This window comes from Phyllostomus discolor, chromosome 3 (genome assembly GCF_004126475.2).
Source record: "Phyllostomus discolor isolate MPI-MPIP mPhyDis1 chromosome 3, mPhyDis1.pri.v3, whole genome shotgun sequence".
NCBI lineage: Eukaryota > Metazoa > Chordata > Mammalia > Chiroptera > Phyllostomidae > Phyllostomus > Phyllostomus discolor.
In genome coordinates this window covers 30976311-31037258 of record NC_040905.2, presented here as the reverse complement: position 1 = coordinate 31037258, position 60948 = coordinate 30976311, and the positions used below count along the sequence as shown (strand labels likewise).

The following is a 60948-nucleotide window of genomic DNA, read 5'->3' as shown; positions in this document are numbered from 1 at the left end:
TACTTGGAGATGTGGAGGGAAAATGTGGGCTCTAGAAGAATATGTGGACCACCACATCTAGAGCTGGGAGGAAGCTGTTCCAGGCAAAGGGAAGAGAAGGACAGGTTGTGCAAAAGCAGGGAGGCAGCAGTGGCTCTGAGTTCCTGCAGCGGTAGGTGTGTAGCAGCTGGAGGTGGACTGAGGAGAGGGAGATAAAGCTGTACAGTAAGCTGGTGCCTCCCCCACTGAGGTACTCCAGAAAAAAATTACTAATTTAGGAAACCTTAAATAAAAAGGATGTTACTCTGAAACTCCCTGGGACCAGAAGTTAGAACTATAAAGTCATCAGGACCCACACAGGTCTCCTCTCCCCTTTCTCTAATGAGTCATGTGAACACTGAGAAAGAAAACACCTACTAAAATGGGCTCTTGGTGGGTAAGCAGGCCAAAAGAAAAAAAAAAAAAATGTCTAGCAGCCATTTCTACACAGAGGCCTCTCACAGAATCTGCACTTCAGGGAAGAGACTGCACTGAATTCCTGCCTACACTGTTTCTGCCATCTGAGCCAGCCTTTATAAAGGAGTTCCTGGAGCCCTATTTCCACCAATAGGACTGAGGCTTTTCCCATCCAAACCAAACTGCACACAAGTGCCTTTGGACAAATCACAATGGGAGAATTTGGAGTCCTCATTTGCATGACAGATCAATCAGGGGCTAAGGATGGGGACTTCTGGCCATATAAGCCTCAGAGCACATCTCACCCTTCCACCTAAAAGTGGGTTTCCCCGGGCTGAGGTTAAACGCCTATGTCTCCCTAAGATGCAATGGGGAGTAGAGAGGAGCAAACTAGCAAATTGGAGTAGCAGACCAATGCTGCATGGAGCAGAGTTGTCTAGCTGGAGAAAGCCCTGGCCCCAGAGCTGCCTCACACACAGCCTGCTGTTTCCACAGCCAAGCTGTATCACAAGTTAGCTGTTTTGCAGTGAATATCATTCTTCACCACACCCCAAGTTGAAGATTCCTGTTGGTGTCTGTCTTCCAACGTGTGTCGGCATCCCCCTGTTCTACATCTGTTCATTTCATTTCCTGTTTAATCCTACTCTTGTTTTCCACGCATCTGCATCAGTCAGTAAACTTCCTCAGTAAGACACTGGGCTAGCTTAGGTGTCAATGACAAGAACTCTAGCTGTCAGCCAGAGTGTGTAGTCAAGGGGAGAAATCCTGGCTGCTTTCTTGGAAGGGAAATTTCCAGTTGCAATTTCCATCCTAAATACTTAGGAAGAAGCTGGTAAGGTCAGCAAATCCTCTTAACACATAAAATACTTGTAATGACTGCTAAGAGTTTAGACTATAACTAGATATCAGGGAAGCCAGGTTGGTTTCTGATATTAGGCATGGTAACTCCCTGTGATTACTAAGATTCTGGTGGCGGTGGATAAGGAACTGGAGAAACAAAAAACTGCGGTTCAAGCAAAAGGATCAGGGTCCTGAAGTTACCCAATAATTGTGGCCAGGGGAAGAATTTCTTTTGTTACCCCCTTCCAAGAGGTATTAAAATGACACTTGACATAGGCTGGCTATTCACCATGAGCGGTGACGGGGTCGCGAAGGACTAGGCCAGGCGCTGCTGCCTTCCGCACTGGTGGGTGGCAGTGCCCACAGCGAGAGCTTCACGAGGGATGCTGCAGGGATGGGCCTGTGAACCAGATCCAGGAGCGATGGTTGCGGGGCTGGAGTTGGACCGCAAATGGACCACAGCAGGCGAGGGTAGCTCTCGGGAAGAAAAACATTCCTGGAGGACGAAAGGGCCTCTGACAGCGAAGGCCAAGACTAGGTGCTAAAACCCACCGGGCGCGGCCAAAGAACCGCTCGGGTCCGCCCGTCGCGCGGAGCGTCGGGAACTGTAGTCCTCGGGGCTCCACCCAGACGGGCTGGACTCGCACTGCGCGGCTGCCTCTAGTTATAAATCGCGCACTTACCAGTTGAGGGTAAGGTCCTCACAGCGCAGGAGACGCCTTATATGACATCATCACAGGTCACCTCCCCTTAGTTGAAGATTTAGGTGCCTATGGAAAGTCTGTCATGCAACAAGCCGGTAATAAAATGTTATCTCGGAAACAGCGAAGGGAGTGCACCTGAGATGCCTCTGCTCTTCCTGAATTTTCTTTTGTGGGCGTGGCCCCCGCCGCATCAGCACGGCCGTGCTCCCTATTTTGCTCCGGCGGAACCTTAGGCCACCCCAAGGAGAGAGGAGGGGCGGGGCCAACCAGGGCGGGGCGGGGCCCTGGCCAGGCTGCGTCGCGCTCGGGGGCCGCACCGGGTAGCGTTTCTGTCTAGTGCCCGAGGCAGCTCTGGCTCAGGGAGCCTTTAGTCTGCTCCACGGGGACTTCTGTGCACGGATGGACCCGCCGGGATACGGCGGGAAGCGGCCTGGCAGGCGGCGGCCCCGGCGGCGTCAGCACAGGCAGTTCAGGGCTAAGGCCTCGGGTCCCTGAGGCGTGCGGGTCCATCGGGCCCGGCGGCGACACCATGATGCCGGGCGAGACCCACTCGGCGGCTCCCGGAGCAGCGGCGGATCTCTCACGGTGTCAGGGCTGCGCCTCCCTGCAGCAGGTGCGGTGCCTTCCCGGAGCCGAGGGCGCGGGGGGACTCGGTGGGCCCAGGTGGACGCGGGGCTGGGGGGTCTGGCCACGGGGGCCGTGTCTCTGCGTGCTGCTCTAGCTTCTTGGTGGAAGCTTTTCTCCCCTTCCCGCTGGCCTCCGGTTTTCCCTCCTCTTTCTACGGTAGTTGCTTTGGGAACGGCTCACCTTGGTTTACTTAGGACTGGAACCCAGGATTCATTTTCGGGGATGCAGTGGTGGGGTGGAGTAAGGGAGTTCTGGAGGGCCTCCTCATACACGTATCCAATCTCACGGCTCCCCGAGGCTTACATTTGGGTTGGTGAGTGATAGGTGAAATGTTAAAGGAATATTTTCTTCCGAGGATAAGGCTTTTTACTTGTCCTGGCCTGTTTTAAAATATTTGTTGCCTGGAGGCAGGTTCTCCTGCGACAATTGATTGGGTTGGCTGGAAGGGTCTTTTATCAATTGAAAGCGTGCAGATGCTGGAAGTTTCTGGCGGTTACGTGGACTGTTCTGTGTAGTGACTGAAGAGGGGTTACGAGTGTCTGGCCCCAGGTCTTGTGAGGTTGTAAAACCAGTCCCAAGTATTCGTTTCCAGCTAGAACTTTCTAGCTGTCTGATGTCAGGGATCTTTTAACTTTTAAATATCAGCGTCTTCAGTGGTAAATTGGGGCTGTCCACCCTGATACCTATTAGATGTAATTAAATGATCATCTGTTTTATATAGTGTGCTAGGCACGAGGGGCGCATAGCGGGGAACAAAATAGGTAGGATCTGTTGTCGTAAGTAAGATATATGTATGCAAATAAGACTTGAGAAGGTCTTAAGTCTTAGGAAGAAAATAGAGGAGGAGTCGAAATAGTGGTCTTGTTTCTTGGCTGCGGTGGCAGGCAGGGTGTTTTTGAGGGAGTGACATTGGAGATCTTGGTGAGAAGGAGCAGACTGGAATAGGTGTGGGGTGCTTTCCAGATAGAGGGTGGAAAGGTTACTGAAGTGAGAAGGAGCACAGTGTCTTTGAGGAGAACACGGTCTGGTTGGTGTGAGCGCGTGTCGCAGAGGGGAAGATTGCTGATGAAATGGGGCCAGAAAGGAATGTAGGACTGATAGGCCACCAAGAAAAGCGTGTGTATGTGTGTGTGTGCGCGCACATGTGTTATCTATGAACTTACCACAAACATTTTAATTGTTGAGAGCGGGAGAAGGAGAAAAGGGAGTCATATGCTGGTATTCTGGATTAGAAGGAGAACTAGTAAAATCATGGAGTTAAGCTGCATATAAAGCATTTACAATGTGGTTTTGTTTTTTGTTTTTTTTTTTTTTACTTTTCAAAGACCTGGGAACATGAGTGAAATTATGATGAGTCTTTGATTAATTATATTTATTATTTGGGCCGGTTTATTCAACAAATATTTGTTGATCATGTGCTGTGTTTCAGACAGTGCTATTACAGCAGTGAGGGGAAAAGATAAATATCCTTGTTCTCTTGGAGCTTCCATTCTTAGGAGGTGGGGGGAAGAGACAAACAAGTTATGTGAGAAGGTAATGAATACACTGAAGGTAAATAAAGCAGAGAAGAGGGGAGAAAAAAGTAGGGGAGAAGGGACCATGGCTGGAAAGGCGTCACAGAGAAGGTTATGTTTGAGTGGGTTGAGGGGTGGGGGTAGAGAATAAGCTCTGTAGATTCCTTGGGAGAAAAGCATCCCGGACAGTGAAAAAAAAAACAGGTGTGGAGGCCTGATGCAGGAGCCTGCCTCGTGTGCTTGGGAAGAGAAAGGAGGCTGTATATCTGGGGTAGAGTGCGTGTTGGTGTCTTCATCTGCGTCATTGGCCTGTAGTAACAGAAACTTATTTCTCATAGTTCTGGCCGCTGGGAAGTCCAGGATTAAGGCACCAGCAGATCTGGTGCTGGTAATGCCCTGATTTCTGGTTTAGGACTGCCTTCTGACTGTGTCCTCAGGGCAGAAGGGGGAAGACGGTCTTTTACAAGGACGTTATTCTATTCATGAGGGCTTTACTCTTATGACCTACCTAACTAATGCCTCAAGTTCAGATTCCATCACATGGAGGATTAGATTTCAACATACTAATTTTTGGAGGGCGGTGGGGGGCACAGTCTATAGCGGTCAGAAGATCTGAAGTTCCATAATGGAGGAACTGATCATTCAGGCCATTGTAATCATTGTGAGGATTTCGACTTGTACTCTGAAAGAATAGTGAGCCATTGGACACTTTTGTTTAGGAAAGAAACCCATGTGAATTATCCTGTTCAGTAGTGGATCTGACCTTCTTTCCAATCCTGTTCTCCCCATAGTAGGCCCCATTTTGCTTAAAAGTAACAACTGTAGCCTTCTCCTTGCTTAGGCCAGAAACTATGTCATCCTTAATTCCTCTCTCTCAAACCTGCATCCAGTCCATCAACTGATTGTATTTGCTCTGTGTTTGTTACCCATTGGAGGCTTTTGGGCAGGAAAGAAACCAGTGTGATTTATTCTGTTCAGTCGTGGATCTGATCTTCAAAACCTGTTCTACTCACAGTAGGCCCCATCTTGCTTAAAAGTAGCAATTGTATCCTTTTCGTTACTTAGCCAGAAACTGTGTCATCCTTAATTCCCCTCTCTCAAACCTGCTTCCAATCCATCAACTGATTCTGTCCACTCTGTTACCCATTCACTTCTTACCATCCCCACCACTTCTACTCTTGTGTCAATGACTATAATCTGTTGCCTGCAGATTATTCCAGTAGCCTCCTAAAGAGTCTGCCGTCTTCCACCCTTGCCACATTCCCGCTGTTGGTTCTCAAAACAGCAATAGGAGTAATCTTGTTAAACCTCTAAACCCAGGTGTCTGCAGGCTTTTTCTGTAAGGAGCAAGTTCTTAAATCTGTGGTGCTGTGTTGGTCTTGTTCATTACTACCCAACTCTGCCATTGTAGTGCAAAAGTAGCCACAGGCCATACCTGGCCACATTCCAGTAGCCACAAGGAATGGGCGGGTTGTGTTCCATCAAAATATTGTTTACAAAAAACAGGCTGAGGGCCTTAGTTTGCAGGCCTCTTCTTTATCTCTGGACACACCATTGCATTTGGGTTTTCTGTTATGTGAAATTTTTTTTTTTAGGGGAAGAGGGTGAATAGAGTCACTGGAACAAATCTTTATATTGCAGAGTAAGGCTGTAAAAATAGATTCATGGTAGATTATAGGGGACCTTGAATGGTTAACACCTTACCATTTTGTTCTTATTTCTGTCAGCATTATGGAGTGGTGAAGGGTTCTGCATAGTTACCACGTAAGAGCAGTTCTTACGGTAAGAATGGCATGTGATAGTGAGCAGAATGGATGGGAGGAGGTGCGACTAGCTCTGGTAAATTACCTTGTTAATGCATGCCAGTGATAATAAAAGCCTGGATTCATTGGAATTTCCTAGGCCTGGGAATGGAGGAGAGAAAGGTTCTGATGGCGAGAAGCTGCAGAGTGGATAGATCTCAAGCCCGGGAGATAGAAGGGGCAGAGATTTAAAATCTGAGTGGCTGGGAGACCTGTGGTAGAGGCAAGAGAAAGCAAAACCAAGTCAGCAGAGGCATTGGAAGTGTGGGGATGAAGTTTTGGAATGACCTGGGGACTCGGGATTTTCACCTCTTTTCACATTTGTTGCTTGTGAAGCACGGTGCTCCAGGGTACACTAACATACTTCCAGGGAATTAGAGAAGAGGTCCCATTGGATGAGTGGTGAGTTCATGGTAAGATTTTATTTGGTGAGTGGTAGGAATAGGAGAATGGAGGAGCATGTTCTCGTCACTTAAAAGAAACTTTGAAGACCTTTGTGTCAATCCATGGGACTACATGCCATCCTGAGGAGCCAGTGAAGGAATGAGGAAGGTGAGCGTGGAATGGTGAGAAGGAGAGACACATGTGCAGACGGTGTATGGGCACTCAGCTTAGGAAAGCATGAGGGTGGAGAACAGGCCATTGGATTTGCCAATGAGAGGTCAGTAACCGCCTTAGGAAAGACATTTCTGCAGTGTTCCATAGTAGAACATCAAGTTCTGTGCTCCACTTAACAGCGCCAGAGAGAAACTGAAGAGGTTCTGTACAGAGAGATGGTAGCATCCTGCTGTGTAGTTTCAACACGCTGAAACTTCTGGATTTTGCAGAAAATGGGCAAGCATATAACAGGCACCTTCCCTGCAGGAGGCATGCACATCAGTGCTGTGATTTCATTCTGAGCTGTGCCGGGAGGCTGACTGTCGCTGTCCTGATTGAATAGTTGTTGCTGGCCCTGGAAATCTCCTTTCGTGTCTTGCTGCTCCCTGCCCTCTTTTCTTGCTGGTTGAAGAGATATAGTATGTTTCCTGAGATCTTGCCCTGGTTCAGAAGTGTATACATATCACCACACTGATGCACCTTTTTTACTTGTAGTCCAGTACATCATCTCATCTCTGTTTTCTCATCCTAACCAATCACAGTGGTTCGTGAGAGATCTATAAGTTAAGGTCCATATGGGTTGCCAAAATTTGGTAGTTATAAATCAGTGTGGACCTTTGGTGATCTGTACAATAAACGAGGCTTAAATTGAGTGGTTTCAAGTCGAGCTGCCATAAGTCACATTGTTCCTATGAAGGAGAGGCACCCCCCCCTTTTTTTCTTAGCAGTTCATTTGTCATTGTAGAGCTAACCGTTTATCTCTTGGGGATCCACACGAGAATTTGAAGCATATGGTTATACTGTTGAGCTAATGCAACTAGAACAGCTTTAGAATAGATGGTGTTTGGTTGTTTTGGGAGCAGATTTGAGCCTATGATTTATATAAACTTGTGCTGGACTCGCATTGATAATTGCCAGTGGTTTGAACTTCATCATTTGGAACTTAACACATGTGTCCCCATAGAAATACTGATTTGCAAATCAACAGACAAATGGTTATGTTACAGGGATGCTCGCAGAATTGTGATTTATTCATTTAGCAAACATTTACCGAGGATCACTGCGTTTGTGATGCCATGGTGTGTTTTGAACACAGTCAAGAACCGAGGAGGCTCGGAGCTCATGTTCTGCGTGAGGTTACAGATGAGTGAGAAAGCATCCGGACTATAAACGTAATGCAGTAAGTACTTTGTTGGGTGATGTGCAGGGTACCCTGAGCATCTAAGTGGGGCATCTGAAGGCTTCGTAAGAGGAAGTGAACCTAAATTGAGCTCTGAAGGATGATTCGTAGTTAAGTAAAAGGGAAGAGATGCAAGGAGAGTGTGTGGATGAGGACATGTCATGTTCAGAAGCATGGAGGGGAGAAAGTCGTTTGTGATGGATTGGGCACAAAGTCAAAGGTAAAGGCAACAGAAGTCCAGGCTGGAGAGACTGGGGTGGGAAGACTCCACCCACGGACCTGCCTTGCAAGCAGACTTTTCTAAGGATGGCGGTCTCTGTCCTCCTGTGGCGACTGTTTTGCACACACAGCTTGGGGGTGCTCTGGCCAGCTAGTGAGTAGAGACCTGGGAGGGATGCTGCCAAACATCCCAGGGTGCACGGGACAGCTCCCACAAATAAGGCTCTTCAAGCCCAGAATGATAGCAGTGTTAGAGGAGCAGCCACTCAGGCAGTTGATTTTTACCCACATTATCTCTTTACTTATTTGCTGTGTACCTACAGATTGTATTTATTTATTTAGTATTGCCATTTCGTAAACTACCCTGGCCAGGTTGCTGGCTTGCTCTTCGCCAGTGGCTGTCCTGCCGCCCCCCCCCCCCCTCGTCCTGTGGGCTCAGCCACTGTGTTGATTCTACCTCCCCAAGAAGGGAGGGGAAGATGGGAAGCGCAGAGTGGGTTTCTTTTTCTCCAGTGCTGCATATTCACAGTGCCACTTAGGAAGGACTGTGTGGATAAAATTTAAACTGTACACTATACAAAAGGAGTGAAAGGGGAACAGAAAGTCTGAGTAATGGGCTCCTTTGAGAATTGTGTTAGTGGCCCAGTGAGTAAGTATACAGCACAGCTTGAGGAACTCAGCCAGCGGGAAAAGAAAGAGAAAAGATGGTAGTGATGGGAGGAGAGAAGAAGAGAGAATTGGGAGTAAATCTGAGCCTTCCAGCAGGTATTGTAATAGAAATTCAAAGAAGAAAGCCGGGCTGCTGGGAGAAAAGCAGTAACCAAAGAAACCACACCACCGTAACCTTTTCCTGGAGAGAAGGGTATGCTGAACCTCACTTCCTTTCCTGGAGGCCAGGCAGCATTAGGGCCCTGTGCGTGTGCCTGACAGTGAATGTGGGTTGGAAGGGGCTCCAGGGACCCTTCGGATAAACGCAGACTGCGCAGCGTTCACAACCCTGAGATTCATTATTTGAAGGTCTTTGTTGCAATTAACGTAAGTGACATTTGAATCAGATTGGAGAAAATAGAATTTTTTTTAGGACACTACAGTATCTGACCAAATTTATACTGCCACCCAACCAGGCCTTAGGAAAAAAGTTAGTCAGGGACTAGATTAGAATGCTGTAGGAAACTGAGAAGTCATCTTCATTTAGTGGGGTTTTATTTCCTTGTATAATGCTATGTTTTGTGAATTTAGGGTTTTGTTTTTAAGATTTTATTTATTTATTTTTAGAGAGAGGGAAAGGAGATAGGGAGGGAAACATCAGTGTATGGTTGCCTTTCACATGCCCCCTCCTGGGGACCTGGGCTGCAACCCAGGCATGTGCCCTGACTGGGAATTGAACCAGCGACCCTTTGGTTTGCAGGCCCATGCTCAATTCACTGAGCTACAGCAGTCAGGGCTGGGATTTTATTTTTATTAGTTATACATGAATGTAGTTTAGAGTGACAGCTTGATATACAAGATTTGTTAAGACAGTCCGCACCCCACTCATGCCCCCTTCCCAACAGACAGTGCTTTTAATTGTTTGCACAGTGTGTTTCGTAATGAACTTACATTTCATTAAAGAATAGACTTGCGTTGCTGCTCCTTGTTTTTCGTTTTTAGGCTTGTCGTTGGATTTCTGACTTTGGAAGGTGAGAATTGAGCTCCCTTTCTGCCCTTTGTCCCACCCCATCTGGCAAGCAGCCTTTCTCTGCCCCCAGGTCTTCAGTGTAGTTGAGATTTCAGGTAGGTCACTAAGGCAGCTGACCTAACTGTATGTTATTCACAGCTAAGCTCTCAAGTAAATTACGATTCCTTTTCCTTTCCTGTGTTTTCTGGTTTCCCCTGGTTATTGATTATATCCTTAATCCAGTGTACTCATCTTAAAGAATGTTAAGAAGTGCTTACATTATGCTGAGGGCTGGGTTAAACATTTTGGCTCATCCTGTTGAATCCTGACAGCAAACCAGTTTTGTGGCCTCCCAGTGTTTGTCTCCTTATCTGTGCAGTTAGAAATGGCTCTGAAGCAGGGCGAAGTCAAGATTGCCCGAGGTCACTCTGACAAAAAGTGGAGGAACAGGAATTTGAATCGAGCTGTGTGTGACTCTGCGGTCTGAGGTCCCTGGAATGCCTCTGGCGTAGTACTTCACATTACAGATGGCATCTGGAAGCAAGGTGGGGAAGATGAGATAGACTAGAAGAACTTGAAACAGAATGAAAAAGGAAGAATCGCTTTTACAAAAAGATCATGATTTAAATGCATGACGGAAAGCAGTTCCATATACTTGCTTGCACTTCTCTGACAGTTAGGCATAAATATCCTGTTCATGCTTTCATTCCAGCAGATAATTCTGTTGTTTTCGTCGTAGGGGAAAAATTCCCTCCAGAGCCTTCAGCTCTAATCTGGCACTCAGCTGCTGCCTTAGATTCTCTCTCACTGTTCTGCGCCCTGCATTGTCCTCTGTTGGGTTATCCATGGTTTCCATGGAGCCTGTCCATATCCTCCAACACCTCCCCGAGCAAGGATGTCTGGGAAGTAAGTTTATGGAGATTTAGCGGATTCGGAAATGTGCATTTTACTATCACTATTGACTGATAGTTCATATGGAGTTTTACTTGGAATTCATTTATCTTCCGAATTTTGAAGGCTTGCCTTCTAGTCTCTAGACTTCTCGTTTGCCAGATTGCTGTTGAAGTCTGAAGCCATTCTGATTCCACAGTCTTTGTGTATGACTTGTATCATTGTCTTTTTCTCTCAGGATGCTTAGAGGCTCTTTGCTTTGTGTCTGATGTTCTGAACTTGTATACCGATGTGTCATGGTTTGGATCCTATTTGTGTCCCAGTGTTGGACCCTTTAATTTGGAAACTTCTGGCTTCATTTCTGGGATTTTTTTCTTGAATGTCAGTATTTCTTTATCTCCGCATGTTTTCTATCATTCTCTCTCTTTGGAATTCTTGTCATTGGGCATGTGGGACCTCTTATCCTGACACTTTAATTGTTTTTATTTTTCTTTATCCTTTTCCATGTCTGTGGTTTGTTTTATTTTTTTAAAGATGTTATTTATTTATTTTTAGAGAGGAGAAGGGAAGGAGAAAGAGAGGGAGAGAAACATCAGTGAGTGGTTGCCTCTCACGCACCCCCTGTTGGGCACCTGGCCGGCAACCCAGGGATGTGCCCTGACTGGGAATTGAACCAGCGACCCTTTGCTTCATAGGCCCATGCTCAGTGCACTGAGCCACACCAGCCAGGGCTGTGATTTGTTTTATTTTGGGGGACAGTTTTTTTCAACTTTATCATCAGATCTTTTATTTTGTTTCCCCGTTTTTAATTAATGATAATTTTATTGAGATATAACTTATATACCATAACAGTCATACTTTTAATGTGTATAATTCAGTGGTTTTTAGTATGTTCACAGTTATCTCATCTTGTCACCACTATGTAATTGTGAAATAGGTTCATCAACACACCCCTGTGTCCTTGCCAAGAAACTTCTTGGGTGGTGCAAAAATGGGCTTACAGTAGTGAGTATGTGAACACAGAGTTCATTCTTGTATTATTATTTATTAATTATTGTATTTTTTCATGCGAACAATTAAACCTACTTTTGCCCCACCCTGTATTAGCAGTCATTCTCTATCCTCCATTACCTGCCATTCCCCCCATCCCCCAAGACCACTAATCTGTCTCTGGATTTGCCTGTTATGAACACTTTATGTGAATGGAATCATACAGCATATAACCTTTTGTGTCTGGCTTCTTTCACTTAGCATAATGTTTTCAAGGTTCATCCATGTGGTAGCAGGTGTCATTCATTCTCTTTCATTGCCCAATAATCACATTGTGTGTCTGCATGACATCTTGTTTATTCGTTCATCAGTTGATGGACGTTGAGTTTATTTTTACTTTCTGGCTAGTGTGAATAATACTGCTATAAATAAGAGTGTACAAGTTTGGCCTGGACATGTGTTTTCAATTCTCTTGGGTATATACCTAGGAGTGGAATTGCTAGATCATATGGTTAACTCTGTTTAACATTTTGAGGAACTGCCAAACTATTTTCCACAGCAGCTGCACCATTTTATATTCCACCAGCAGTGTATAAGGGTTCCAATTTCTCTACATCCTCTCCAACACTTGTTATTGCCTGTCATTTTGATTTTAGCCATGCTAGTGGATGTTTATAATCTTAAAGAGCTTTTTCTTTTAATTTCTCAGAGCTCTGATTATTCCTTTTAAAAACAGCTTTTTGTTTCATGAATTTATCTCAAATTGTATTAATTTTTTTGAAGCTTTCTTCTCAGCTTTTGCTTACTCCAAGTTTTTTTGGCCTCATGTTATAAATTTCTCTCTGAGCTCCATTGCAGTAGGTCGGAGTGGGCCATTTATGGATTAAATAATATCTGATGTCAGTACCATTAGATCTTATCCTCAGACTGGTTAGAGTTCCTCAGATCCTCAGAGAAACTGTTTCTGGTCTCTGCCTGGAGAATGTCAAGATTGGCTGCCACTGTCTGGGAGCCTAATGGGGAGAAGCAGCAGGCAGCCAGTGTGCATAGGTGTACCCTGTCCCTCCGTCACTGTTCTAGTCCACCTGCTCCAGGTGTTCACAGTGTTCCAGGAAGAGGCTTCTTCAAAAAGCAAAGCTCCTGCTAGATGGGGGAGGACCAGTTTCTGTGAGGCGTGGCTGGGAGGGAACCGGTGTTGCTGATTCCCAAGCTTGCTGGTGTTACGCAGTGTAAACTGGGTGCACCGCTCATCTGTGCAGCTACCTTGCTGTGGAGTCCATCATTCGGATAAAAGAGATGCACAGAGACAGTGTGGGCTCAGCATATGTCTCTTTGTTACACACAATGGAAATAAGAGATTCACATATTTCTGCATTTATGTGAGTACAGTAAACAATATGTTTATAATAAATGGCATGTTCCAGTAAAATCATATTTGAAGTAACTTACGTAAAAACAAGTAGCTGACTGTAGTGTTTTTTTTTTCTTTCAGAATTTAAATGAATATGTTGAAGCATTAATTACCTTGAAGCAAAAAATCATCAACACAGAGTGAGTATGTTTCCTGTGTTTGGCTGAGCTGTGTGGGCTGGCAGACACCCCGAGCGGGGACGCTGTCAGTGCCTGGGCCTGGAAGGAGAGCGGGGGCTTCTCTTCTGAGGCCGGCGTGGTGGTGGCCCGATGGCGGTGCCACTGCTGTCCTCACTGCTGACCTTCCGTTAGTGGCTTTTACAAGACTCATGGCTTAGGAAATGGTTTTTGCTGAGCTAATCATTTTTTAAAAGCTGTTTTCTGTCTTCAGAGCCTTCTTAGCTTCAGGGCAGGGCCTCAGATTCCCTCCCAGTACTTCAGAGCTGTAGTGCGAGATTTGATTTTATTTTAATTCTGTAGAAGTCACGTGATTTATAGGCTAAGATGTCAGATCAGAGGGATTTTAAGTGAAAAACTCATATATCAGTGCACTGTTCTTAAGGAATTTAGGGTAATACATGTATATATAATTAAACATAAATTCATTGCATAGGAAGAAAGGTACTGTGCATATTTTAAAACAGTTTTAACATAATATAACAATTCTTTTTTTGTTGCAGTAATTTGTTAACAGAATATCAGAAGAAATGCGATGATATCCTTTTACTGTTTTTTCCTTTTGAATTTTTAACTTTACTTATGATTTTTTAAAGAAATGTAAGGTATTGATACTATCTTTTGGAGGGCAGTATTTACAGGCTTAAAGTAGGAAGTGTTTCTAACAAGCACAGTAAACAGCTGGTGTTGTACTGTTATTACATGTTCGTGATAAAGACTGCTGGTCTCCTTATTTTAGCATTTATTTTATTTTTGTTATTGATTTTGGTTTTCTGAAGGTGTCATAAGCTTTCTCATGAGTGGGTCTTTTCCACTGGTACCAGGTACACGCCACGTGCTCTGAGGCGCACAGTCACCCTGTGCTCAGGCACCTGGAGAGCACATGTGCGCAGTTGGCCTCTGGTTAATTCCTTGGCAGCATGAAAATGGTGTGTATAACTGACCCTCCCTCATCTTGTGTGAGGACACTTACCCTAAATTATTTCTCTCCCATAAAAATAAAAGTTCTTCCGTAAGAAGACATATATTTTCAGAAGGTCACTGAAGTACAGCTTCAGCGTAGTTCACCTTTGGCAGTCACTCGAGGCCAGCTGCAGTGTTGCTTCTGGTACCCTCAGCGTATGTGTTTGTGTTGTTGCCGTCATACCTGCTTTATGTGGTCAGGGAATAAAATCAAGTCATAATGTTGAGATCTGCTATTCATGTTTAAATTTTTTTTTTACATTAAGAAATATGTCATTGAAGTTTCTTGTGCCTCACTTGTTGAAACTATCAGTCTGTTTACCTATAAATGTGTATTACTACAAGGGTAATATCTTTGCTTGTAAAGACTGCACAGAAAGTTATTACAAATACCTCTAATTAGTTACATAGGAAAACAGGCTGTCACTTCTATGTACTAATCATGTTGCCATTGAGATGCGTATTGCTATATGTGTTTACTATGTCATTTTTGGAAGAAATGGCACAACCTTTTTGAGGTAAATTACACAAGTAAGCATGAAAATCATTTACTTTTCTAAAATTTGCAGAATTTTAAAATTGAAATTGTTAGAATAAGTTACTAAAATTTGGTACAACTTTCTATTCTTGAATTTTCGTTCTGTGATGTACTCAGCTTCTGTCTCAACTATAAGTAAATATGGATTTAAAAATATATATATTTGGCATTTGCCTAAAATATGTATTTGTTGAACCTCAAGTATGTAGTAATTTGCTGTACACCTTGAAATACCAGTGTTGCAGTTAGTTTAGCTTTCTAACTTGGTTTCTTTTTATATAATTCTGACCATTTCTTTGTTTATTAGTTCCTCTTTCTAAAGGGCAGAGTTTTGTTTTTTCAGCTTTTCTTTCTTGCAAAAAAGACTGCAGTAGTTTAGGTTAAAAACAATATACTCCTTAATCTCTAGAAGATTGCATTCTAATAGAGGAGGACACAGACTTATGAACAAACATTTGCTGTATTGTGATACAAGCAGGAGTTTATAGAAGATGAAAACTTGAAGGAATTATTTTTTGTTATCAGCAAAAAATACTGGCAGCTTGAGATGGGAATTCTAGATTTTATGTTCTCCCTGTCTTCTTTCTTTATTACTCACCGAATATAGTTTCGTATCATTTTAGTAAGAACTTAACTCTTGTTTGATGGAATTAAGGTCTGGACTGTTTGAGAAGTAAAGACAGGTTGTTTTGGGGGTTCTGATATATGCAGGATTCAAGGTATTTTTGATTAGTTTCATATTGTCTTTATTCTTAGAATTTAATTTTTGAATAATTTTTAAAGTTAATTAATTTACTTATAGTGTGGAGGGAGGAAGAACGAGGTAGAGAAACATTGATGTGAGAAAGAAACATCAATCTGTTGCTTCCCATACATGCCCTGACCAGGAATCTAACCAGGGTGACCTTTTGCTTTGTGGGATGACACCCAACCAACAGCCACACCGGTCAGGACTTCAAATTTAATATTAATTATATATTTAATCAGATACCTTTTTCATTTACAGAAGTGAATATTTTGACTCTTGGTACATGTTAGGAGTAACAGTGAAAGTCTTTATCATGGTTACATGTATGTTGTAGATGAAACTTTGAATATTGTATTCTAGGAATTAGGATCTTGCCTATATGTACATTGAATACTCACTATTTTTAAGTGCGTTTTGTCTTCAGACAAGTGTCACTAGGTAAAATTGTCCAAGTTTTCTTTAACAAGTTTTACAGCTGCAGTTTGCCAGAAGGTAAGCTCCCTGTTTTCATTGTTGATTTGGGCGAGACATTCAGCAGCCCAGATTTTTAAGCAGATTCAAGCAAAGCACTGTATAAGATTGATGCATTATTTGGAATGTTGCTTTGATGGTCATGATCAAAGAAGATTCATGTTTTCTTTACTATTAAATTGTCCAAATGAAGGTCTTAAATTATTGCCTGGTTTGGCTTTTCAATAACTCTTACTGATTGTGTTGCCATTGAGATGAAGCTTATTACTATATAATTATTGTCATCTACATGAATTGGACTGTTTAATGGGGGTTATCTTGTGTATTTGAAACAATTTAAAATAGACTTTTATAAAAATTTAGCAATATTTCATACTCTGTGTTGATCACTTAGGAGAAAACAAAAAAACATGGTTATAAACTGAACCACAAAATTGCCTATCATTTAACTTGAATAAATGGGGATGAGTTCAGTATTGGAAGAGCCAGCTTGCTTGGCGGATTGCCCTTTAATATATTCTCCAGCAGGTTGAGAGTCTGCTGTTTCTGCTTCTCAACTGGCTTTTTGATGTACTTTTATTAGAAATAGACTACAGTGCCAAAGAAATAAAAGGTAACATGAAGATCATGTTGATATTAATAGAAGGAATACATTTAAAAAGAGAAAGTCTTTTATCCTTTTTTTTGTTTCAATTTAGAAAAGAATTGAAAATCACCAATAGATACATTTAATAATTCACTGCATTGTCCATTTTTAGAGAGAATAGTACTCTGCATCACCAAGTGGAACAGATGCTTCAAAAAATTTCCCCTCTGCAGAAATGTCAGGAAGAATTGGGATCTTTAAAAGCTGAACTAGAAGAGAAAAAGGTACCTAAAGTAATTTTCCTTCAGAGCTTCAATTAATCAAGAGCTTCTAAGTCACTGTTACTGGGATAAGGGGACATTTCCTGTGCTAACAAAGGAAATAAATCAGCTAGTCAGGATGCTTTACGTATGTTACTGTACTTAGTGAACATTGAACTAGCTGACTTATGGCTCGGACCTTATAGTCATCATTAAACGTGTAATTTTGTGTTTGTTGTTGTTTTTTGAAAGGGGTTCTAGCTGTGAACTTGTGGCTCCACGTGTCCTGCATTGCCTTTCCATTTTTTTTTTATTTAATGTAAAATAACATGCAAAAAAATTAAAGATAGCAAAATCATGTTCTCCATTTCAAGATTAGATTGCAGTAAGTTTATTTAAAATGGTATAAGCTTGTTTTTCTTTATACATTTTGGTTTCCTCTTTATAGGAATCTTAGAATAGAATTCATGGCTTTTACAGTTAAGAAAAATATAAAGCAGTTAAAGTGAGGGGTTTGCAGAAGACTAGTTGTAGCCAAGCTGGGACGATTCTGGGCTTCTCTACCTGTTTTCTAAGCTCGTCACAGGTAGTATTGTGCCTCTCGGTGTTCAGATTGTGGCATTTTAGCAATGCCACGCACCTGTCTGAGGCTTTATGTACTTTAACAGTGATTGGTTTTCTATTTTTGTAGAAATTCTTTATTATATATTTGACTATGCAATGAAATTTTTTAAAAAAACAGCTGCAACATTAAAATTTGTCTACCTCTGCTTGTATAACAATCTCATCAGCCCTGTTTGAGAGGAAACAGGAACTGAAGTCAGAACTGAATGATATAAGCCCTCCTCACTCACTCACTCACTCACTCACTCTGACTTTGGAAGACACTCATCTTACGGACCCTCAGACCCCTCGTCTGTGAAAAGAGGTCATAGAGCCCATCTCAGAGCTATGGTGATGAGAGAAATGAGTATCATATACACATTATATTGTGATGCAAAGCTATTCAATAACCGTTTCTCATTCCAGTGTGGCCATCAGGGTGTATATATTGATTGGTGTTAACACATTTTTTTCCAGTTACTGTTCAGTATAACAACATATTTTATAGTTTTGCATAGCAGTAACAGTTGTTTACAGTAGTAAACAGTTTATATTAAGCTCTAAAACTTCTTTAGGTTTTGTTGAATTTTAATTGGTTGAGGTAAAAATATTAACTATTTGATATTATGAAGATTTGTGATTGCCTTAAAATTAATATATTTTCAATTTTATAGTTTTGATTAAATTATTAATCACACTATCTAATACTGATCTGGTTATATCCTTTAAAATGTTCAATGAATTATACTTTGGTTTCCTAACATATTATATATTTGGTTAATTTCATACCTTGAAATGATAATTTAGCTTTTCAAGCTCAAAATAAGTTATTCTGATAGTAATGACTTTCAAATTGACAGTATGTATCGATTTCTTTTTTTAGAGTTCTCTAAAATTGTATCAGGATACTCATCAGGAATATGCTCGTGTAAAAGAAGAATGCTTAAAAACTGATGCTCAGTAAGTAGTGTTCAAAAGGCTGGAAATAGGGATCTCATCTTTGAAAATTCTTAAATGAATGTTTCTTTTCTGACTTTGGGTTTGTTGGCTGTAATTAACTGTGTGACCTTGAACGTTTCTTAACCTTGGTGTCCACATCTGCCAAATGGACATTATAACTATCTTGAAGGACTACAAGGAGAGTTAAATAAGCCATCCCTTATCAAAGGGCTACACAAAGAAAGACCTCTGTAGACATGTTTATTATGTCTGTGTGTAGTATGTGTGCTTCTGTGTCTGTGTGCATAAACATCATCCATTCCTTTCCTTGTGCCAGCACTTCAACAGGTATCCTGCAGAATGGATGTCTTTGTTACCATTCATAGAAAGGGCTGTTCGGAAGCAACCATTTGATGATTTTAAGTTTAATACTATATTCCCATTATCCAACAAACTTGTGAGCTACACATAAAGCAGTTTAATGTTGATGTAGCAATCACTCAGAGACTCTTTCTCAGACACTTACCTCCTTTCTCTGATTCAAATTCATCCTAAAAGGAGTGCATGTCCCCAGCCATGCCTCTGCCACAGTGGTATCGTGAGCACTCCTGCTGTCTGTGCTCCCAAAAGTTGCATCATCGGTTAGAGGCCGCACCAATTCCAGGGACCGTCTGACGCATCAGCTTGGTTGATAGATGAGACCGCTGTGGTTCAGAGAGAAGAATACAGATCTTTAGTCCATTTTAGAACTGTTAGACACTGAACGGCATACTGTTTTTTCTTACGTTTGCTCTACCTTCAGAACAGTGACTGGCAATTTTGGTGATTGATGTGTGATGCTTAATTGTGACTGACATTTACTTTGTTATATAAATCTCAGTGATTAAAAAATAAATGTACCACAAATTGTGGTGTGTATATTTTTTTCTGTTACATATATATTTTTTTGCCGTTTTAAAATACAAAATTTTATTTTAGGAGGAAGAAACTAGAAGCCAAGGTGAAGAAGCTGGAAGGTAATTGGCACTGTTGTTGTCTAGCTACGCACAGTAACTAGAAGAGGTCGTAGTACTTGGTTAAGCAGTTGAGTCATCGTGGTTTCTTTGATGGTGCATCCCTGGGTGACTTCATGAAGGGCACCGTTAGGGAAGAAGTTTGAATACTGTGTTCCTTTCAGTTACCGGATAGTAGTGCGAAAGTGGAATGTGGCAAATCCTTGAAATGTTGTTGCACTCAAAATAATAGCAGCCTGGTGGGTTGCATTAGGTCATGTGTTTTGGGTTCTTGCCTGTTAGAGGGTTTGGGTTGGCTTGTCTGGTTTACTTTTACCATAAAGAGCAGTGATTAATAAAAGGATTTAATTTTGAAATTTGAATCTCATGGGGCTTTCTCATTTTTCCCTAATGAAATCAGTGGTTAGTAGAGAAGGTAGTAGAGAAGGACCTTTAGTCCCAAGAAACTTGAGGTATTTCGATAGCTGTGACAACATCCATGGAGAGATGTCCGTGAAGCTCCCTGCTTTGAGGATTGTCACTTTGTCCTTGGCAAGCAGAGGGCAGAGACGCCGTGCGCAGGTCTGGTCAGTTCTCCTGGGGCAGCTGATGACCCTTTTAGGAATTGAACGCAGAATCTTTTCTTCTGTTCTCTCCCTCTTTCCTTGGGGTGGCTGGGACGTGGAAATACGTCGCACCCAATAGAGACAAGGAGCACTCTGTCAGGCCCATCCCCGGTGCGCGTTTCTCTCACTCCCACGTAGGCACCAGCAGTCCACTGAACCTTCTGTGGCTCACCACCCCTGCTCCTCGCTGTTTTCTCGTGCTGGACAGGGCTCTGCCCCGGGGAATGGTGTGGAGCCCATTTAGAGTGTAGAGTGAGGGTTTAAGTTTAGTCGGATCAGGACGTGTAGCTATGAGAAAATAGTCATCAGTTTGCCTAGATTGGAACTGATGTTTTTAGGCCATAACTCTGTAAGTATTTTGGTAACAGATTTTTCTCTGATTTGGTTGTTGCACAAACAGTAGTGTGGCAACAAATACAACAGCACTGTGTTCTTTCTAAATACTGCCTTCTCTTGCTAGTATGCAGAGATAAGTATCTGTTCAAGGAGATATTTTTTAAAAGGTCTGAAATGCCTGTGAGACTACTTACAGCTTTTAGAACAGAATTCCTTTGAAGCAAAAGTATAACCTTTGTTTTCTATGTGACAAAAATATTTTTTCTAGTAACTGACAAGGCATAATAATGGAGTAAAGAGATACTCAGCCTTATCAAAATGAATCAAGTAAGGATTGTTACTCCAGTGTTTTATGGGATATTACTTTTCATGATGATTGTGTACGAACAGTCTCAGGTAAAGCCAGTACTGCTCAGATCCTTACAGTGTTCTCGGACTGTGCAGTGCCTCAGAACCCGAAATAGGAATGAATGACGGGCTTAAGATTCACAGGACTGCTACAAAAAAGTGCAGTTGAACCTTGGACAACTTGGGTTTTAACTGAGTGGGTCCACTTGCACTCGGATTTTTTTCAGTATATACTGTAAATATATTTTCTCTTTTTTAGGATTTTTAATACCATTTTCTGTAACATATATCACATATAAAGGGTGTGTTAAATGACAGTGTATATTGTTGGTAAGGCTTCTAATCAATAGTAGGCTATGAGTAGTTATGTTTCTGGGTATTCAGAAGTTTTATGAGAATTTTCACCTACTAGGTGGGTGGCGCCCCTGACCCCAGTGTTGTTCAGAGGTCAGCTATAGATCTCTAACAAAGGTATTAGCAGTCATGACTATCAGCTTATTGAAGGAAATTCCAGAAAGGAGTAACAATATAGTAAGCACAGAGAAGTTTGTCCCTTCCCCCAAATAAAGAGAACTGTATTAACAGTATTCTGAAATCTGTGAACCTGCAATGTCGCTGATTGTTGAAGAGTAAGGAGCCGGGTTGTGGCCTCTCCCTCTGTAAAGGTCATGCATGTTGGGTTGCTGCCTGACTGGAGAGTTTTGGTGGGCTTGTGCTGGAATTGCAAGGGATTTTTAGGGCCTGTGCCAGTGTTATGGTTTTATAGCTAAAAGAGGTAATATTTAAAGCCAAAAGTATTTCTGCGTTTATCCCTGATTGATAAAATACTGAAGAAAGTGATCTTTCACAAAAGTTTTTCAAAGTTTTAAGAAATGAGAGAACACTCTCAGTATTTTAGATTTTGAATGTTTTATCAATGGTAGTTGTAAAGTTCGTAAATTCTCTTTCTTTCTTACTTCCATACACTCTTTAAATAAAGAGGCCGCTCTCAAGCAAACTCAGGACTTCAAGCAACTGAGGAATGAGAAGAAAATACTTGAAAAGGAATTTAAGAAGACACAGGTAATAGATAACAGTGCACACACACGTTAAATTCCTGGCCTCTGGGCTCCTTAGTGTCCTTTGTGAAAATGCCGTGTCCTAATCACGCAGGAGTCAGGAGCAAGGCCCCCGAGGAGAGCAGCCGGCAGTGCTGGCCGGGCGGCCTCCCCTGCGCTAGGGCCCGAGTGGCTGCACTCCTGTGCAGGGCCAGCTCTGTTAGTGTTTTGTTTTCACAGGAAAGGCTGGATGAGTTTTCTAAGCAGAAAAATGAAAAAGGTGAGTATTCGGTTAATGGCCTACATAAAAATTCTGTTTTGATATCCAGTATTCTTTTTAATCATTGTTCCCCCACATTTTTAGAGTTGAAACACATTGGAACGCAAATTTCGAGTGATTCTTATGGAAGCATAGATAAAAGTGAGTATATTCCAAGTTCTGTTTTTATTTCTGTTCACTACTTTTAGTGGTTCGGGAGCTTTTCTTTGTTGCTGTTCCCTGTAACTGTGAAAGTCCCAGGGCTTAGTAGATATTTCATGGAAGAAGTAGTCATATCCTGTCTCCTGTCTCCATTGAATCCATGTATATTATCACCCTGCTGTTTGATAAAATAACACAGTGAAACTAAACATGAAGAAACAGTATTGTTTGGGAAATGAAAACTAGTTAGAGATACAATTTCCACACTTTTCAAAAAATAAAAACTAAAGGGTTTGGGTTGGTTTGTGCTGGAATTCATTTACAATTTATCAGGTTAATTTCTTAGGTGCCAAATATATAAAAATTGTTACTGTTAGGCAGGAAAACTGGAGTCAAAGTCACATAAGTGTATTTTCAGAAGACAAAACTTGAGGGGAGGGCACGAGTTACAAGGAAAGGGGAAGTGGTGGTCAAACAGTGCGCAAGGGAAATGACAGGTGTGCAGGTGTGCCTTTCACCCCAGAGTGGTCTTGTAGGTGAGGAGGCCTGGCCCTGAAGTGACAAGTCAGGGGTTTCCCTTTAGTACTTCTGTTCATTCACTGTGGGTCCGCTAACCTTCCTTCTTTGTGTTTCCCTTCTTCGTTCTTAAAGGGGAGTTTATGAATTTCTGCTCTGCCGCCTCTCGCTTTTTTGGTAGGGATACATTTAAAATGTAAATATTGGTGTTTTCATGTCACTATTGTGCTTTTTTCCCCAAGATGGATATTATTGAAACCACTTAACATCGTTTTGTACAATAAAAAGTGTCTCTTTAGAAGTCTTTATCTTTTTTCTTCCTTTAATTTTTTTTTTTCAATTCAGAGCACAAGATCATTTTTTCCTCGTGGTTTAAGGCTTAACAGCTCACACATTTCCGTTATCTGGGCCCTGATTTATCACTGTCAGTGATGTGTAATTCATGTGCTTTTGACTCTTCTCTTCCTGCTCTTCTGTGTGGAAAGTGAAAGTCTTAGTAATAGATGTTGCTGAGAGAAGTAGAAGTCTGGACAACACTGGCTTTCCCAAGTACCAGTCAGATGTTGAATTGAATGTTCTCTGTTGGACTGACACATTTGCCCTAGGATTCGGCTGTTCTCAGGCCTTAGTGTTTTGAAGCGAACCCGCCTACCCCCTTAGTGTAGTTGGCCTCTGTCCTTACATTCTGTTTTACTTTCCTCAAAGAGCTTGATACTGTCTCCAAGTAAAATCTTGATTTGTTTTGATCTTCGCTTCCTGTGGGGGCTGTGATGTTGTTTGTTGTACATTTTACTTTTTTGAAATAAATGGAAGTCTTTATCTTCAGGAGTGTGCTGAAGATTAGGTTGTGGACTTGGATGGGTTTAATTCCTAATACTCAAATGTAAAGTTAATGCTTTAATACTTCTGACAGAAATTTACAAGTTAGGCAGAAAAAGTGTTGATTTCACTTTTAAAAAGGCTGCTTGAGTGCTACATTTGCCTTTCCTTTCAAATTCCAGTAAAAATGACAAAATAGAGCTCTTTATGTAAAGTAGTCGGTATCAGTTGGTGATGAAGCCCCACATTACAGAGAAAATAGCAGCCCTCAGAAAGCAAGTTTTTATGGTAGAAGCCCTGTGTTTCCTCAAAGCAGAGCTGGCAGGGAGGGAGAAGGAGCAGAACAGCAGCATTTTGCCAGGCCATTGACTAAGGTGTAAAGAATGCGCCACCGTCTGGGTTCAGAAACAGTTTCTGACATTTGTCTGTAGGCTGTGGCCCGAAGTTGAGCTGTCTAAAGTGTTAGTTATGCCATGGGAGGCGCCCAGGGTGGGTGCAAAAATTGGCAATTGTGGCTGCTTTGAAGGATAGCTGCTTCTGGTCTCAGAAAATGAGATGTTTACATATTCCATGTAAGTCCTCAACAAATGCATTCATCTGTCTCCCCTCCCTCTAAAGGCAGGGTTCTGTATGCCAGGGGTCCCCGACACCCAGGCAATGGATTGGTACCGTCCACGGCCCCATTAGGAACAGGCCGCACAGCAGGAGGTGAGCAGCTGGTGAGGGAGCAAGAGCTTCATCTGTATTTACAGCCAGTCCCCTTCACTTGCAGCACCGCCTGAGCTGCATATCCTGTCAGGATCAGTGGCAGCAGTAGATTCTCATAGGAGCATAGCCCCTACTATGAACTGCGCCTGCAAGGAATGTAGTTGTGTGCTCCTTAGGAGAATCTAATGCCTGATGATCTCAGGTGGAGCTGAGATGGTGATGCCAACACCGGGATGCTGCTGCAAAAACAGATTATCATTAGCAGAGAAGTTTGACTGCACGGAGACCATAATAAATCAATTGCTTACAGACGCATATCAAAACCCTATCAGTGATATAAGTCCAAAACAAAGCAAAACAAAACAAAAAGAACCCTATCAGTGAGTGGCAAGTGACAATTAAGTTGCATCTGGTGGCAGATTATAAAGCCATCCCCTCCCACTGACCTCCAGCCCCCAGTCCATGGAAAAATGGTCTTCCATGAAACTGGTCCCTGGTGCCAAAAGGGTTGGGGACTGTTGCTATAGGCTCATGAAATAAGAACCTGTATTTATTGTGAGTATACAGCTAAAAACTGTAGGCTGAAGAAAAATTCTCTGGCTATCAGAGATGTCCTGCCTAAACTTCCATCCAAAACAGAGAAAAGGGAGTGGCAAAAAAGCTCAAGGAGAAGACCTAGTACCTGAGGAAATAGTATGAAATCATGAACCGTGTTAAATGTTAAAAACTGAGCTGCATCCTTAGAGAAAGTCTAAGGACGTATAAATAGGCTGCTATGAAATTAGAATTGGGGTTTTGGAATACTAAAAATACAATTGTAGAAATATACTTACTAGAAAGGCTGAATTGTTAAATGGACACATATAAGTGTCTCAGACCTATTGCAGGTGTCTCTGAGAACATGGTACAAAAGAACAGAGAAATACAGAGTATTAAGGGAAATGTAAGAATCTGAATGATAGGCTGGGTATCCTAATAGCTATCTGTTAGAACTTCTCGGGGTAGAACAGCCTAAGGAGAAAAGGTGATCAAGAAATAACAGAAGGAAACTTCCCAGAGCTTAGCACAGATGTGATATTTTTATTGGAAAGGCATACCAAGTGTTGAGTATGACCTTTGTTAATGATCTTTATCTCTGATGTTTTTATAGGGAGTATATTTAACATCAAGTGAAATAATAGAAAAAATAATATACAGGAATAGATAAAGAAATTCCAAGCAAATGCTAACTTGTAAGCTGTAATCTAAAACAAAAAAATAATTCAAGCCTAGAAATGACTTTACATGGGTTCAAAGGGAATATCTAGATTGATGAAATGTACAATTCACCAAGAAGAGACTACTGTCATGGATAAAAAAGCATGAAACTGTCAAGTAAAATGTTTGGAAATTCTAGGGGCAGTAGCCGGATCTGTTTTCATGGGAGACCTTAAACTGTTTCTCGGAAATAGAAAAGCGGAAAAAATAGGAGGTAGAATTGGAATCATAATTGCAAAATTGCTAATTTACATATGATTCTTTTAAACCATGGGTTTAGAATTTAAAATACTTTTAAAGCATATGTAGAAGCTGGCTGTTTACTAATAACTCCTATCTAATCTGGTATATTAAGATATTGGGGTTTAATAAGATAACTAGTAAAAATACTTTCCCATGCCCCCCAAAAGTCTTTCAAGACCTACCTGGTAACTGCAAACACATAAACGAACAAATCCTTCTTGGATAACAGAAGATAAAAATGGAAATGCTAAACTGTTTTGGAAATAAACAATAGGGCAGCATTTACTAAATTTTTGAGATGTTGCCAGTATAGTATTCAAAGGAATGATTTGTGGTCTTCAGTGATTATTTTAGAAAGCAAGAATTACAGAAAATGAATAACTGAGAAGGCAGGAAAATACAAGAAAACTGAAGGTGAAGCAGAAGGTGAAGATGAAAACAAGTTAATGAAATAGGAGACAAACTGTTTGAGACCATTAAAACCAATTGCTGGATCTTTGTAATGCTGGTGAAATTGACAGGTCTTTGCAAGGGTGATTAAGAAAAGAAGGAACAAAAATCTGACAGTACCAGGACTGAGAAACCTATAAAACTGTAGTTGGAGAATCTTAATTCACAAATTTATATTCATATTTGGTCATGTTGATATGGACTGTTTTCTAGGAAATTACCAAATACCAAATACCAAATTTGACTCAGAGTAGTTATCACAAACCTGAACAGAAAAAGAACTCAGAAGAAATTTAAAAATTAGTTAAAGCTCTAATGCCATAGGAGATCCAGGTAGCTTGTCACTGAGCCCTATAAAGCCTTCAGTGAAAACTAAAGTCTTTATTATTTTATTTATGTTAAAACTTAGAAAAATATGCAGTGCTTTCTGTCTCCTTCTCTCAGACTAGCATAACCCTGTACCAAAGTCAGTTAAGAATAACATGCACACACATCCTCAAGGCTCAGAGCTTTGCCACTTAGGAATGTAAGTAGTGTGAGTTTAAGAACTCAAATCTAATAGTTGCAAATATGGACAAATTATGACTTAAGGATTTCTCTGAGGAATACTGCATCAACTGGGTAAGAGAAAAATGATATCTCAATTAAGCACACATTCCTCATAAAAAATAGTGGTGAGGTAACAATAGAATAAAAACATTTGCACTTGAGAAAGGTGAAATGTACAGAGCAAGGTCAAGGCAAACGTGCTTTCTGTTACCTCCATTCTTTATGGGAAGCCTCTAGGAGCTGTATTCACAGCTGATAAAAAAGAGCCAACATTGTCATAATTTCAAAAGATATGACTAGACAATTGAGAAGTCTCAGCTGGAAAATACAAGTGTAGGAGCTTTGGGAAAGTGGTGATACAAACATGGAACACACAACATGTCATTTTGAATCTTTTAGAAGAGGGATGGAATAAGAACAACCCATTCCCAAATGGCAACAGAAGCATCAGAGGTCTAGGAAAAGGCCTAAAAGCAGTGTGCCATGCCTCCAAGAGGAAAATTATAAAACACTGCTGAATTGTGTTAGAGTAAATAAACATCATGTTTTGAGATTGAAATATTCAAAGGATAAGGATGTGAGTTTTCCCAAAATGTATTTGTAAATACACTGCCTCACTCAAAATCTCGAGGTTTTATATGGGAAAGGACAAGCAGATGCTGAGATTTTATCTGAAATCAATAGATGTTCAGAATAATATTTTTTAAAAAGAAAAAATTCTCAGCAGATAAGAAAACAATAATAAAACTTGAGATTAAAGTAGTGTGGTATTCATGTGTAAACTGACTAGTCAGTGAAATAGAAAAGTTCGGAAATACTGACAGATGCTTTATATTTTGATAAAAGAAGTGCTTTAAAATACTGGGTTAAGGTGTGCTGTTCAATTTAATGAGGTTTTCTCTCCCCACCTATGTAATGAAGCCACAGTAGGGTTTTTTTTTTTCTTTGCTGGGAATGGATAGCTCTCTTATTTGTGTATAGACGTAATGAAAGAGTGCTCAATTAGAATAGCCATAGCTCTGGTTAATAGCCTCCACAAGAATAGAAAAGTAACTTTTTTTCTTTTTTTTTAAGGTTCCCTGTTTGCTGCTTTGGGTATACGTAATAAGCAGGGATCCTGGTCAGGTCATTTAAGCAAAGGGGATTACAGTGTTTGGAAGCAGGCTTTGGGGTAGGTTAAATCACAATGTAGATAAGCTGCTTGATCACAGAATTTGGAACTCAGAAATGGATGTGTCTCACACAGGGTGACCATCAGAGGTTGACTGGCTCAGGGGAAGTTGGAAATGTCCAGCTTTTCAAACCCACCCTGCGCCTCTGTCCTCCTCTCCTGTCCTGGTCCCTCTGTCTGAACCTCATTATTTGGTGTGATGTGGTTTGCCAGCTTCCATAGATCTGACCTTTTCAAAATTTGTGATTCCTTAGAGATATTTTGGTTTAAAAGGTTGGTCTTTTAGCCTCTTGAGACTAGGTTGAAGATTTCAGTATTTTTAATAAATGCTTCAGATTAATTTAAAAACATGTTCAAGGAAACAATAACAGAACTTTGAAGTGACCTGAAATTGCCTAATGTTTATAGCTAATTTTAAGTTGAATTTTAATTTATGTGGGCTGTTGTTTTATGCAGATTTGACCAAAAACTATTATATTTTTATGAATAATTTTTTGCTTTGGGAGTTTTTGTTTTAATTTGTATATTTATTAATGTTAAACTCACTTTAAAACCATAGTTAATATTCCTGATTTATATGAATTTTATTGGGCCTGTATTAGTTACAACTACTGTTGGCCTTTCAACTTGAACCAGTGGTTCTCAACCATTTTAGGGATCCAGACAAACCCCTTTGTAAGGTTATAAAAATTCCAAAGCTTTTGCTTTGCTCATGAGAGCATGTGCTTCTCTGTGTGATTATCTTGTCCTGTCTATATGCTTACACGCACACGTTTTTATCTCTCTCCTCACTCTTCCTTAAGACCACTAATGGCTTTTCTGTGATCCCTGAAGCCCCCAGGTTAATTACAGCATGGTCTGACTCATTTCTGTAACTTCATGTAACTGAGGACATACAGCTGTCCTGTTCTTTGCAGAATATGTAGAGCCCAGACCTCTTATATTAGTCCTTATACCTGCTTCCTTCCCCAATCACATATCACTCTCTGTTGAAAACTTACAGGCCACAGATTTATTTGTGCCACACCGACAGAAAGGTGATAGAAGCCATTAACAACAGGAACATTTGGTCTTTTGACTCCCATTCTCCTTCCTCTCCCAAATGGGCTAGAGCATTGCAGACCTTTCCATCAGTGGCTAATTCAGTTATGCGCAGTGGTTGAATTTGGGGAAGGTGTTAAGTTACTTAGTTTTCTAAATTTCTAATAAGTCCTGATTTCACAAGACTATATTTTGGCCTTGCATAGATTGAGGCAAGTAGCGTGTCTTTAATACCTTTTTCTCTTTCCTAGGAAAAGTAAAACTACTTCTGAAAGAACTCTGGCTCTGTATAAACACAACACACAGAGTACCTGGTGAAAGCAGCCGATGTCTCCCAGGTGAGATAGAAGCTTCCAGAGGTACATATTGTACATGAAAGTAGAGATGTGTATCTTGGGTAATGTGTGCCTTTGGTTTTTGATGTCTTAACTTCCATTAAAGAATAAACTAAGCTATAATGGGTACTCTTAGTTATATAAAACTCCTTTCTTTGCAGTGTTACTTCTGCCAATCTCAGTAAATGCATTTGGGTTTTAATTTTTAATAGCACCTTTCATTAGAGAGCATACAGAGACATTGGCAGGACCCACAGTGGAGGCATATTTAACAGGTGTATGCAAAAGACTGAGGACAAACAGCTTTTCCAGTCATACGGGTTCCATTCATCCACCAGCAGTTTAGTTTAATTTGTGTTTCATGTAATTTACCAGTTACTTTGGCTGAAATACTTTAGTTATAATCTTTAGTTATAATACTTTAGTTATTACTTTAGTTATAATCTATTCTGCATTCGTATTCTCTTTTAGGATACAGATACACAGAGAGGGATAGATAAAAACTGTCACATCAGATTGTTTTGTACAGCACAAGTAGCTAATGCATTTTCAGAGATTTGACTTAATCTGTGGTGTATCTTGATTTGCAGTAAAAAGCCATGGAGGCTTTCTACCACATTGTTACACTGTATTCAAAGATTTGGAAATAGATATTAGTCACTTGGAGTAGATGGGGAGGAGATTGCTATCTTGCATAAGATTAAAATGTTTTTTAAGTGTTTTCTTGTCGTACTAGTTTTTTCGATTAGCTTGAATTTACAGACATTCAAGATCTAAAGTCTGTAGAAACGTGCACCCAGTTTTTCTTCTCAGGCTCTCAAGGTGGTTTTCCCTAAGAAAAACGTGATAGGCAAGTTCCTGACTCTCGTGTGTGTGTGTGGATTCATACCTTGTGAGGCCTACAGACACATGTTTGTTGGGAACACCTCCTGGATAAAACGTTGATAATGTGACCGTGTAGAGCCTGCAGCTGCAAAATCAGTCTCTCCAGTTTAGAATGTACTCATCTGTTCAGACAAAAGCAGCCTGAGATTCATTTTAGTCTTCTGTATTAGTCAGTAGTCCTACTTTATTATAAATACTTGATTTTGTGTTGTTAAAGATGTTTTTAAAAGGGACATCTTTCATTTAATAATTTTATGTTTATATAAAAACATTATTTAGAGGGGTAAGTCTGTTCCTTGATGTTAGCTTTTTCAAATAGAAGGGAAAACATGCTATCTTTGGAATTTTATACCATAAAATATATATATATATATATTTTTTTTTTTTTACCTTTTCTTTTCATATGAGGAAGATTGTAAAAATAGTGCAGAAAATTTCACTTATTACTCCAAAGTTGAACATTTTCCATCACCAGTAATCAAAACCAGAACACTTAGTACAATACTGTTAACAAAAACCATATATAAATTTCATCTGTTTTCTCACCAGGATCATTTTTCCTTTCCAAGATACCACGTTGCATTTAACCATCCTTCCTTCCATCTCCCCCAGAAGGACAACACATCCATTTTTCCTTGTCTCTCGTGTCTTTTTACTTTTGGTTTTACTTTTCCTTTTGATTTTGTAGAAAGCCTGTCAGTTTGGGCATATCTGATGTCTTCTCACATTAGATTGAGACTTGTACTTGTGGGAAGACCCCCACAGAGGTCAGGCTGCCCCCTGCCGTGGCTGCTGTGCCCAGAGAGAGGGGATGTAGAGCTGCACTGTCACTGGGGAGATGAACCTTGACCACTTACTTAAAGTGGCGTCTGCCGGGTTTCTCCATGTCAAGTTACTACTAGTTAATTATCTTCAGGGAGCTACTTCTCCACTGCAGGCACTCTGTTTCTCTCCGACTCTAGGGTACTGATGTTAGCAGCCATCCGTGGATCTTATTGGCCATATCAACTATTTTGTCTAATAGGTTTTACTGCATTTCCTTCATTTCTTTTGCATTTGTTAATTGGAATTCTTCTGTAAGAAAGAATTATTCTGTTCTTTTCACTTACCAGTGTAGTTTTAGCGGTATTTATTTTGTGCATTATAATTCAGTTCTGTCATTACGTATTGTTCAGATTACCCCGGGTTTGGTTATTGGGGTCATCTTCTTCCGGTTGGCTGGGCCCTTTTTGCGTGCCCCACCCCGCTCTGAGTGCCTCTTCACTTTCTGGCACTGCAGGGTGTTTCAGGCCCGGCTTGGATTCCCCCTCCCCAGCCTTGGATCAGCCACTTCTCCCAGGACCCCAGAGCCCTTCTGTACAACACATTTTTACAGCTTTCAAATATGACAAATAGATGCTTCTAATTATTTCCTAGGACACTAATTAGCACCACTGCAGTTCACCAAAATTAAGACTCAAAAGCATTGGCTTCTTACAGTGGTTTTTCCATTGCTTATAATAAAAAACTCTAGTTCCTTAATTAGAGCATTGTACAGCTGTGGTCATAGGGTAGGTTGGATATCAGTGCAGTTTAGATCGCTTGTCAGACAGAGAATATCATGTTCCCTGTCAACCTGCATGCACAAAGCTGTTTTCCGCCAGAAAGTACTGTTCCTTAGGGTCATCGAGAAGAGTGAGCAGGTCGTCGAGACCCAGGGCCGTTAGACTGCTGAGGGTGCTTTTCCACCCTGCGCCCTGCTGCGGAGGGGTCGTGGACATCCCATCCACACATCTACCTGTCTTATCCTATTGGTTGTGAGCAAGGCATACTTACATGAAGTATGTTCAGGTTTTATAGGAGAGTCTTCAGGAAGGGATCTTTTTCTAAAAATATATTTTTACTTGGACTTAATATTACAAGCATTTTAAACAGAGTAAGGTGGGATTTTTTTAAGTCTTCTCAATATTGTAAATATTGGATATTTACTTTGTTTATTTTTTTCCCCCACAGCAAAACCTGCTGAAGAAAAGCCTAGATCCAGAGAGTCCGGGGAAGATGGCGTGCCCGCTCGGGCAGGGGACAGTCCTCCCGGAGCCTCTGCTGTGCAGACGTGTCTGGCAGAGCTGTCCATGGAGATAGAGGGTGACTTCTCCCCATGCAAAAATGTGGGATGGGAGAGGCCCAGTGGAGCAGCTCCTCCGAGTGAGGACCAGCCTCCTGAAGTTGTAATGCCAAGGAGTGATGAGGACAGTACTGAGTTTTCGCATCGCAATCGCTGTTTGGATGAAGATCTTCAAGCTGCAGTCGACTTCTTCAAGCTTCCCCCTCCTCTCTTGTCCCCCGTGCCGTCGCCCCCTCTGGGGTCCTTACCGCACCTTGGCTCCTTACCCTCTTCCCTTGCACCTGTGAGTGTGCACTTTGAATTTGACTTACCAAATGGGCATGGTGTTCATCCTGATATGTTAGCCGTACTCAAAGAACATGTGCGGTACTCGGACTAGATTTTATTAGGGAGTATTAAGAGAATATAAAAAGGCCTGCCAGTACCCTTAGGATTAACATGTATTTTTTTTCTTTCTGTCATGGTTCCTTTTTTTTTTTTTTTTCCTATCCACAACCAAATTGTAAGTCTCCTGTAGAAGGGCTGAATCTTAATTGTTTCTTCTTATGTCTCATGGTGGACTCTTAGCCGATATGGGACGAATGAATTAAATACATGTTTGTAGCCATGGATTTTTTCAGAGATGGGTAAATCCATGTGTATAGCACACATTAACCTAGGTTACTGAATTCCCCACTCTCACTTCATGAACACATCATCCTTTTTGTGTGTTTGCAGAATGGTTTATCATAATTTATTAGGAAGTTAGTTTTAATAAAACGGATTTATATACTTTTTGACTTAAGGAGCAAATAACTTTGAATTAGTTCCTTCATTCAGGAAACATAATGCAATTCTGTTGTGTTTCAGACATTGTGCTAGGCTCCAGGAATGCAGAGGTGATGTAGGGAGGGAATGGTTGCCACCTAGATGGATCTTGTATGATGGCCAGACTGTACACAGCCGTGTGCGAAAATGGGTGGCGAGAGTTGTCCATGAGTAGGCACCCAGAGTGATGGCCCGGTTGGTGCGTAGAGGGCAGTGCTCTGGACTGGGGTCAAATGCGAGTCAGACACTGTGGAGGAGTAACTGGAAGGTGGAAATAAAGAGAGGATCGTATCCTCTAATATCAGAAGTCTTTTTGGCCAGAAGATGGAGAAGTAGTTGAGAAGTAGAGTTTTTGGAGGTTAGGAGAACAAACCGCACAGGAGACCACATGTGGACTAGAACTTGGAAGAACCTGTTACGAGAGAAGAGGTGTGAGTGAGGATGACTCTTGGGGAGAGATGGGCTCTTAGGAAAGGACAGATCAGTGTCGTACTTGTGATTGAGACTTTCCCACCTGTTACAGCGGTCCTAGAGGGTAAACTGTCCTCACATATGTTAAAGGGTCTTCAGGAAGCATGTACTTTTTTTAATGCATTTAATTGATATTTTAGTTGGTTGAATTAGTATATACTTAACTAGTATAACTCATTTATTTTTAAGGAAACCTACTTTGGAGAGTACACAGATTCCAGTGATAATGACTCAGCCCAACACAGAAATTCTGCCGAGTCTAATTCAGAAGATGATACCTCTGACGCACAGGATTGTTTTGGCTCACCCAGAAAGAATAAAGGAAGTGGTACATGGGAAGAAGAGCCCAGTTCGAAGGAAGCCACCGAAGCTCTGAACACAGTGGAAGTAAATGAAGTGACAGCTGTTGGGTTTGGGGCACTTACAGCAACACTGAGAGAACCTTCAGCCACATTCACCTTAGCTCATGAGAAACACTGGGCAATGTCATCTCAACTCATTAGTGGTAGAAAAAGAGGCATTTTAGGTGAAGCGAAAGGACACAGAGAGGTTAGGGAGATGGATAAATCAGTGCAAACTGAGGAAACACTTTGTAAACCCACCAGAAGTGTGAGTGTTGAGAGGTTGTCTGGCAGCCTGACACAAGGGAAGGAAGCGGCCCTTGGGAAGTCAGACCTGTGTTATTCTCCCCTTGGCAAGAGGCTGTTGAGTGAGCTTACAGGATCTGAAGGGAAAAACCCATTATCCAGAATGATGGGATTACCCAAATCAGACTTTACTAAGTGGACACCAACTAATGAACTCACGTGCGATTCAGATCATATGTCAGTTTCTGACCATCTTCAGGAAACATCTAGAGAACTGGAAAAGGACAGGGAAGGGCAAGGGTTTGTTTTAGGAGAATCATCCGAACCTGAAGAAGATTCAGATGATGTAATGGATGGAACAGAGCTTGATGTTGAAGCCAAATTTTCTTCCTCTTCTACCTCAGGAGCGTTGTCTGTCTACAGTATTCCCCAGTCTTCCTCTGGGCTGAAGTGTGGTCATGATAAACATACCCCTACTGAAATAATCCCTACCGAAGTGTATCGTTCAGAACAGAAGTTACAGGCTAGAACTTCAAACAGGTCAGGTCTGCAGTCTGAGCCTCTAGAGTGTTCTACAGGAGCAAACGAGCTGGAGAAGAGCTTCCATGCTCCAAACCCTGGGTTGGGAGCATCCAGTTTTCATGAGCAGAGCAGCAGTGGCGTGGAATGTACAAAAGTTGTGAAAGGCATGACCAAAGTGTGTGCCCTTCCTCAGTCAGTGTTTATGAAAGCTGTGAAGGGTGGGCAGTGTGAAAGTCAGGGTCCAGGAGTTGAGCTCGCACCGAGTCGGTCAGATTTTGCACCGTTAGTAGAGCCTCAGTCTGGCTTGATTAAGAGTAGTCTTGGTATTGTTAAAAGCACTTCTTGGCACCATAGTGATCTGTTAAGGAGAGGTAGTGAAGAAGGGCTGAGAGCTAAATCAGAACGTGAGCAAGAGACCAACCCTCGGTTACAAAAGGCAGTGCTGCCTGTAGAAAGTAGAGGGTCAGCATCACTGTTGCCTAACCAAGTGTCGGTTATCACCAAGCAGGCCAGGCCCGAAACGACACCGAGTGCTAGATCGGAACCTTTGAGACTGCATAGGAGTGAGCCTGCCGTGGCAACAGAAAATGTCGATAGCGTGCCATCCATAGCAAGCTGTGGAGGAAGAGAGGAGCCGACCCAGATCATCAAGGGGGTGGCTGCTGCAAAAAGGACTTCACCAGAAATTTCCAAGTCTTGGAGAAAATTAGATTCCGATTCTCCAAGTGGTTCTTTACCAGTAGAAAATTCTCATTGTTCCACAAGGAGTAAATTATCTTTTTTTCCTGAAAATATCCCTGTCCCAAACCAAAACATGACAGAACCCACAGTGCAGACAGAGCTGCAGGAGCAGCGTCCGCGTCTGAATGCCGCGGGTCTGGACTCATCTGGGACAGGTGCAGGAAAACTTCCTCCAGCTGCAGAAATGGCAGCGTCCAGAAGTCTTGCTGTTGAAGAAATGCCCTGTGGAGACACAGTCAGATCCGGTGGTAAAGCCCTGGCCACTTCAAAGGACTCTCCTTCTATAGAGCAAAGCCCAGAGGAGTCTCTGAAGCAGCCATCGCCAACTCCTGGCGGTGCTCCTCCTGAAGGTTCAGGCACCACAGGTACTGCCTTTTTACCAGAGATTGGCAGAAAGGATGAAGAGACACATGCCCTCCCACAAAGTAGCCTTTCTGGTCCCCTGTATTGTTACACAGGCATTCGGGAGGTGGGGGGTGTTGACACTGAGGTGGAAGAGAGTGAGGCCCCTAGCTGCAGTGAGGGTGAGAATGAGCCTGAAGCTGTGACGGGTGACCGGCAGTGGGATGCCGCTGAGTCCTCCAGAGGAGACGTGGGAGCTGCACGCACTGCCACCACCGAGACCCGGCCTTCCACAGAGCTGGGCTGTCTGACCTCAGCACTGCAGGACTTCAACATCGGTACGCTCTCTGAGATAGACAGACTTTCTACCTCAGATGTGGTCATGTTTCTCGAAAGTTGTCAGTTAAGAGATTATAGTTCAGGGGACTCTGTTTCAGAATATTCTAACAAAGAAAGCCTAAACAAAGAAATGAACAAAGAATTAAAGCAAAGTGAAACATCGGGAGAGAAGTATAGCAAGCAGCTCTGTGATGAAGAAACACTCAAAACCTGTGAAGAGTGGATTGAATCCGAGGAAGATGATTGTCCTTTAAGGGATGCAAGTCAGCTCGCTCAGTGTTCTTTGGAAACGCTGTCCGAGGTGCTAACCAAGATTGGGCAGGAACTTCAGTCCAACTATGAGGACTCAGATGGGAAAGATGCTGGTAATTTATTGCTCTTCAGTATACACGACAGCCTGACAACCGATCACTTAAAAGAACAAGTCTCACCTCAGCAAATAAGCAGCTCCTCATTGCACCCTTCAGATCCACCCCCAGCAACAGCTGGCTTGGATGCTAAGGGCAGTTCTCCCGCTAGTGGGGTATCGACTGTCAAAAACACTCAGGACAAGCTTGAGGGTAACTCAGATGTGACCGGGCTGACTGGCAGTGGAGGTGAGGTCCTGTCAGAGCTGGTGGAGCTCCCATCCCAGTGCTCTGACTCAGGAGCCAGGCAGATAGCTGAGCACAGTGCTAGTTGTGAGACAGAAGAGACATTTCAATGTCAGATATCTACTGTGACTTCGGAAGTTATAAATGTGCTGATAAATAAGGACCAAAATCTAGTCATTGAAAAGGGAGACAACTGGACCATCATAAACGGGGTAGCCCTCATGCCGAATGTGGACCAGGTCACCCTGTGTGACACTCCTGGAGACAACCCTGCTTCCCCAGACGAAGGAGGGCCGGGAGCTAGTTTCATCTCCGTTAGTTCTGTGGAGAAGTCGCCAGAGACCAGCCACCCTGGCTCTCCACTTCAGGAGCCCCCATGCGGCAGTAATCTTCCATGTGCCCCAGAAGATATTTCCAACAGTGTTCAGAGTTCCAACTTTGATAAAAGTCGTTTGCGGAATAGACCTGTTAAACCTAGCGTAAGGATTAGTTCTGAAATTTACGATCAAATCTTTGAGTCCCAGATTGTTGCATCTGATCACACATACTACAACTCAAAACTGGAGCCGTTTGGCAAAAACAAGAATCGATCAAAGATTTCAAACAAAGATCAGTCCAACAAATTGGTAAAGACTTCATCATCTGGCAGGGTTGAAACTAACCCAAGTGAAGTTTCTCAGTCACCTTCAGCGGACAGTGTTAACACAAAAACCCAGAAACCTCAAACTCAGACCATCCTGGCCAATGCCGACACCTCAACCCCTATGGATTGTTCTGCTGATACGCTGAGTAAAATACGACAGGAAGTGGGGCCCCCTTTGCCACCTCTGCTTGCTCCTTTGATTGCCACACCTCCAAGGACTTCACACCCAGTTTCCCCTCTAATATCAAGTTCCAGTCCCTCCTCACCCACCTCCCCTGTTGGCCAGCTTTCTCCATTGTGTGAGATCCCAGTGCCACCCATGATGTCTCCTTTGCTGGAAGATGCAAGGCGTGCCTCCCCTTCATGCACATCTCCATCCCCATCTGCTGTATGCACTGGGGAGAGGATATTGTCATCTCCTCTGCAGTTCTGTGCCACCACCCCAAAGCATGCCCTTCCTGTGCCCGGCAGACTGCCTCCCTGTGCATCAGCCCACACTACTGTGGCTGGGCCCCAGGAGAATTCTGTTAAAATCCTTGATACCATGTACCCGGAGTTATCTGCCAGGGCCCGTACTCTCAACATCCTCAAAGGGAATATTCAGCTCACGCGCGGCGCACCTACTGACCGGCAGAATTTACCCGGGCCTGTCAGTGCCATAACAGGTTTCAAAGCAATCAGTTCCATGTCAACCGCCTTTGTCAAAACGGGGGGTAGCTCTGGTGGTGATTGTAATCAGGATAAGTCCGGAGATTTGGGGACGCAGCAGGATTCCGGTGGGAAAAGAACACTGTCAGCATGTATATTGAGGAGTGCTAAAAGACTGCGCCTGGACAGTGGGTCCTCGGAGTCGGAAGGTGGGAGCAGCACTACAGAAGGAGTCCATAAGCCCCCCTGCAGGAACCTCCCTCAGGCTGAAGTTGCAGCAACCGATGAGGAACCAAGTTCTGTTTCCGCTACCAGTTCAGTTTCACAGTTGCCTCCGAACCCCACAGAAACGGTGGAGTCCCACGATAAAGCCATAGCCGATGCCCTGAAGAAGATCGCAGAGTCCTCCTTTGACCTGTTGCCCGTCATTCGGAGTCACGTGTATGTGGGAAATATCTCCAAAAAGCCTGTGATGAGAGATCAAGAGAAAGAAGTTGTCTATGACTTCAGCACAACAAAGAAGGTAGGTGGCGGCTGGTTTCCACGAGCTTAGGGCTGGCTCACCGTCAGGGACAGGCTGCCTGCTGTCGGCAAGATGGCAGAGGACTCCAACAGAAGTTTTAGTTCAGATATTGACAGTTACGCATACAAACATTGAGACCTGGACTTTTATTTCCAGCCGGAGTTTTATTCATTTGAGATGTGATTCGACACGAGAGATTTGAAAATTTTTGTTCATCAAATAACATTCTAGAGAAAGAAAAGGTATCTGTCAGAACTACAATAGCATATTTCTCATTGGTTCTGACATGTTTAAAGGCTTGAAATTATTTACTTGAGAGCATCAAATGATTATTGCATAACAGCATTTCATTTCAGCAGTGTTACAAGCACCTTTGAAAGCTCAAGGTCTTTCTTTTTTTTTGAAAGCTCAAGGCCTTTCAGAGAGACGGCGTGCAGGTTTGGTTTCCCCTTCTCCTTCCCTCAGTGTATGTTGCAAATCAAATGGGAGCACATGTTCACTTTCAAGATGAGGGTTGTGCGTATCTAGTACAGTTTATTAGTACTTCATAGGCTTACGGTTTCTAAATGTTGACACCTCGTGTGGATGACTTCAGTGCTACGTGATTGTAGTACCTTGGTTATCTGCACAATTTGCGAGTCAGAGTGGTATAAATACTTTTCTTAGATCACTTCCTTTCAGAAAGCATACAGAGCAGTGTAAGTAACTTTGAAAAGACACTTATTTTCAGATAGATGCATATGTCAGATTACTTAATGCTTCTCTCCCTGAACAAGGAAAATGTTACCTAATGTTTGAAGATCTAAGCAGGATAAATGTGCCGAGTGCACTGGAGTTGAGAAAACAAGAAGGGAGTAGGATAGAGTGGGTTTAATATACTTGCACACACACAAATGGCAGCAAAAACCAAGACGCTGTGATTGACTACAGTGGTGGTAATGACAGCAGACAGCCAGGTGTGCTCATATCTGCCGTCTAGCACCTGCAGCTCCACTGACCACAGGCAGCCGACAGATGTGGACTTACTCCCCAGAGCCCCTTGGCTTACCTGCTAAGCAAGGCGTTACCAGTTACTGCGTTCTGCTGCCTTTTCTGATAGAGTGCATGTTGTATTTTTCTAGTAGATACTAAATTGTGTAACTTTTGGCTTCTCTTTAGTGGCTAAGGATAAATACCAGGGTGCATTGCCTTTTCATTTTTTCCCCTCACTCCAGCATTTAGCAGAGTGCTTGCTTCATTCTATTCTCTCCGAACTAAAACTTCAGAAGACATCTCTGGAGCACAATTACATTCATGCACTCTGCAGAGTGTATGTGGGTATTTGCCGGCAACTTGGAGACGTGGAAAGAGCTCGCTTGTTCTGCTACAGCCTGCTTAAGGAAGGTAAGCTCACGTGGCAGCTTATTTGTATTGAAAAGATACTGCTTTTTCACCTCTTTATACTTGGATCTGTATTTTTAGCTAAGCAGTTGCTGTGTATTTTTTTAAATTGTGCAGTCGTTTGTACATTTACCAGGGGGCATGTAGAGCCATAAGTATACCTGTCTATTCCTGATTTCCAGTAGGAGAATGTCTGTGTCTTAAACTTAATGTCAGCATTTCACTTGTGTAAGATATGGGATCTCTCATTACTGTGTACTTGTTCTGTTCCTTGTGCAGCCACTTTAGAATCAGATGTAGTTGAAACAAGATAAGGGAATGATTTAAAGTAAGTGACAAACAATAGTGCTGTGTCATCACCTGGAAAGGACAGAAAATACAAGAGGGATTCATTAGCTCATGAAAAGAAGGTTATTAGAAGTGGAAAGGCGGTCTGTCCTGTGATTCTCTTTTCCCTTTACTGTCATTTCTTCAGTCTCCACTGATAATCAGATTAGGAGTTATTCTTCATTATATCAGATCATCAGTGAAGACATTTTTAAATAGTAAAATGATATAAAAATGCAATTTAATATTATATCAGAAAGTCTCATTTAGATTGCAAACATTTACATTCTTTTATTACCATAATGTTTGTGGGGCTTATAAGTCGGGATAATTGAATATAGTCATCACTTCTAGAGTCGTGAATGGGGCTGCTGTGTTTATTGCCCACTTCATTTCTTTGTTTAGTCTTTCGGTCACTGATTTATTCAACAAACATTGTGGGTGCATGCAAATATTATGGGTCAGGGCTCCAGTGGCAGCCCAAACCAGATGTGACCATGCAGTGGGGCCAGTACATGGAAACAGTACACAAGCACACAGGTTTTACCAGTGGCTGGGGGCAGAAAGGAGAGGGCGTGACTCTGCTTAGCACCAGCTGGATTTCTGACTTTTCCTCAAACACAACCAGCCCCTTCTCACATCAGGTTCTTGTGTTACAGGTTTCTCTCTTGGGGAGCTTTCCGTACAACTTTGTTGTGACTTACTCTGTGATTTCACGTACTTTCTCAGTCATTTATCCCTTAGTCTCCTTTTCCTTCAGGGCACTTACCCCGCTTCCTTTATTTGCTGTCTCTCTCCTCCATTGGCAGACGTACTGTGGAAGGACAGGAATTTTGTTTGTCATGTTTCTGCCGTATTCAGGTGGAATACTGCTCACCTGAACAGAGGAGGAGGCTGCTGATGCATACAGCAGCAGGGCTGAACTGCGGGAACATTGTGCTAAGGGGATGCCAGGCAGAAAGGGGAGCATGGGCTCCATGTGAGTTAGACAGACTAATTTAAGGTGACGGCAGACAGATCAGGGTTGTCTGGATCTGGGATAAAGTGATTCACTGGGAAGGCCAGTCCCTGAGAATTTGGGATGCTGTCAGTGTTCTCAATATATAGTAGGGATTATATATGGATGTATTCATTTGTCAAAATCCATCTGTCTACTTAAAGAGTATATTTTATTGTATACTCTTTACAATACGTATTGTATACGTTATACCTCAGTTAATTGAACAAAAGGCCAAGCCACAGTGTGGGAAGAGGTATTTTTACAACAAAGGATTGTCATCCACAATTTGTTAAAAAATATCTCTTCAGATCAAAAGCTCTATGTGTTCTACAAGAGAGTTTTCTTATAAATGCACAAAAATATGGCCCAGAATGACACTAACCAAGTGGAAGGGTTCTGGGACTTGGGCAGGCTGGAGAGAGGACAGTTGCCCTGTCTTCTTCATGTTTGAGAGTTTATTACTCTTTTCATACAGTGGTTTATACACACATGCATTATGTTTCAGATTTAAAGAACGTTTGCCAAAGGGAAGAAAGGAGAAGCAGATTTTTAAACTGAGGTTGGGCCTCATTGGGTCGGAAGCCCTGCAAAGCACAAGTGAAATTACTAACATGTATTCTCAGCTTACTGATTTGATCAGACATAAAGGTGTACTATCTCATTTTCTTACAGATTTCCCAGAGTCAGAAAAACTGACTTTGTTCATTGCAAACATGTGGCATGATATATTTATCTCTCAATCAGTGATTAATAAGGCAATGCAGCTAGTTGCCAGGCAACGTGCTAAAGGGGAGGTTCTGAATTGTTTGAGAGCATTTCTCAATTGGGAAAAGGTGAGATTTATTTTTACTTCTTGTAATACCATACTTTGTAGGGCTCACGGAAATGTTACTTGTCTTTGTGTTCGGTTTTGTGTTAGTTGATAGAGCCTTTTAGAAATAATACGTTCCTTGCATTAGATCTTTTAAAATATCATTTTAGCCTAAGCTTTTGCATTTTGTTCATTAAGTATGCATGAGACCCTTTGGGAAGAATTGTAGACCTGTGTTTTACGTGAATTTAAGTTTATTTTGAGCACTAATTTATATGACTAATGAGATGATATGTATGTGTGTGTAAGGGCTGCTCTTAAGAGAGCTGAAAATAATTTGCTTTTACAGTAGGTGCTGAGAAAGGTGAAAAAATTGGTATCTCAACTTTTTTGTTGTTGAGATTATTCTGAATCTAATATTCTATTATTCTTTGTAGTTGATAGAATTTGTATTTGCTTACAAGTATTTTATTCCCATGTTTACTTTTATTACTTTGTTTTCTTTAGTAATTGATGTGCTAATATAGTATCTGGATTGTTGTGTTAGTAGTTTCTGATGTTACTACGTATTAAGAAAAAGGCTACTCTCCCCAGGCTGCCTTCAGGACCACTTGGCCCCTGTGTCGTCCTCCACTTGTGCAAAGGAGCCTTCTCCTTTGGCCTGTTCAGGATGAAGCCAGGTGTGATGATTTGATAATAAGAGACATTTGTGAATAAGGTAGAATTTTAATAAATGTATTTACCCTGTATCAGATTAAATAAAATATAAAGTGAAAGCTATGAAAAAAAGGAATACTTGGGGAGAAAATACTATTATGGTGCAGTACTTCCAAATTCTCTTAAAGAATTCAACAGATCTAATAGACAAAAATCAGTAAAGACAGAGTGGAATTCAGTAACATAAAAGGTAAATTTGAATGAGGAATATGTATTTTTTCATGTGCCTGTGAGACATTTACAAAAACCATTCATGAGTTTGTCTACCTGAAAACCTTAATTTTTAACAAAGTAAAGATTATACACTCACAATTCTCTGGTAATCAATAAAATTAGACAAAAATAATGAAAAATTTTTATAAAATGACTTGGAAATTTTAAATGCGTAGTCCTGGAAAATCAAAAAGTGAAATCACAATTTTTTCAAAGTCACTGAAAAGAAAACCTTTCATAACAAAGATGTCTGGTTTTTGGAAAGCCTATATTCATTAAGAAAGTTTAAATGTGTTATTAAACAAATAAATAAAGTTGGCTGGTAATCATCTTAAAAATTAAAAGGCTGAGACAGAACCTAGAAAGAAATGAGTATAGTTTAAGAGATAATAAAAGTATTCAACTAGAGAACAAAAAAACATAGAAGAAAAAATGTTGCCTTTAAAAATACGAAACTGGTAGCTCAGAATTCAGATTAATGGAAAAAGAGAAAAGCAAAAACATTTAAGATTTTTTATGAAGAAATTTAAATTTAAAGGATAGTGAGAGGACTACCACCTACAGCTCCAGAGCAACCGATTTGGAAACCTAGAGTGATTTCTTAGCAAAATAAAACTGACCAAAATTGGTTTTGGGGGTAGAACATTTAAATAAACCTGTTGATTTTGATGATCATAAAGGAGGCAGGAAAAATGATTAAGAGTGGACTGTACAGTCCTGGCTGGGTGGCTCGGCTGATGGGAGTGTCGTCCTGTCTGTACACCAGACGTTTTCGGGTCGGAGCCCTGGTCGGGACGTGTATGGCAGGCAGCCAATCGGTGTTTTCCACATCAGTGTGTGTCCATCTGTCTCTCCTTTTCGTCCCACTCCCTCTCTCCCTACCCCTTCCTGTCTCTGTAAAATCAATTTCAAAAATCCTCACCAGAGGATTTTTTTTAAAAAGCACTATTTTGAAAATGTGTAGGTTCCACCTGAATTTTATCTCATCTTTTTTTTTTTTTTTTAAGATTTTATTTATTTTCAGAGAGAGGGTAAGAAACATCAGTTTGTTGTCTCTTGCACATCCCCAACGGGGGCCTGGCCAGCAACCCAGGCATGTGCCCTGACAGGGAGCCGACCCTGCCACCCTTCAGGTCGCAGGCTGGCGATCAGTCCACAAAGCCACACCAGCCAGGGCTTTATCTTGTCTTTAAAGAACCAGTAATCCCATTCTTTCAGAAATAAGAAAAGATTGAAAGGTCCCTCTTCATTTTAAATAAAAAACCCAGTAACACAAGAAAGAAAACAATTATAATTCTATTGCTGGTATTTACCCAAGAGAAGTCAAACTTGTGTTTGTCTACACAAAGACTTGTGCATGAATGCTCATAGTATGAGCTGTAGCCTAAAGCCAGAAGTGACCTGGATGTCTATCGGTGGGTGAATGGATCAGCTGTGCTATATCTGTATAATGGATTACTACTCAGCAATAAAAAGGAGCATTCAGACCAGTACATGGAAAACTTGGATAAATACTAAAAACATGCACAGGTGTGAAAGAATACAGGTAACAAGTGTCTAGTACTGTCATTCAGTTTTGTGACTTTCTGGATAAAGAGACTATTTAGAGTCAGCAAAATGACAGATTTTATAGTATTCTCTAAAGTTTAAAATTGTTATTATAACTTTATAACTTGAAATCTCTGATGAGAGTTCCTGAAAGTCTGCATTCCAGTCTGGATTGCAGCTAGTCTCTTTTCTACGTGACGGGTTTCCGCTTCGTGCCTGGAGCTTTCTGTCTGGCCTGTCAGTCCCCATTCCAGCATTGCTTTAGGACACGTGCCATAACTAAGATGAACATAATTCGTTCTTCAAAACACAACTTGCAGAAGGTGCCCTTTAAAATTAAATGATTGTCTGATACCTGTTTTACTCTGAGGTTACATAAAATGTGTTACACTTGAATGAAACTCTTAATAAATTTTGTTTATTTTTAAATTGTTTTTTTGTTGCTAGAATTCTCCTGCAGATGTTGGCTTCATGGTTTCTAAGTTGCTTTTGACCATACAGTTATGTCCAAAAACAGAATTTCAGTCCAGTGAAAGATTTGGTGAAGACCTAAGTGACAACACTTGGGAGTACATATTTGCCATCGATCTGCTCTGCTGCCATCAGAAATGGGTTTGGACGCATGATAACATTATAAGGTACGGAGCTATTTTCAAACTCCCAGTAAAGTTGGGTTATTTGAATTGTGGGGCAGTGTATGGAATGATTGCTCACTTGTGGTTTGAATAATTTTTGCTGTTTAAGGCAGCGGAAACATTTCCAAATGACATTGTGATCTGGATAACAGATAATAAAACTACCCTTAAAGCATGTGTGTCACTATTACATCTCTTCGTTTTATTTTTCTGTGGTGCTTGTTACTGCTGTTCATTACAGTCCATTACTCCTGTCTCCCCGAAGGAGAAATGACTCATGAGGGAGGCCCTTTGGTTCACTGGCATACCGCAGCGTACGGGGCAGCGCCAGCAAACGTGTGGCATGGAACATAATGACCATTGTCTTAGCATACAGATACTCTGGGAAACCCCACATGAACAGAAGTGTTCAAAATTCCAGCTTAACAGCTCTTCCCATCGGGGGTTTCAGGAGAGAAGTGATGAATTGACTTCTCTCTGTACATCTGGAATTCTGACACTGGCTATGTGCCATCTTCAGAAAAACGAAGAAGATAGTCAAATTTCTGTTCTGTGGTTCTTAATTTTCTTGGGACTCTGACTGAGGAAGGCCGGTTTGAAGGCAATTATGACATTGAAAGGGATTCACCAAGGATTGATAGTCCATATCCTTGAGATACCTGCTGGAGGAATTGATTCTATGGAAATTGGTTCCTTTTTTTCCTCTTTAACACTAGGGAATGATTAGACATCTAAATGTCAGCAATAGGGAGTTGAATTATATAATGAAATACAGCCATATTAAAAGAACTATAAATGGATTTTTATGTATTGACATGGAAGTAGCTAAGAAAGTGAACAGACTATCCATCCTTCTGCGGAATGATGTGTGAGTGCCTGCCTGTTCCCCTCTGTTCCCGGTGACTGGATGGAGGAGACCACCAGGGATGGTGCCATTCGGAGGTGTTTTGTTGAAGGTCCTGCCACAGGTGGTGAGGACAGAGAGTCGAATATCAGGACATCATTTGTGGGAGTGACTCCAGACCCTGATTCCTAAACACTGGTTACTTCCACCATGTTTTTTACATACACACACACACGTAGAAGTGCATGGAAACGGAGCCCAAAATTAGAATAGTGATAATTACCTGAGCATGTGTTGTTAGTTGGGATGCTTTTGGTTTACATTTTTCTTTTGTTTTTCTGCATTTACCTTGTCTAATATAAATACTATCTAAGAAGTAAACACATTTTTGAAAGAGAAAGTAGAAGGGAATTGGCACTGATTTTTGATATTAGAAAGTTTCTTTAATTCATCGAAAGTGGGTTTTTTAAAATTATTGTTTCTGATGGTTTAGTTCTTTTTACAAAACAGCCTGTTTAACCCTGCTCCTCCCACGGAAGCTGTTGGCCGTTAGAACACAGGAGCTGCATTACTGTTTGGAAGGCCAAAGTGAAAGTCAAGATTCCTCTCTTCCAGTTCTGTGACTTGGGGACGTTGTTCAGCCTCTCTGTGCAAAGTCTTGTAAAAAAAAAACACACAAAAAGGTTAAAACAGAACAAAGATGCAATCATGGGTGTTTGTAGCCTCTTTTAAGTCAGTATGGGCACAAATATCCCGAATATTTGGAGAGTTTGTGAACTCCCTGTGTGTGTTCTCATTTTAATTTAAAAAGTGACACCTTCAGAAGTTTCTCTTGTTCACTAATTGACTGTCTCTTACAGACCATTTTTAAGATAAGTTCTTAATACTTGGTGATGATGAGCATTCATACTTTCATATACACATGTGTATTGTTACTTTACAGTAAGGAGCTGTGGCCTGTGATGGATAAGTGGATAAAACACAGAAAAGGACATGCGAACATTGCGTATATTCCTGATGTTATCATAGCATCGATACTGAGGCTGATTGGTGAGTTTCTCTCTGATTCGATTTTTTTCGTGTTATTGATGATATTCTTGGTGAAGGAACAAGTATATGATTATGTATGTTAGCTGAAACGTTACCATAATGATTGATTTTGTAATCATTAGAGTCGATACTTTTGCACTTAATCCAGTCTCCTTACTCATGGTCTTTCTTTTTTTCTTTTTTAAGATTTTATTTATTTATTTTTAGAGAGGGTAGGGAGGGAGAAAGAGAGAGAGAGAAACATCAATGTGCGGTTGCTGGGGGCCGTGGCCTGCAACCCAGGCATGTGTCCTGACTGGGAATCGAACCTGGGACACTTTGGTTCACAGCCCGCGCTCAATCCACTGAGCTACGCCAGCCAGGGCATCTTTCTTATTATAAATAATTGTTTTTATCCATCTTTGTCAGAGATAAAAGTTTTTAATGTTAGTACATTTTATTTATAATGGAACTCTTGCTTCTCAAGTACTAATATTAATATAAACACATGTACATACTTGAATATGCACACCAGAATAAATAAATTGCTATAAATTGTACTGTATTCTCATTTGGTTTCTAAAATAAGGCTGTCTCCTATTGTTTTCATACCGTATGTTTTTCATACTTGCCCTGTAAGGATCACCTTGTGTACTTCCATTGCTGGGATCCAGCTTTGTTCTCCTCTAGGCTGAATATACAGAAATTAAACCATTGTTTAAATGGGCTACACTCTTTCATCTCAGATCTAATCAAGAAGGACCTCAGTGAGCATTTGGGTCGTCTTCTCCCTGAAACCACAGATCTTTAAAGTTTTATCTATTTTTCCCCTTTTTCCTTCATCTCTGACAAGCTGCCCTCTAGACTCTGCAGAATGCTCAGAGATGAGCGCTGTTCTTTATTAGCAGGCCCTGTACTTGAGCGGACCTCTCTGTCTGCAGCACGTGTTCACTGCCCCTGAGCGCACAACACGAGGTGCATCTGACTTACGTAAGGCCCCTAGGTACTTGACCACAGTTTCCATGAGTTTTAGGTTTCTTTGGAGTTTATTTAATTCAGACTTCAAGATAATACCATTTGAAGTAAAGTTTGAGAATATTTATGTAAGTCTGTAAATAGGTCACAGTAGGAAACATACTGTCTTTGGTTAGTTTTGTCACTGTTTCAGCAAATGTACATTTCTACTCTGTGCATATTTTACATGCAGACATGGGAACACAGTGCTAAGTAAATACAAAATGACTTAAAACAACAACCTAGTTACAAGGTAGACATCCAATTTTCACTTGTAAGTTATTAAACAAGACAGTGTAAGAATCAGAGGCTTGCTAAAGACTTGTTTGGAATTAGAAGATAAAGGCACACAAGTTGAAATGAATAAACTGCTCAGTGAGTTAATGTCTGAAAACACATGTTGCTGAATTCCTCGGTTTAAGAGACCCTGAAGGACGATTTCAGGGCCAAGTAGGAAGCAGCGGGGCACGGAAGAGCCGCTGATGGCATTTTCAGCAGTCGGGGCATCTGCACGTCTGGGAATCCTGGTGTCATTAGCGCCTCCTCTTGTGGATTCAAGAATGTTCTCACTTTGAACTAATTCATTTTAAATTACAAAACCTTTTTGAGAATTTAAGAAATTAGGAGAGACATTAAGTCTATAATACTTATGTTGACCCTAGGTGAAGTACCTATGGGATTTTCAAAAAAACGTGGTGCTTTTTGAAGTCACACTTAAGAATATGATACAGATTTTCCGGCTACTCTGGCAGCGGTGTGTGTTTATGTATTTGTTGATTGTAACGAGAGGACGGGTTCTACTGCTGCACGGAATCAGCTTCACTCTGGTCAGCTCTGGCCGAGGGGCAGCCCCACGTGTGGTTCTCGCCGTCAGGCGGCTGGTGTGCATCTGTGCTTATCAGGTTTGGCTGAGCATCCAGATTGCCTGAGGAGCTTTTTTAGAATACACATTCTCTGGCTCCGCACATAACTATACAAGATTATATAAGTACTTTTAATTATATATCTTAAAAAGTAACCTACATGAGAATTAAGAAGAATGTGTCAGTTTATCGTATAATTGTTGGGAGAAAACCTGACTTGTAGTTTTAGTCAAACTCAAGCCAGTTTATTCTTTAAATCATTAAATTCTGGCTTTTGAGGAAATAATTTGTAAAATTTAATAATATGGACTATTCAGAGTAATACATATGTAATTACATAATTAAGAGTTGCATACATTTAATACACTTCTATATGAGAATTATTGGTAGTGTGTAAATACAGAAATGTGGTTCAAAGGACGGATAGATAGGAAGTGTAGTGCCGGAAATCAGAGCAGAGTCAGGACTGGAGAATCCTGCTCAGGCCTGCAGGTGGACCAGAGCAGGCCGAGCTCATGTGCCTGAGAAGAAGCAGGTGTGGAGAGGGCTGGAGGGACAGCTGGGTGGTTCTAGCTGTGGCTGAGCTTTGCTCGCCCTGGTTGTCTGGTGGCACGGAAGGCTGACCCAGACAAAGCAGTTGATAGGTGCTGAGAGCATAGTGTGGAGGAAATGGCTGAGAGGAAGGGCACGTACAGGTGAGGTAAACTCTTCAGACCTGGTGGAGTCCTGAGAAGTGGTGTTAGGGTTGGATGTACGTGTACCCTGCCGCACGTACCTAGTCAACTTGGAGTTTGAACTGATTCTAAGGAGAAAAGTTCTAGAGAACCTTCTTGTCTTGGAGTTTCTGAAGCCAACATTAACAAAAGAATTTAGTGAATAATTTAGTTGGTAGACCGTGATTTAATAGTGTCAGCAAGTCACACACTGACTATTCATAAAATAAAGGAAATGTATCTTCCTCCTATCTAAGTTCTATCTGGCTGAAACCGCTCATTCTTCTAAATTCCCTTCATTTATTATAACTTCACCAAGAAAGTAAAGCATCACCTACCATCTGTATGTGTGAATAAAAGAGATGGCTATTCCTTTTGATCACTCCTGTAAGACAAATGGTACTTTATCAAGTTCTGACCCGTTAGCTATTTAACCTGTTTCCACTTAAGAATAGGGGTACCCATTTTAACTTCAGTTCAAGGTCATTAAACCTAATGTACATAATATTTTATGAAAGAACAAATTTTAAATTCCTATGAAAGGTTAATCTACACTTAGCCAAAGATTATTTATGTTTTGTTTTATTTTTCTTTTCTCCTAGGTCGTTTAGGTCAACTGGGTTTGAAGGAAGGGTTCCCATCTGCTGTGAAAAACATTAGTTCAGTTATTGGTATGTTCATACAGCATGCCCAGGACGAAGGTAACACTTCTGTTCACGAATCACTTGCATGCCTCGCACTAGACCTTACTGTGTCCTCCCTAGGCCTGCGCACCGTGCTCTGCCTCTCTTGCTGCAGGATCACTGAGGTCAGGGCAGTTTCAAAAGCTGCAGTCTGGCTGCACTTTCAGCACTGACATTTCAGTCAGAGTCCCAGCTCTCTACCCAGTGCCACACCTTCCTGCTTACTGAAATTATTAGAATTGTGTTGTTTTTTTTTTTAATTTTTTAAAGATTTTATTTATTTATTTTTAGAGAGGGAAGGGAGGGAGAAAGAGAGAGAGAAACATCAATGTGCTGTTGCTGGGGGTCGTGGCCTGCAACCCAGGCATGTACCCTGACTGGGAATTGAACCTGCGATGCTTTGGTTCGCAGCCCATGCTCAATCCACTGAGCTACGCCAGCCAGGCTAGAATTGTTTTTTTGTTTTTTGTTTTTTTTTTAATCACTGTTTCTTTTATCTTTAGACTTTTTTTTTTTTTAGGTCTGTGTGTGAGCCCCACTCTGGTTCTCTAATTGCTTTGTAGATTAGGGGGAAGTAATTTTAAAGCCGCAATACTATTTCCATTTTCAGCATTAACATGTGAATGTGTGGGTTTTGTGATTTTTTTGTTTATTTTAAATAGTAGTAGTTTGCGCAGTTGGGCATCAGTCCCTTCAATGATAGAAATCTAAAATATATAGTTAATAAATGTTAATGAAATAACTCCTGAATTTTTCACCTAAAGTCTTTCATTGCAATAGACTTTAGCTAAAATTTAACTAAATTAAATTGCAATTAAATAACTCCTAAATAAACTTACATTAAATGAGAACTCTAATTCATATGCCATAATCTATAACCTAGCTATAATTTTGTAGTTATATGGTATAATTTATAATTATACACTATAACTCGGTATAGGAAAGCATGGTACAAGGATAGTTTTTCATTTGTTCTCATTTCATCATGTTTTTCATTTCCAAAGTTCCTATATAAATGCTTCCAGTGGATATTTATTGGAGTCATTTATTTGACAAATGCTTTGAAATTCACATTTCCTTAAAGATAAACATTGGAGTTTGATGCTTCCAGAACTGCTTTGGAAAGCGTAGCCCGTGTTGGTGGTGAGAGGGCAGGCCCTGTGTGGCCCGTGCTGGGCCGACGGGCACGCAGGCCGCTCTCAGCACCCAGGCCAGCCCTGGGAGCCTGCACAGAGCTGTTCTGCATTTGTTCTTTTTGTTTTTCCCCTCCTTGTAGACAGGTCTTAATTTTTTTGTTAGGGGTATAGTCTTTTATATTTAGTTTTCATTGCTGGCAGAAAGCATTCTGTTTTTGAATAGTATTCAGTAGATGACACCATTAAATTTTTGAATAACAAACCTGTTTTTCTGTGATGATGGATGTGAAACTTCTTTTCAGATATACCGTGGGGTATACAGCTGGCAGCCGTGTACGCCCTTTGCGACTTGAGCCCCAGCAATCCAGCAGAGATATCCAAGATCCTGGAAGCTTGGCGCAGGGAGACCTCGCACAGCGTCCCCTCCGCGGTGGTCAGCTCCCTGGAGGAAGTCAGTGCATTGTGTGCAGGGGAGCTCGGCTAAACCGCCGCCTGCCACTGCACCTAGAGAAGTGCCTTCACATGTCTTGAGTATAAACAGATTCATGAGCTTTCCAAATGTAAACGAAGGTTTCACAGGAAAGATGCAAAAGAGAAAATGCCAAGAGGCTCTCCTCACTGTGTGGCAAGGAGGCGGGAAAAATGCGCAGCATCACAGCTGTGTTCCCCCAAACCACATGCTCAAATCACGTAAGGCTGTTGTGATTACATGACGTAGGGATTGTGTTGTGTCTTGGTCAAACAACAAAAACTTGAATTTAGCCCTTTTTGCTGCAGAAAGTGTCCTTTCAGTCGCTTTTTGAAATTGAGTGGCATTTTATAATGAATTTAATATGAAAGCATTGATTTGGTTCCTGAGTTTATTCTGGCCTTTGTGCTTAAATGGCTGACTAGGAAAAACTATATTGGCTAAAAAAGAACTAGAAGACTCTCTTCCACGATCTCAGCTGGAAGTGGGCTACAGAAGTTTTTCTCAAGGTGTAGTGTGCAGCTGATCCGAGGAAACACGGGGGAGCCTCTAGAAACTCACCGTAATGCATTTTCTTCACAGGAGTTTCTTAACGAAAGTTCTTTAAACTAGTTAACTCTCTGTCAGGAAAAGGAGAGTGAGGAGCAGAAGGCTCTGCAGGCCCTGCCTCCACGGCGTGCACGTGCAGACTTGGAGACGGGTGCGCAGGGCTCCCGGCCGCCGGCCTGCGGACAGTGCCACGCGATGATGTGTGTCACATTCGATGATGTTCCGCTTTCGGAATTTTAGTATTTGTACAGAGGGAATGGGTTCAGCAGCTCTCCGTGGTTCTGATTTGTCTTATATTCATCATTTCCTAAATCTCTTGTATGTGTTTTTTTATAATAAAAAATAAAAGGAAGCCATGTACATTATTGTTCTGATCAGTAAAGATGATGCTTGGTGTTACTCCCACTTTTGCTGCAGATAGAAGAAGACAGCCATTCCAAAGGAGACTCCTCTTCAGGGCAGGCACGTGCTGCTTTGCCAGCGTTTCACCATTCTGAGTGTCTCTGAGTGCTCTGGGTGATATCAGACACCAGATAATTAAGTGTTGATCTGCACTTAGGATTGGATATGTTTGTTGAATTACAGTTGCTGCCCTTTTCAAATTCTATTTGACAAATATTTTACTCCTTTGTGTTTTTAAAGTAATTATAGCAAAAAACTGAGATGTATGAACAATTCTGTGTAACCCCTCAGAAGCTTTTGGTTGGTGCGCTCTGCACCGGTGCCTCACCAGAGGAGCTGGTGAGCAGACCGCAAGCAACAAGTCCCTGAAGACCTGTGATCTGTTAGTAGAGGAAAACCCTAAGCAATCACCCCAGTAAATCAACGGTTGAAAATTTTGGTGAGTTCAGTGAGAAAACGTGGGGGGTTGCTGTAGGATAGCAAGGTAGTAGACATTGCTCTTTCTAGGTGATGATCAAGGAGGGTCCCTCTGAGGAGATAACACTTGAGCTAGGAGCTGAGAAAAGGGAGCCAGCTTTGAGAGTAGGGGACACGTGTCCCTCCCAGACAGGTAAGTGAGGCTTTTGGAAGGAAAGAACCTTTCTTGTGCGAGAAGGTGGCTGACTGATACAGCCAGAACACACCGTTCAAGTGTCGTTTGTCGGATAGTACAGATTATGCCAATCCCTGGGACTGGGGCAGCCCTGGGCTTGTTCACAGACTGAGCAGAGATGTCATATGAGATTACGGTTCACTGGAGCTGCTCTGTGGCAAAGGGGTGTGAGAAGGGCAAGGGGCAAAGCAGAGGGACCTGTCAGGAGGTAGGGGAGAGATTATGGTGTTAGATGAATTTCACATATCTCTTGGAGGTAGGATCAATGCTAATATCCTGAACTTGGATGAGGGGCAGGTAAGAATCAAGAGTCAAGGTTACTGAGTTGGGTTCCGTGGGGTGGTTACAGGTGCACAGGTGGGTGGTAGGAAACAAAAACCCTAGGTGCTGGTTTGGGACCTGGACATTGTAAGACATCCAAGTGGAGGCAACAGGTAGCCTTTACAGGCCAGTTTGGAGTACAGACTAGATAGGGCAGAAGTTACGAAGCTGATAATGTATGGGGGCTATTTAAAGCTGTGTGTGTGTGAGAGAGTGTGTGTGTGTGCGAGTGAGTGTGTGCATGTGCGCATGTGCGCACGCCTAGGAAGAAAAGTACAGTAACATCACAGAGGGCAGAGGAGGAAACAGCATTAGGGCAGGAGGTGGTGGTGTAGTAGTACCTTGGCGACTGTTCCCTTGCCAGAGGCAAGAAGGTAGGCATTAGCTGTGCTTGAAGCTGCCAGGTCAGGTGAGGTAAACCTGCCAGGTGATGACTGTGTTTTGCATCCTGTGGATGTGGTGACCTCAGCGAGCATCTCCCATAACAGTTGGCCTAGAGGGGTGCAAAGTGAACAGGAAGTCAGGAAGAGAAGAGCAGGTCAGCAGACAGTTTTTAGAAAATTTGCCTAGTGCATGGATTTGTCAAAGCTGTTCAAAATACTTTTTTTTAGCCTCAGCAGTTTTATTTGGTTTTGGTGGAGGGTAGGTAACACCTGACATTTTCTGCTGGTTGCCATTCTTTTGACCCTTTGGTGTGTGGAATTTGTCGTCATCTGCTCTGTTTTGTGACCTGATGGTAAGTAGGCCTGAACTTGCCTTTGGCGCTGTTTGTCATTCTCAGAGGGTGAAGCAGTTTTAAGCTGTTCATAAATTAAATTCCAGGTATTCAAGCAGAACATTGTGGGGTTTTCTCATTTAAAAAGAAATCCTGAACGAACATTTGGACCTAGAGCTGGGTGCCGCGTTAGGCTGGCGTTAGGGGTCTCCACCAGGAAGCACACAGGTTCTCAGGCCGGCTCTGGTGTGACCACCGTGGTGGGAACAGCCCAGCAGCCTACAGAGCTGCTCCGAATGAGGCCGTGGCTCTGGGGGAGAACAGTGGGCGTGTCTCAGTGATCTCTTTGGACATTGGAACCTTTCCCCCCATGCATGTTCCCCGGGACGTCCAACTTTTCTTCATGAGTGCAGAGTTGGCCCGTAGAAGGTGCTTCATGCTGTAATTTCCCACCCTGAGGCAGCTTGTGTGACATCCGTTACTTGGTTAAGAGAGTTAAGAGAGGATGTAACAACAGTGAGCAGGATCTGTTCTTAGGGCTGGGCAGAGCTGCACCATGGCCATTAGAGGGCACTGCAGACTCGCCCTTGAACTACAGCGGCCAGAAAACCGGGCCTTGCCTGGGACACACCTAGGTGCACAGTCTACAACCTGAGAGCCTTGCTGTCAGGGAGCCGTTTCCGTTTGTACTTCGGGTGTTGAGGGGAGTTAGTGCCACCACCTGGGCCCAGTATCTCCAGGAGTAAATGCGAAAGGGTAACATGTTAAATAATGGTATTTGAGAGAATATGCCGCCCCCCCCCCCCAAAAAAAAAGAAGAAATACTTTGCCTATTTGTTCAGACACTCTCCTGGATATTTTTTAATGATCCTAAAGCAAAATGCTTTCACCAGAACAACAGCAGTGGCAAGTGGGTAAGCGATACTGGGTAGGAAGCCTGTGTGAGCACCGTGACCGGCCGTGTGTTAGAGCAGTTAAGCCATCCTGCACACATCGACACACTCAGTTGTTTCCAGGTACCATTTCCAGCACATTCTCCTGTAGAACCGTAAAGAATCTATAGTGTGGATCTAGCTTATAAATGTAAGTTCAATCAACCTAAGACTACAGATGCAAGAAAGGGTTCGTTGAGTGTGTGAGAGATTTGGGGGAGTTTGGGAGTTTTGAAGGTAAGGCAGCCGTAAACCGTTAGTTGTCCGTTTGCCTGAAACCTGCTTAGAAAAAATTATTGTTCTCGGTTTTCATTGTGAAGCAAATAGGAAGTTCTTTTTCCTGCCCCTGGAGAGCATTTTAAGGAAGACGTACTTTTATACCATGACATTTCTGTCTTAATAAATTCTGTGTGTGTGTGCAGTTCAGCTGAAGTGTTCTGTGTAAACAAAGAATTGTGGGTGAGGTATCACTGAGAGATGCTACAGCTCAATTTTATGAAAATGAAAATGTCTGCTTTTACGGACTTCGGGTTTCTGTGAACAATGTTTGCACCTTGGGAGGCCCTGCCCGGGCTTCCCCTGCCTCCCAGTCTCCTTGGACCAGGGTTTACACTTGGGGCCAGGTGGGCCTCTGATTTCCCCGCTGGGGAAGGTGGTCCTGCCCAGCACCCCGCCCCAAGGGCTCTGTGCCCAAGGGGGTGAGGGCGGGGAGGCCTGGCTGGGTGGTCCCCAGACCAGGATTTCTCAAAGGGCACATAGCCTCACCCCAGACCCACCAAATTCCAGACTGGGAGTCTGGTGTTGTGTAGGGAACCCCCAGCAGCTGGGGACCTCGAGAGCTGCTGCCACCCTGTTCTGCCTGGGCACCCGCCCGCTGCTCTGGGCTCTGCCCTCCCGGCCACTCCTTACAGAGGCTCCCCCGTCGTTCCCCTTCCTGGTTCATTTCAGTGGCAGTTTGGGAGGAAGTGGGGGAGGGCTTGGTAACCGCCTCCCACCGTCTCAAACTGAACCTAGTCCTGTTTTTACTTTTTCGGTGTGTTGTCTTGAAGAATATTTTTTTTCTTAACAAATAGTCATTAATTGCTGCTCTGAGGAAATCTCACCCTACATCGTGAGTGTACAACTGGCAAAACTCGAGAGAACAGGGTGCCGAAATGCACACCCTGAACCCAGCACACCTTTGGCACTCAAAGAGTAACTGCCCCTCTTGATTGTCATGATTTTATATGTAAATTTGTATTATTACATATTCATTTTAATAGTTTGAATTGTAATCCAATGTATTTTATTACCTAATCTTTTCATGTTAATCATGTGTTGTATGCGAGTAGTAAATTAAAAATTAAAACAGGTCACACACTGGAATGTCAGTCTCCATCCCTGTCACTCAGGCCCTGCTCTCTGGGGCCAGCTCTGTGCCAGGCTCCTGGCTGTAGCTTCTGTCTGCCCCACCCCGCCCCATGTGCAGGGTGGCTTGGGTGGATGGGGGTGCTCACTCCTAACTACTCCGGATGGGGCAGGAACGCCAGGCCCACACCCACTCCTCCACCTCTTTTAATCCTCGAGGGTAACAAAATGTGAGGTTGCCTGTGCTCATCTCCTTTCTCTGCTTCACCTTCCAGTGTGGAATTGGGTCCTACATGCCCGTGTTTCCCTTTGGAAGTTGCCCCCTAGGGTGGGAACATCAGGTGTCCCCTGATGAAGGGAAGTGTCCAGGTTTTATGAAGAGCTGAGTCATAGCTGTTCAAAGTGAGTTCCCCTCAGAAGCCAAAAGTGCCAGGAAGTCAAGTGTGGAGGGCTGTCCCTTTGGCCTTGGGATCCTAGATGCTGGAGGGAGGAGAAGGATGCCTGACCTGGAGTTGGGGGCCCTGTGTGTGTGCGCGTCTGCCCCGCAGGGCTCTGTCCCCAGCTGCAGGGCTCACAGTTGTAGAGTGAAGGGTTGGCCGGCAGGTGGCGTGTCCCGGGGTCTGAGGCCTCTCTCCACAGCTTTCAGCCCATGGCGGCTTGCGTGCCTCAGCTCCTCACTCGGGCCTGCTTTATGATTCCCTGAACACCGGTTGGATTCTTAAAACCAACCCTGATAAAGATGCCCCCAAACCTCAAATGAAGTAGCCACTCTAATTTTTGAAGAATAATCACATTGAAAGTTTTTAACAGCTCTTAAGAGAAAAACACCTAGTAATGTTTAAGGGGTTGGAGTTTAGAGGTGGTGAATGTGTGATTTATGATGTGACCTCAAAGGGGTGCCCAACCTTTTGGCATCTCTGGGTCACCCTGGAAGAAGAGTTGTCTTGGGCCACACATTAAATACACAAACAAAAACTGATGAGAAAAAAAAAAGGTCTTAAGTAAACATGATTTTGTGCTGGGCCACATGATGAACATCCCTGAGCGTGTCAGGTAACTGTGTCACTGTTTTTGTTCCATAATGTAATACCTATATAAGTCCACCCTGACTGCATGGACTAGTGCAAGGGGGCTGGAAGTTGGCAAAACAATTGCCAAAACTCGAGACCAAAACCAGAGTTCCCTCCCCCGGGGCACCTTCCACATATAGTAGGGAAAGCCCCACCTTGCCCTGCCCATCAACCCCTAGCAAATAACCCAAGATCTCACTTCCTGTTAATAGAAAACGACAGTCATGTTTGCAAATGTTTGGGCAAAGCCAATCTGACCTCCAGAAACTGTCTTGAAATGCTGTTGGGAAATCATACTCAGTGTTTCTGTGGGGCGATAGGCCTTCTGACCTGTATCCCTCCCTGTGTACTTTCTGGTGCTTCACCTTTCAGGAGGGAAAAAATGTTTCTGGAGAAAGAGAAAAAATTTTTCACAGAAAAGGCACTTAGCTTACCAAGGTTTGTGCTGCTAGGTGGAGCACCCTGTCAGCCCCCACACCTGATCTGGGCAGGGGGAAGGTCCGGGTGGGCTGGGGGGAAGGCTGGGGCAGCCATGTGCCTACCAAGCCCATGGTGCAAGCCGCACTGCGATTTTGGGAAGCTCCAATCAAGACTTCAGAGGCTGGCACGGTTTGTCTCGAGGTTCTGCTTTGATCTCTCCCTGGGGACATTGAGGAGATGAGGAAAGGGATTCTGAGGTCAGGGAGAACCTGCCATTTGTAGGATGTTAACTTCCTCCAGAATCTTGTTAATGTGGAAACATCTAGAATAGAGTTGGGATCCCTTGTGCAGAACTCAAGGGTCAGGTCTCTTCTGGAGCGTGTGATCAGCTGAGGGAAGAGATGCTGGAGAAAACTAAACAATCCTGGTCCCCACCTTAAAATGCAAAGAAGTGCATTATAAAAGGTCATGAGCACCTTTTGCAGGCTAGCTTTTAGAATGCGAATCTCCCAGTGACTCATATTCAAGAAGCAAGGGTACTGGGGAGCCCCCTTCACGGAAGACAGGAAAGCGTGACACGCACAGTCCGTGCAGGGTGCTCACACACCCCCACTCGCTCCGCCGCTCTGAGTGCCTGCCACCAAGGGCCAGCTTTTATCTGCATATTGAAAATCTGTTTGTTCCATTGGCAGTGGAGCAGAAAATAGAATCGGTAAGGCACTCACTCACTCTTGACCTTTCCCACTTTGTATTTTTTAAGAGAATGGAATTTAACTCCAATCATCTTGGCCATCACCCAGAATAATATTTTAATGCACCTTTTTGTTTATAAAGCCTATTTGCATGAGGAAATAAGTTTTCTGGATTTGGATGCAATTTTTAAATGCTTAACTAATTTCTATTTAGAGAAACAAGCATGAGAAAAATTAAGGTAAATACAGTTCCATAAACTGTCAGTTCATCTTCCTTTTTTTTTTCCTTCTGGCTTTCCTTAGCAGTGTATTCCCATGTTATAATGAACTCAAGAAATGGTTTGTTTTTGTTCCCCAAGAAATGGTTTGCTGCAAATGGTTTGTTTTATTCACAGATTGAGCTTTGTATTTGTCCTTTACCTGGCATCCTTTTCTCTCAAATTTCACAAAACCCTTACGCCTGATTCCAAGTGTGTCGTTGTTGATTGTTTTGGTTTTTAATTCCCTGTGTTTTCAGCAGGAGATGCATCTGGAAATACTAGCAGTCCCCTAGCTTCTCACTCTCGTGAGGCCTGCAGTCTCCTACTTGCCTCCCCAGTAGGGGGCGCCTGCACCTTGGTCATGAGCCCCCAACCATCCACCCATCCTTCCACACCCCTGCATGGAAACACCGTTTTAGGAAAGAAGAAACTGAAGGACATCAAGGTTTATTTCAGATTAACCCAATGCCCTCTTTTTCCCAAACATGTTCCTGGTGTATGTTTGAAGGAGGAAATTTTCACAGAAGTAAGGGGGCTATGTCAGCTGGTGGTGGGAGTTTCCAAAGTGTGGGAAAGGGCTTCCAGCAGAGACTTTTCAGAGAAGTGGAAATTTTTTTCCTTCCTTTTTAACATAATGACATCGCAGTTTACTTGGGATTATTGTGGCAAAAACAAGACTCTATACACATCTGTCAGATGCAGGTCAAGTGAGGAACATCTGTATTCTTTCATAACTTCACGTAGCTCTTTGCGTCCCTGAACTTGTCTTTTGTCTTACGGAGCTTTGATGAAGCAGGACACTTACATTCTAAGTACCATTTTTCTGAGTCAACCCAGAAGTTCTGATGAAGGCAAAAACATTTTTCTATAGAAAATGCAGACACTACCCCCTGAAGAATGCTCATTCAGATCATGAGATTTAGAACTCAAGAGGCATTTGAGCCCAGGAGACGTTTCTTTGCATTAGCAGAGACCACAGCACATTGACTTATTCTGGCAGAATCCTGGTGGTTTGTTAGGTGACTACCAAAATGGAATTATTTTTATTGCTTTCTTTTGCCTGTTGTTATTTATGGTTTTTTTTTGGGGGGGGGTGTGCTTTATTTTTTAAATTTTCAAGTGTATTGGAATAATACTTTCAATGATATAGAATCTGTAGAGCTATCTCCTTTTTACTGATGTTGGTAATTTTTTGCTTTTCTCATAATTCAGTCTCGTGTTGCTTCTTTATAGCTTTAGTTATAAGAGTTCTGCTCAGCTAGTGTTCAGGTGGTTCTGAAGGGTGGTGGTTCTGTAATTTAGTTGCAGTTTTGACATGGTCCTGGAAGGAGGTGAGCACAGCATGTTCCATAGTCTACCATGTTGGCCAGAAGTTGATTTTATGTCCTGGGAATTTTTTTCCCATGTAGAGGAGCTTGAAATGCAAGGAGCTGGATCTCACGATGTCATGTAATGCTTACAGCTGCCTTAGAGCCAGCTGCCAAAACCTGTTTTAACAGCAAAATTGATAAAAGTATATTTCTGTCCCATCTTAAGACCTTAAAAATCAGATTTTAATATGAGTGAGAGGATTGACTGAGGAGGGGAGAGGCATCTTTCTGCTCGGGACATGCTCTGTGCCTTGATAGATATTCATAGAACTTATGGAAGAGTCCAGTTGAGAGCTGAGCATTTCAATGTGTGTAAATTGTATTTAAACTTTTTCCTAGTGTGACTTTGAACAGTTTTGCCATGCCCATCCCCTCTGCCCTAGGTTTAGAGAACAGACCTGAAACTTGAAGTTGCCCTTTCAAGGGAATTCTAGAGGGAAAAGGCTGATCTTGAGAACCACTGGACAGCTAGCTCTGTGTGCTCTTCCTCTGGGCCCCCCACCCTACCGAGTGCAGCCCCCTCTGGCTCAGGAATAGCAGGCTGATGAAAGCTGCACAGCTGTCTTGTGGGGAAAGAGAACTGTTCTCACCCTGTGGCATTCCAGAAAGAGGAAATCTAAACCAGCAGGGA

General features: G+C 42.3%; 1 protein-coding gene across 2 annotated transcripts; it reads left to right on the top strand.

Annotated features, from left to right (window-relative positions):
* The first annotated feature begins 2260 nt into the window (after nucleotides 1-2260).
* Nucleotides 2261-56500, top strand: ICE1 (interactor of little elongation complex ELL subunit 1). Of its 2 annotated transcripts, XM_028509597.2 has the most exons (19): nucleotides 2262-2592; nucleotides 12949-13007; nucleotides 13547-13581; nucleotides 15766-15784; nucleotides 16522-16633; nucleotides 18096-18172; nucleotides 19130-19167; nucleotides 21433-21515; nucleotides 21731-21770; nucleotides 21855-21911; nucleotides 28917-29003; nucleotides 31878-32272; nucleotides 33457-38205; nucleotides 39420-39588; nucleotides 41585-41745; nucleotides 44649-44839; nucleotides 46624-46730; nucleotides 49902-50000; nucleotides 51421-56500. In XM_028509597.2, the coding sequence occupies exons 1-19, from the start codon at nucleotides 2509-2511 to the stop codon at nucleotides 51600-51602; spliced, it is 6744 nt and encodes a 2247-aa protein (XP_028365398.1). In that variant the 5' UTR covers nucleotides 2262-2508; the 3' UTR covers nucleotides 51603-56500. The 2 variants fall into 2 exon arrangements, with proteins under 2 accessions (XP_035876175.1, XP_028365398.1); XM_036020282.1 differs by lacking the exons at nucleotides 46624-46730; nucleotides 49902-50000; nucleotides 51421-56500 and adding an exon at nucleotides 42318-42403 and having other exon boundaries at nucleotides 2261-2592; nucleotides 44649-44833.
* Nucleotides 56501-60948: the final 4448 nt, after the last annotated feature.

Excerpts from the sequence above, each read along its gene's own strand:
- ICE1 (XM_028509597.2), top strand. The coding sequence starts at position 2,509 with ATGATGCCGGGCGAGACCCACTCGGCGGCTCCCGGAGCAGCGGCGGAT. Across the intron at positions 16,634-18,095 it reads CTGAACTAGAAGAGAAAAAG|AGTTCTCTAAAATTGTATCA; the intron begins GTACCTAAAGTA and ends TTCTTTTTTTAG. Across the intron at positions 18,173-19,129 it reads TGCTTAAAAACTGATGCTCA|GAGGAAGAAACTAGAAGCCA; the intron begins GTAAGTAGTGTT and ends ATTTTATTTTAG.